The sequence below is a fragment of the Selaginella moellendorffii genome, unplaced genomic scaffold, assembly GCF_000143415.4.
Source record: "Selaginella moellendorffii unplaced genomic scaffold, v1.0 SELMOscaffold_52, whole genome shotgun sequence".
Classification (NCBI taxonomy): domain Eukaryota; kingdom Viridiplantae; phylum Streptophyta; class Lycopodiopsida; order Selaginellales; family Selaginellaceae; genus Selaginella; species Selaginella moellendorffii.
In genome coordinates, this window is record NW_003314313.1 from 506,117 (window position 1) to 573,162 (window position 67,046).

General features: G+C 44.2%; 9 protein-coding genes and 1 long non-coding RNA gene across 25 annotated transcripts; 5 read left to right on the top strand and 5 right to left on the bottom strand.

Moving 5' to 3' along the window:
• Positions 1-13,996: 13,996 nt before the first annotated feature.
• On the top strand, positions 13,997-15,970 carry LOC112350625 (pentatricopeptide repeat-containing protein At4g02750-like). The gene is made up of 4 exons (XM_024687107.1): positions 13,997-14,945; positions 15,081-15,191; positions 15,524-15,662; positions 15,799-15,970. Exons 1-4 carry the CDS (start codon positions 13,997-13,999, stop codon positions 15,968-15,970), a joined length of 1,371 nt encoding a protein of 456 aa, XP_024542875.1.
• Positions 15,343-17,339, bottom strand: LOC9635207 (ribosomal RNA small subunit methyltransferase G). 3 transcript variants are annotated; one of them, XM_024687253.1, is made up of 9 exons: positions 17,140-17,339; positions 16,897-17,077; positions 16,713-16,822; positions 16,579-16,657; positions 16,449-16,516; positions 16,326-16,392; positions 16,013-16,267; positions 15,753-15,966; positions 15,343-15,699 (listed from the first exon to the last, which is right to left on the bottom strand). In XM_024687253.1, the coding sequence occupies exons 1-7, from the start codon at positions 17,308-17,310 to the stop codon at positions 16,125-16,127; spliced, it is 819 nt and encodes a 272-aa protein (XP_024543021.1). In that variant the 5' UTR covers positions 17,311-17,339; the 3' UTR covers positions 15,343-15,699; positions 15,753-15,966; positions 16,013-16,124. The 3 variants fall into 3 exon arrangements, with proteins under 3 accessions (XP_024543021.1, XP_024543022.1, XP_002982181.2); XM_024687254.1 differs by having other exon boundaries at positions 15,343-15,957; XM_002982135.2 differs by having other exon boundaries at positions 15,343-15,966.
• Positions 17,319-20,276, top strand: LOC9635622 (protein LST8 homolog). 4 transcript variants are annotated; one of them, XR_002993842.1, is made up of 12 exons: positions 17,319-17,475; positions 17,524-17,625; positions 17,679-17,791; positions 17,856-17,925; positions 17,981-18,058; positions 18,138-18,248; positions 18,319-18,416; positions 18,477-18,556; positions 18,610-18,669; positions 18,729-18,856; positions 18,932-19,072; positions 19,141-20,276. XR_002993842.1 is itself a non-coding variant. In XM_024687249.1 (11 exons), the coding sequence occupies exons 1-10, from the start codon at positions 17,368-17,370 to the stop codon at positions 18,854-18,856; spliced, it is 948 nt and encodes a 315-aa protein (XP_024543017.1). In that variant the 5' UTR covers positions 17,319-17,367; the 3' UTR covers positions 18,932-20,276. The 4 variants fall into 4 exon arrangements, 2 of the variants coding, with proteins under 2 accessions (XP_024543017.1, XP_024543016.1); XR_002993841.1 differs by having other exon boundaries at positions 18,729-19,072; XM_024687249.1 differs by having other exon boundaries at positions 18,932-20,276.
• Positions 20,277-20,400: 124 nt separating this feature from the next.
• LOC9635208 (B-box zinc finger protein 25) lies at positions 20,401-21,780 on the top strand. 3 transcript variants are annotated; one of them, XM_024687251.1, is made up of 4 exons: positions 20,401-20,550; positions 20,615-20,832; positions 20,904-21,335; positions 21,391-21,780. In XM_024687251.1, the coding sequence occupies exons 2-4, from the start codon at positions 20,653-20,655 to the stop codon at positions 21,631-21,633; spliced, it is 855 nt and encodes a 284-aa protein (XP_024543019.1). In that variant the 5' UTR covers positions 20,401-20,550; positions 20,615-20,652; the 3' UTR covers positions 21,634-21,780. The 3 variants fall into 3 exon arrangements, with proteins under 3 accessions (XP_024543019.1, XP_024543018.1, XP_002982070.1); XM_024687250.1 differs by having other exon boundaries at positions 20,424-20,550; positions 20,619-20,832; positions 20,901-21,335; XM_002982024.2 differs by having other exon boundaries at positions 20,426-20,550; positions 20,901-21,335.
• A 49-nt stretch (positions 21,781-21,829) lies between these two features.
• LOC9635209 (peroxidase 4) lies at positions 21,830-23,159 on the bottom strand. The gene is made up of 3 exons (XM_002982136.2): positions 22,903-23,159; positions 22,637-22,828; positions 21,830-22,571 (listed from the first exon to the last, which is right to left on the bottom strand). Exons 1-3 carry the CDS (start codon positions 23,113-23,115, stop codon positions 21,990-21,992), a joined length of 987 nt encoding a protein of 328 aa, XP_002982182.1. The 5' UTR covers positions 23,116-23,159; the 3' UTR covers positions 21,830-21,989.
• A 339-nt stretch (positions 23,160-23,498) lies between these two features.
• Positions 23,499-25,427, top strand: LOC9635623 (ubiquitin-conjugating enzyme E2 variant 1C). Of its 3 annotated transcripts, none has more exons than XM_024687261.1 (7): positions 23,499-23,582; positions 23,647-23,852; positions 23,907-24,073; positions 24,129-24,403; positions 24,486-24,625; positions 24,690-24,815; positions 25,058-25,427. In XM_024687261.1, exons 4-7 carry the CDS (start codon positions 24,283-24,285, stop codon positions 25,199-25,201), a joined length of 531 nt encoding a protein of 176 aa, XP_024543029.1. In that variant the 5' UTR covers positions 23,499-23,582; positions 23,647-23,852; positions 23,907-24,073; positions 24,129-24,282; the 3' UTR covers positions 25,202-25,427. The 3 variants fall into 3 exon arrangements, with proteins under 3 accessions (XP_024543029.1, XP_024543030.1, XP_024543031.1); XM_024687262.1 differs by having other exon boundaries at positions 23,915-24,073; XM_024687263.1 differs by lacking the exons at positions 23,499-23,582; positions 23,647-23,852 and having other exon boundaries at positions 23,969-24,403.
• Positions 25,428-25,625: 198 nt separating this feature from the next.
• On the bottom strand, positions 25,626-29,231 carry LOC112350662 (zinc-finger homeodomain protein 2-like). Of its 6 annotated transcripts, none has more exons than XM_024687255.1 (6): positions 27,109-29,231; positions 26,809-27,039; positions 26,483-26,703; positions 25,895-26,409; positions 25,748-25,830; positions 25,636-25,684 (listed from the first exon to the last, which is right to left on the bottom strand). In XM_024687255.1, the coding sequence occupies exon 1, from the start codon at positions 28,232-28,234 to the stop codon at positions 27,536-27,538; it is 699 nt and encodes a 232-aa protein (XP_024543023.1). In that variant the 5' UTR covers positions 28,235-29,231; the 3' UTR covers positions 25,636-25,684; positions 25,748-25,830; positions 25,895-26,409; positions 26,483-26,703; positions 26,809-27,039; positions 27,109-27,535. The 6 variants fall into 6 exon arrangements, with proteins under 6 accessions (XP_024543024.1, XP_024543023.1, XP_024543026.1 ...); XM_024687258.1 differs by having other exon boundaries at positions 25,895-26,226; positions 26,290-26,409; positions 26,809-29,231; XM_024687260.1 differs by having other exon boundaries at positions 25,895-25,983; positions 26,279-26,409; positions 26,809-29,231.
• A 756-nt stretch (positions 29,232-29,987) lies between these two features.
• Positions 29,988-31,946, top strand: LOC9635210 (probable 2-oxoglutarate-dependent dioxygenase At3g50210). 2 transcript variants are annotated; one of them, XM_002982025.2, is made up of 12 exons: positions 29,988-30,099; positions 30,163-30,278; positions 30,361-30,479; positions 30,527-30,590; positions 30,651-30,721; positions 30,788-30,846; positions 30,906-31,065; positions 31,130-31,149; positions 31,204-31,250; positions 31,305-31,385; positions 31,459-31,548; positions 31,596-31,946. In XM_002982025.2, exons 1-12 carry the CDS (start codon positions 30,063-30,065, stop codon positions 31,713-31,715), a joined length of 984 nt encoding a protein of 327 aa, XP_002982071.1. In that variant the 5' UTR covers positions 29,988-30,062; the 3' UTR covers positions 31,716-31,946. The 2 variants fall into 2 exon arrangements, with proteins under 2 accessions (XP_002982071.1, XP_024543007.1); XM_024687239.1 differs by having other exon boundaries at positions 31,130-31,250.
• Positions 31,556-32,293, bottom strand: LOC9635211 (40S ribosomal protein S15a). Its single transcript, XM_024687241.1, has 3 exons — positions 32,157-32,293; positions 31,944-32,104; positions 31,556-31,887 (listed from the first exon to the last, which is right to left on the bottom strand). Exons 1-3 carry the CDS (start codon positions 32,266-32,268, stop codon positions 31,789-31,791), a joined length of 372 nt encoding a protein of 123 aa, XP_024543009.1. The 5' UTR covers positions 32,269-32,293; the 3' UTR covers positions 31,556-31,788.
• A 782-nt stretch (positions 32,294-33,075) lies between these two features.
• LOC9635624 lies at positions 33,076-33,699 on the bottom strand. Its single transcript, XR_002993835.1, has 2 exons — positions 33,548-33,699; positions 33,076-33,492 (listed from the first exon to the last, which is right to left on the bottom strand). It is a non-coding gene; the product is annotated as an uncharacterized LOC9635624 (long non-coding RNA).
• Between the last annotated feature and the right edge of the window lie 33,347 nt (positions 33,700-67,046).

Sequence of the window (67,046 nt, forward strand, 5' to 3'; positions counted from 1 at the left end):
ACGCTAAGGCCATGCCCATTCACCTTTGCTGCGCAAATGGTCCGATACCACTTGCATCACCATCCCGTCTCTCCAAGACTGGTCCATCTATCTACGAGGGGTCATCCTAGATCCACTCCTTAGCATCCTTAGGATGCCCACAGACCTGGGGAATCGCCTTCCCCAAAGTCCCTTTGTCAGTTCCTACCAAGTCCCTTTCTGCCCCTGGCCGTGTTTGCCAACACTGCCACTGGATCGAGGCCCACAGGCCCGACCACTAAGTCCCACGGTCCTCTGGGACTTCCTCACCACACGACTGTGTCCTTGGTCACTACCCCAGAGGACTGCTCCTCTTCCTTTCCACAGTTTGGGCCTTTGGGACGACATTTCGGAACACCGTGGCCTTACGCGAGCCACCTGGGTACTCTCCCCACCTATCGCCTTTAGGTGCTCTAGCCATGGGCTTAGAGCGAGGTTCCGTTGAGCCACGCCTGGTATCCAAGTAGGTAGTGCCACCCACACTTGGACTGGGAGCATCGGCCAGTCGATCTCCCGGGGGAACTAGAGCCGGCTCTTGAACACTTCACCAAGCTACCCCGCTTGTCGGTCCGTATTCACTCTAGTCTTGGACTTCCCAGTGGTTAGTTCATCACCCAACACTGGGTCTGGCCTTCCTGGGCCAAACTGGCCTTTCCTGGCCAAACTGGCTCCACTGCAGTCCTCCCCCTACTATACTTTTGGAGCTCACCAAACCCCCCAGGGTCTGGGAGACGAACGCTTTGGGCTTTCACCCTCTTAGGCTCCGGACTTGAACTCGGACTCGGACTCGGACTCGGATTCGGATTCGGACTCGGACTCGGGCTCGGGCTCGGTCTCGGCCTCGGCCTCGGTCTCGGTCTCGGTCCCGATCTCGGTCTCGGTCTCGGTCTTGGTCTCGGTCCCGGTCTCGGTCTCGACTTCAGACTCCATCTCGGACTCCATCTCGGACTCCATCTCGGGTCCATCTCGGGTCCATCTCAGACTCCATCTCGGACTCCATCTCGGGTCCATCTCGGACTCCATCTCGGACTCCATCTCGGACTCCATTTCGGGTCCATCTCGGACTCCATCTCGGACTCCATTTCGGGTCCATCTCGGGTCCATCTCGGACTCCATCTCGGACTCCATTTCGGGTCCATCTCGGACTCCATCTCGGACTCTATTTCGGGTCCATCTCGGACTCCATCTCAGACTCCATTTCGGGTCCATCTCGGGTCCATCTCGAACTCCATCTCGGACTCCATCTCGGACTCCAACTCGGGTCCACCTTGGACTCCACTTCAGACTCCATCTCGGACACTCCCACGTGTCATGTGTTGGTCCTTTTGGGTCCCTTTTTGGAGCCTCGCCTTTTGCTCGCTTCGTGCTCGTTCCTCGAGCACTTCGTTGGGAGTTCCACTCCCGCTCTTGACTTTTCAAGTCGGAGCTTTTGGTCCAAACGTGTTACGCTCGTTTGGCTCTTGCTTTGGCCACTACCATGTGGCGCCCTTTCGGCTCCACTTTGGGGCCTAGGGATTTTGTGTCTCACAACTCCACCACCCATAGACGAAGTTCGATGTCCTCATCGAACGGTGAACCATTTTATAAAGTAACACCCGCATGTGTTACCATTTCCATCCTTGGCGCGTAGCCAATATTTGTCAATGGTGTGACATTGAAGGCTCACCATGCCTTCTCCATATTCGTCAATGGTTGGACATTGAAGGCTCACCATGCGTTTTGCATATCCTCTAAGGAGGGTAGTCTCTCCAACTTAGAGACTGATTGGACCACATATAGTGGTTCTCTCCTTTTATTGGTTTAGTTCTCGCTAAACCTCTTAGAGACCCTTCTCTAAGTCAATCCCACTACTCCTTCTCGAGTAGTCTCAATTTCCATCGATATAACCTTTACACTTTGGAACTTTGAATTTTGACTTCTTGGAGTCAATTTCCTAGGTGTCTCCGACACCTTGCCTTGCACCTTTTGTGCAACTCCACTTCCCATCCTAGGAAGTTCTTTACTCGAGGGCACCATCATCCTCTCTTCTATTTCGTGCCAAAGTTCCAGTTATCATACTTTGTGTTAGGGCTGTTCATGGCCTTATCATTTGGCTACCTTACCGCTCCCTCCCTTGGAGCTTCCACTTTCGCCAAACCAGAGCATTTCGGAATCCCTCCTTGGAAACACACTTCCTTTCCCGCAACTTGTTAGCGTCCAACACATTAGTGTTCCTCGCCTAACTTTGTCACTTGGATTCCCCCCAAGGGATTCCACGGCCCTATCTTGGCCACTCATCTTTTGCTCCTATCCGTTGATTGTTGCACCAAGCAACATCGAATCTCTACCTCCCTCCTTGAGGTATTGTTTCGGTTCCATAACAAAGACTCTTCTTTGCCAAGTCCGGAAGATGTTCACCCCTAGTACGTCTCTTTAGCATCTTCTGCTATGGGCTCTATCCACGGCCCAACTTCGTGACCCTCCCATGGGTCTTTTATAGAGACTACTTTCCTCGGACTCACTATGCCATCTCACGGACATAGTTTATTTCCCTTAGGTGCTCTTCCCACTTGGTCATCACAACCAAGCCACACCACCTTAAACAGTTCAATTTCGACATTTTGAACCAGAAATTTCATTCCTTAGCCAACTAAGGACCTTGTCCTTATCTAGCCATAAGATCACCTAGTGATCTCACCTTGGCACCTTAACAGAGTTGCCAAGAGGTACTTGGTCTTCTAGACCTCCAAGTTGTTGACTATAACCCCGGGGGCATCCTCCACACTTGGCGGTGCACCCAAGCCAACCCTTACGGCCAAGGGTTCATAGCAACTGAGATTAGGTGTCCCCATCTCACTCACCACAACCTTGGTGCCACTTGCACCAAAGCGTTCAAGTTAGATATGCTGAGCTTTCACACTAAGCAATCTAACCGTGCATCATGACTCCGAGGCATCCCTCGCTTGGCGGTGTGCCCAAACCAGTCTCCCCACTGAGAGTCCATGACCACCGAAATATGAGTGTCCTCATATTCCAAACCATCACCACGCCCTAGTGATTTGGGACTCGAACCCAAGCACTAGAGGGTCGGGACTCGAACCCAACCTCCGTATATGCATCTACGAACGGCATCACACAAGATGCCTGGCGTGACTCCCCACGCCGGTGCACCAACTTATTTTTAAAGCGCGCTACAGATCACAACTTAGGAACCTAGTTCCTCCACACTGCCAAGTCCTCTCACTTGACATGTCTGTGATCATGCATGGACTCCTCCATGCTCGGCCCCATGGCCCACCCTTTTTGAAGTTATCACCTTCAACTAGGGTATTTGTTCCCCCGACGTGCCAATCTCGCTTGGCAAGTCCTCCGACCACTGTAACATGGTTCCTGCATAAGCGTGAAAGTCCTTGACCATCGACTTTCGTTCAAAGCCCTCTCTTTGAACACTCGGGAACTACTTCCCTAACCTTTATAGCCTTGCCTCATGGCAAGCTTCAAGACCACGCTTCTGCTGCGCCACTCTAATTTCGCACGTTCCATGAACCATTTACACTTGGCCTTTCTAGGTACTAAGCTACCTAGAATCGTCTTTGGGAACCTTGAAGGAACTCTGTCCCTCAGCTTGCTAAGGCCTCCCTTTTTGCAAGCCTTCCAAATGCCACATAGTCTAACATGGACAATTCCATATTTTAGACTCTCCATGGCATCACGGTTGCTAGCGGCAACACCCTTGAGCCCCCACTTGATTCTCCACTCCCAGCTGGCATAACCAACCTTGGTTATGCCCTTTGATTCCTATGGTTCGGTTCTATCCCCTTACTTCTTGCTTTTTGGCTTCACACCTTTCCTTTGGTCATTCTCCTCCAGACCAGGAGGATAGCTTTGCACTTTCTATCTTGCTTTAGCAAGTATTCTTAGGGATGAACCTACCCAATAGCCTAGGGAGTGGTTCCTCAATCCGGGTATGCTCACCTTATAATCCCACACACTGGGATTACATTGTTGCTTATGGGCCTTTACATGCCCATCACTAGCCTTGCCAAAATTCCATTTTTGGCTTTGTCCAACTCGGGTAGACAGTCCTCTCCTGTCTCCGCAACCTTGGACATTTGGATAGCACCTTCTATCCATCATTTGCTAGGGACTTAGTCCCTTGGGCTTTATCCATTGCCCTCGCGACATCAAACACCACCTTCTGGTGTTCTAGAGTGTTCGAGTGTCCCAATGATGGCTTTCTTGACAATGAGTATTTCCTTTTATGACATTGACTTACTATATCGCAACACAAGCAACTTATCCCCCGTAAGGGTATATCCAACTTCCCTATGCTATTAAGAAGTCTTGGGTAGCTACCTTCTACCTGTTTAACCAGTTATTTTGCACCTCTTGCTTAGTTGCCTCATAGTTGTCAAGTCCTACAACTCATTGCTTGGTGCTTTCACACCTCCATCATTATCTGGGTCACCACACTCCAACTGCATGCTTTGCAACTTAGGCTATGCTATTCCCATTTCCATTGGGATTCCTTTGGCAAGGGGTTCTCATGAACCCACCAACATAGCCTCAAGGTATCACACCTTGGCACATTTGGTGTCTCCACACCATCGGCTCCACGAGCCTACCTCTATGATATTTCCCCTTCGTGTCTAAGTCTTTGCCAAGACCAACACCGCTCTTTCTCATGCCAAACATCCGTTAGCACTGCACCATAGAGGTCACACACAACTTTATGTCAAAGTTGTTTTCTTCTGGGAACACCTTTCCCATAACTTTAGCATGGCATATTTTGCCATCAATGAGATACTCTCTGTTCTCATCCTTGGATCCTATGATCCCCCCCCCATCCTTTGTGGGGTACAACACACCTCAGTCCAAATACTTCCATCAGTCCTTTTAGGACCATCCCTTGACTCTACTTGAGTCGTCTAGCAGTTTTGGACTTGGTTAATCCACCGACCCGTAAGGTCCTACTTGTGAGGCACTAGCTCACTGGAATACACTTCTTGCATTCCTGTCCTACTCAAAAGGACTATTTTCACAAGTGTTACTCCGACACTTGATTTTGTTCTCTAGGGGCAACCTTTGCCCCTTAGGACTTCTTGTCCATGTGATGAGAATACCAACTCATCCACTTAATACACCCCCAACTCCTTGGGTTGTTCCAGCATTTATTAGAGGTAGCCCCGGCTACCATTTCAAGGACTTGAGTCCTCTTCCGTATTTGACCTTCCATGGTCATTACCTTTGGTCTCACATTCATGAGCACCAACCTCAACTATATGAGGATAATCTTGTGACTCCTTTATTGTTTTGGAGTCTCTATCTTTCCCGTGATCCCAACTTTAGTTGTTTACCACAACAACCTTAGCCAATTTGCTGAGACAAATGCTCATCCGGATCACATCCTCAACTCAATGAGGAAAACCTTGCACTATTCCCAAGATCCCAAAGTCGTTCCATTATTGGCCCCTTTTCTATCCACCACCTTGTCTACAAGTTCACACATGAACTGTAATGGAGAGCTATGTCTTCCCGACCTGCTACTCCTCAAGGATAGGCCCACTTCTCGGACCTTCCGTTGCCAACACTAGTGGTGATATACTTAAGCACCAATAAAAGTCGGACTAAGGAACAGCTCCGATACCAAATTGTAAGCGACTAATTTTTCCATTTTACTTTAGTCACTTAACCACACCTCCGACCACTTGGAGGAGTCTCATTCACAACCTCCATAAGTCCCATTCAGGACTTGGGGCTTGCTAGCCCCGAGAATGGCATCCATGCCACTCAACCTTAGCACTTGGTCCAAGTGCTCCACGTATCCGGTCCCATGACCGACACCCAAAGGTACCACTGACATCTCGGCCCGTTACGCTAAGGCCATGCCCATTCACCTTTGCTGCGCAAATGGTCCGATACCACTTGCATCACCATCCCGTCTCTCCAAGACTGGTCCATCTGTCTACGAGGGGTCATCCTAGATCCACTCCTTAGCATCCTTAGGATGCCCACAGACCTGGGGAATCGCCTTCCCCAAAGTCCCTTTGTCAGTTCCTACCAAGTCCCTTTCTGCCCCTGGCCGTGTTTGCCAACACTGCCACTGGATCGAGGCCCACAGGCCCGACCACTAAGTCCCACGGTCCTCTGGGACTTCCTCACCACACGACTGTGTCCTTGGTCACTACCCCAGAGGACTGCTCCTCTTCCTTTCCACAGTCTGGGCCTTTGGGACGACATTTCGGAACACCGTGGCCTTACGCGAGCCACCTGGGTACTCTCCCCACCTATTGCCTTTAGGTGCTCTAGCCATGGGCTTAGAGCGAGGTTCCGTTGAGCCACGCCTGGTATCCAAGTAGGTAGTGCCACCCACACTTGGACTGGGAGCATCGGCCAGTCGATCTCCCGGGGGAACTAGAGCCGGCTCTTGAACACTTCACCAAGCTACCCCGCTTGTCGGTCCGTATTCACTCTAGTCTTGGACTTCTCAGTGGTCAGTTCATCACCCAACACTGGGTCTGGCCTTCCTGGGCCAAACTGGCCTTTCCTGGCCAAACTGGCTCCACTGCAGTCCTCCCCCTACTATACTTTTGGAGCTCACCAAACCCCCCAGGGTCTGGGAGACGAACGCTTTGGGCTTTCACCCTCTCAGGCTCCGGACTCGGACTCGGACTCGGACTCGGACTCGGATTCGGATTCGGACTTGGACTCGGGCTCAGGCTCGGTCTCGGCCTCGGCCTCGGTCTCGGTCTTGGTCCCGATCTCGGTCTCGGTCTCGGTCTCGATCTCGGTCCCGGTCTCGGTCTCGACTTCGGACTCCATCTCGGACTCCATCTCGGACTCCATCTCGGGTCCATCTCGGACTCCATCTCGAACTCCATCTCGGACTCCATTTCGGGTCCATCTCGGACTCCATCTCGGACTCCATTTCGGGTCCATCTCGGGTCCATCTCAGACTCCATCTCGGACTCCATCTCGGACTCCATCTCGGGTCCATCTCGGACTCCATTTTGGGTCCATCTCGGACTCCATCTCGGACTCCATTTCGGGTCCATCTCGGGTCCATCTCGAACTCCATCTCGGACTCCATCTCGGACTCCAACTCGGGTCCACCTCGGACTCCACTTCGGACTCCATCTCGGACACTCCCACGTGTCATGTGTTGGTCCTTTTGGGTCCCTTTTTGGAGCCTCGCCTTTTGCTCGCTTCGTGCTCGTTCCTCGAGCACTTCGTTGGGAGTTCCACTCCCGCTCTTGACTTTTCAAGTCGGAGCTTTTGGTCCAAACGTGTTACGCTCGTTTGGCTCTCGCTTCGGCCACTACCATGTGGCGCCCTTCCGGCTCCACTTTGGGTCCTAGGGATTTTGTGTCTCACATATTGGAATAGGACTATCACTCATAGGAAGTGGAGCTGAAGGACGTGCAGCGAGAAGTGGGAGAGGCGACGTCTCATAATGTTGTGCTAAGCGAAGAGCATCGTTAAGGGTGGCGGGAGCAAGTGCATGCATAAGTCCAACAAGATCTTTAGCTACAACATTCCAAGCTTGATCCGCTCCGACATATTTGGCTCCGCACAAAGCAAAAGACTTTGGAAACGAACGCCAAATTGCATCACCGACTCAAAGGGCCCTTGGCAAAGATGATGCAATTGTTGGAAGGCATCATCACAGTTGTCGGCATGTCCGAAGGCACGTTTGAAGACGTTCGAGAGAACACTCCAATCCTCACTAGTAGCTGCGCTCAAACCATTGTACCACTGCAATGCCGTCCCTTGGAAACACGTGGGATACTCACGAAAACATCGAGCATCATCCCATGAATGATATGTGGCAATCACTGTGAAGTGATTGAACCAATGGTACACATCATCCCCAGGATTCCCACGAAAGAACTCCGGCCGAATGCAAGGATTGGCACCAAGAGCAGGAGGAGTTGTACCACGTGTCATGAATGCTGCCATCAACTGAGTTTGGTTGTTCAATTGCAAGCACATAGCATAAAGCAATTGTACCAACTACTGCTCCAGAGTCAAAGGAGAAGATTGCTAATCTACCATGAAGATGAACAAAAAAGAAAGAGCAAAAGAAGAGAAATGACAAAAAGCTAAAAGGAAATGGTAAATCTAGACAATGCAAAAAGCTAAATCTAAACTAAAATCCTGAAAGGAAAGAACAAAAGAAAGGAAATGGAAAAAACTAAATCTAAACAATGCAAAAACTAAATCTAAACTAAAATCCCAAATCCAAACACTCCTCAGGGACAATCAAAAGTGCCCCTCACCTTTACTAATGTGAGTGTTTGGAATATAGAAAGGGAATACAAAAAATGTGCATATTAATTGGCCCAAAAACCCTAACTTAAATACAAGAGTGAATGGTCCAAATTAAAACTAATCCGACGGCTACCAAAATCCCATTATGCTAATATTAACATACGGCATTGTAGCTATACACTTGGCCCTCACAGCTGAAAAAGACTAATACATTGCATTATGTCTATTAATGAAATTTATAATTGGCATTAAAAATTTTGGTTTAACTTGGAGAGTCTGAACAAATCTTTCATGTATTGTTGTGTAATATAGATTAAATTTAGATCCTAAAATTTATTTAATTAATCTGTAACATGTAATTTATTCAGATTTATTAAGTGCATTAAGCATGTAACAGATTTGATTATAGACACATTCAGCCTATATGGTTACAAACTTTCAAAATCTCATTTGATGTAATTTCAAACCTAATTCTTAGTGTTGACTCTACCAAGAAATTAGTATCCTTTCTCCTCTTCTTGACATGTCTCAAGCAGTAGTTAGCATTCTAATTCATAAACTCCACCTATAAAAATATGAGTTGAAATCTAAGTTTAAGGTGATATTTTAACAACCAATCAAATTAACCATTCAGAAGGCAAGTAAATAGATATTTCTATAAAAGGTACTAGATTTTTGAAACTTATTATAATTTAATTTTATAAGTTTCTGTTTTAAAGTTTGTAATTGGTGTTCAATGTAACACCAAGTATGTCTATCAGACTACTCTCCATTACAAATTAACAGCATCTTACACACAACAATAGATGTTATTGAAACTCTGTATAACATTTTCAGATCTTAATTTATTCCAATTTTAGAGAATTTTATCAATACAAATTTAAATGTTTTCTAATTTGCTAGTTAGGGTTTTCTAGTGGACGGGCCGGGATCTAGAAGAATACCAAGAGGAGGCATTAATGGATTTGTAAGTGGTGTTAATTGTTCTTGATCCCTTTATACAAAATATTTCAATCACTATACATGCACAATTTTTAGAGGATCAGCTTGTTGGACATTATTCTGAACCTCATAAAACTAAGTTACCACAACACTTGATACAGTCCCTTTCACTGAGGAAGGAGCCCTTTAAACAAACCATATACCATAAGATTGGAAAAATAAACTAATACCAAGTCATCCATTTTATACTCTACAGGTGGATGATAATGGGAGTTGTAATATTGTTGTTATCTTATTTGTATGTGGCCTAGGTATTTAGTAAACTCTGCTCAGACTAGTGGAAGAATGCTTATCAAATACTAATACCAAGATTTAGCATCGATAACTCGTGGCAATCACGAAGGTAAACTCAACTTCATCAGTAGTATTGGATAAAAGTTTATATAGTAAAGCACTAACATAACTCTACACCCTTATGACACACGCATACCAAAGAGATGGTAAATAACCATCCCAATCCAAATATTAAAAGTTTATATATCTTGTGATTATTCCTTTGAAGATTTGAATAAGCTGTTTTACCAAACCATCTAACTGTGGATGATAAACACTAGTGAAAGTGTGACATATCTCTAATTGAAACATTAAAACGTGAAATGCCTTAACCATAAATGCAGGACCATTATCCGAAAAAGTTTGTTCCAGACATGATTGCTAGAACACCACTCGATTAAGGAGGAAGTATTTAATAGCAATTGCAAATGCACTAACAAGAGCACTCATTTCCACTCAGTAAGTTAAATAGTTAGAAGCAAAAATGACATACTCATTACCAGTAGTCGACTATGGAAAAGGCCCCATCAAATCAAATACCACCAACTCAAATAAACCCAAAACTATAATTGACTCTAAATTGTCCTTCTACAACACAAGGGGAATATTAAGAACTTGGCACCAAAAGCAACTAACATACATACCGGATAATATTATGTCACATCTATGGTTAATAGAAAGATTTATGCAATTTCTCAGTCACACCATGATTTCCCATATATCCTATATGACTTTTATATATATATATAAGTCATGATTTATATTTGTGGTATATGAATCTATATGATATTTGATATAAGATATATAGATATTACTATTTTCTATGCTATTTTCTATATGATAGCAATGTTTGATTATAGACACCCTCGGCCTGCATGGGTTACTAACTTTCAAAGTCTCCTTTGATGTAATTTCAAACCTAATTCTCAATGTCAACTCTACCGAGTTCATAAGAGAAATTGATTTTAGTGGAAGCCTGCTACTGTGATGAATGGCATCAATGGCTCTCAATCGGCTGAAAACACAAAAGATGGGCACCTGTAGGCAATAATTGAGGGACAAAAGTGATCTCATTGTCAAACCAACCTATGTTGTTATCTTCAACCATGTCTAGCTCTTCCTCCTCCTCCCATGGATAGATGACCATTGGCCAGTGTGTTTTCGCCAGCGACACTATTCATCCTTATGCCTAGACCCACAGTCTTCTTGACATTGTTGGGTTTGATAGGACTTGGATGTGATTTGAAGAGAACTTTTTGCTCAGTGATTAGTTGCTCTTGGATGCACTTGTGATCTTGCCAGCTAGAAAATGACTTTTTTGCCTAGATGTAACTATAGGAAAGCAAATGCTTACCCATATCTGTCACTTTTCTTCTTCCTTTTTATATTGCAAGTGATTGTCAAATTATGGAAAATGTCAGTTTTCCACATTTTCTACATCCAGGATTAATAGAAAATTGGCTAAGAGTAATTATTGTCACTTTGATAGGCCAAATTGCAAATGCAAATTAACATTAAAACCTACAATATCATGGAATGAGTTTCCTACCACTTGAGGTTTATCTATTTGTGTTCCCACAAATTAACCTTCACATAATTATCAGTCTCAGTCCTCAGCTTGAGAAGGTGATATTTAGCTCTTGAGAATAGACAAAGAAAAGATGAAAAAATGAAAGAGTAGAACTTTACAAGATAATTGCACATAATAAAACTGATTCTAGTGAGCAATAACTTATATATTAGTCTTGTTATGCAAAACAATGAATCTCTAACATAGAATCTAGCAAGCTTTTCCTAAATGCTTTTAGCAAAAGAGCAAATTCCTAATGCAATAAGCTTGCTTCCTTAACTATTTTTTTGTTAACCATCTTAACCACTTTTTACAAAACCACACACAAAGGAAATGAATCTAGATTGAATATACCACCCTTGCTCTTTTAAATATAAAAGCATATATATATATATATATATATATATATATATATATATATATATATATATATATATATATATTAAAACAAGCTTGTCAAAACAAGCTTGGAAGTAAACACTAGATAAACTGGTGCCAAGTGAACCCTTTGATGATACTCCAAAAAAAAAGATAAAAGAGTCACTAACTTATTCATGCAAGAACCATTTGTTATTTGTGCAACTCCTCATTTCCCAAAAGCATCTTAGTGTTTAAACCTTCCATTGCAGTAGCACCAACATAATGTTATTGATGCCAAGGTCTTCACCCAAAAAATGGAGGTTGCCAATCTGGAAAACACAGATAACACTAATAAGTATAAGCAAATTCATCATACATGTAATAGTGGACATCACGACAACAACCACATCTTCACCTTTATCCTTGAACATAAACAGTATCAATAGCAACCTTTATTGGAACAAGATTAATCTCATAGAGAAAGTGGACTTGAAGGATGTATAATGAGAAATGGAAGAGGTAATATCTCATAATGTTGTGCTAAGAAAAAAATATTGTCAAAGGTGATTGGAGCAAGTGCATGCACAAGTTGTACAATATCTTGATGAAGTGTTGATTATAACATTTTTAATTTAATCCACTTTGACATATTTGGCTCTGCATGAAGCAAGAGGCTCTGGAAATAAATGCTAAATTGTATTATTGACTTAGATAGCACTTGAAAAAGACAATGCAATTGTTTGAAGGCATCATCACAATTGTTAGCATGTCTAAATACATAAAGACATCTAAGAGAATGCTCCAATTTGCACGAGTGGTTACACTCAAACTATTGTATCATTGCAATATTATCCCTTGGAGATATATAGGAAACTTAAGTAAACACCAAGCATCATCACAAGAATGATATGTGGCAATCACTATAAAGTGATTAAATCAATAGTATACATCATCGTTAGGATTCCCATGGAAGAATTCTGACAAGATGCAAGGATTGGCAGCAAGAGTAAAAGAAGTTATACTATGTGCCATGAATATTACTATCAATTGAGTGTGATTTTTCAATTACAACCACATAGCATTGAGCAACTACACTAACTACTACTCTAGAGTTAAAGGAGGAAGAGGGTGTAACAAAAAGGAAAAATTAAATGTGAAATTAGCCCAAAAACCCTAATTTATATACAAATTAAAACCAATATAACAATTATCAAAATCTCACTATGCTAATATTAATATACAATATCATAGTTGTACACTTGTACCTCACAAATATACATATTAGAAAATCAATCAAAACAATTAAAGCTTTTGCACATAATAAATTGAATCTCTAGTTATAAGTAGAAGTCTTTGCAGCCCAAAGTGGGCTTAAGTACAGGACTCGACAGCTTAGATGAGTTTCATTACATGTTGGACGTTCATGCTGACATGGAGTTTCATGTTGTGACAGAGTTTTAGTAAGACAACAAGCCGACATCTGGGTATGGATTATCTTCTGGATTTTTAGCCACCCCTGTATAGAAGACCAAAATCTAAGTGTGAGATCTCGTAGCGTGTGACCGTTTAGTGGGTTTTTATGGTAGGCAAGACCTGAAGAAGACTAAGAAATCCAAGCGTACCCTCTGCACCTCATAATATGCTGGTAGCATCTGACAAGTTTGAAAAAACTTCAGGTGGTGCTGATGGATCGTTTGTCCATGCAATCTGAGCAGTGGCCTGGATTCACTCTCTCAACCGATAAAACAGTCGTTTGTCGGAGCAAGGAGACTTCTTGGAGACCTTGGAGACAGTAATATGGTGGTAACTAATCAGCTTTGATATCAACTTTGTTGTATGCTTTTTTGTGTGTTTGCAGCTCCTATGTACAGGACCATGCTTGCTTATCAAAGTGAGACTTTCGAGCTCAACCAGTTGACCATGATTTTGGCATCTTATGTACACGGACTTTGTTATCAGTCCAAAGGTGAGCGAAGAAACAAGGTTTGCTTAATAATCAGTGACAGGCGGCAAGGGCTGGACGATTTTTGTGGATCCATAACATGCATGCCCTTTTACAGGATGGCAAATAGGTTAAAACTTTACATATAAAGTTGGCATAATAATATTGGTACTTCAAATGGAGCTAGTGCCCAATGGCTTAGTCACAAACCTTAAAAGACAAATAGAGGTTCATTTATTCATTATCTGTTTACAGGGTTTAGTGACCCATCAAGACGCATGAGACAGGACACATTATATTAAGAAGACTAGTCTTCAGTAAACTCTCCCTTATATCCTTTGAAAATTCAAATTTTCAATGCACTCAACATCCACCATATTACTTGGTATTTAAGGAAATTTATAATACTTATAAATTTGAATAAATCTGAATATCCAAAAAATCACTGTTAAGTTTTTCAACATCATACTTCACTGAATGTTTGAGTAATGGTTTAAAACATGAGCCAAGGCATTGTTACTTGGACTAAATTGATCAGCAGAGCTCAAGATTTACACAATGCCAGGGTTGTCTTCGATGCAATGCCTCAAAGGAGTGTAGTTTCATGGAACGCAATGATCAGTGCTTGCCTCAAGCATGGCCAATATTTAGAGGCCCAAGCGCTCTTTAAGAAAATGCCCAACAAAGATCTCGTGTCGTGGACAACCATGATCACAGCGTATTCAGAAGCTGGGCATCTGGAGGAATCGTGCGCTCTTTTTAATAGCATGCCAGAATGGAACATTGTCACATACACAGCCATGCTGACGGCATATTCCATGCATGGCATTGTAGAAAATTCCATGGGTGTCTTTGAGAATCTAATGCCAGAGCACAATATTTGTTCGTGGGCCGCCATTGTAACAGCATATGCTCGGAACGGGCATCTGGAAGCTGGCCGGCACTTGCTAGAAAAGATGCCGGTTAGAGATGTCGTAGCGTGCACCGCCATGATAGAAGCATATGCCTCTTGCGGTGAACTAGACCTTGCAAGGAAAACTTTTAACGAGATGGACGAAAGAGACCTGGTATCCTGGAATGTTTTGATCCTGGCGTATGCCTCTGTTGGGCGTACTGCTTCTAAAGCTCTGGACCTCTTCTTCTTGCTGCAAATCCATGGAGTGGAGTGTGATGAGATTACTTTCACTGGAGTTTTGGCCGCCTGTGCCCGTCAAGGTGAATCTGGCAGGAGTCGTGACTTTTTGGTGTCTTTGAGCATGGACTATGGATTGAGACGAAGGCTGAAGCATTTCTCTTGCGTGATTGACAGCCTTGCTCGAGCAGGGCAGCTGAAAATGGCTCAGGACCTTTTAGACAACATGCCATTCTTCCCGGATTCCATCTCTTGGACGGCTCTTATGGGAGCTTGTCGAGTCCATGGCGACACAAGACGAGGTCTTAGATCTGGGAACAGAGTGATGGAGCTAGAGCCGCACAGTGCTGCTCCTTATATGACCCTTTGTAGAACTTTCAACGATCATACGTTAGAAGGTTAGAGATTAATAATAATAATAGTAATGTTTCGCGAAGATGTACCTTGAGAAGGATTGCGAGCATAAGATGCAGCAAGTTCAATAAGCCTTAGGAGACACGGCAATGGCGTGACCTTTTATTGCCGCCCGGTAGACGCACTCAATAACATCAATCAGCTCATCCCTGGGGAGAAGAAAATCGATGTCCCCAGTACCACAGTCGATTTTGATGTGCGTTCTCCCCGGGCGCAAGGAGGAGGAATAGGTGTGATAAAGACCAGGTTCTTCAAATCCTTGGCCCATCACACCTGACCTCTCACCGCAAGCCGCTGCCCTCGATCACGCATTCTAATAAAAAGTTAAGTTAGACCATAATTTATAGATGAGGTCAAAGGATTTTTTTTAACTACAGTATATAACTTACTTTCTTTTTTTTAACTACAGTATAGCATGACAAGAAGTCCATATAGTGATCATACTAATAACTATCCTCCTAGTTTTAAATAAATATTTATGCAAAGATGCCTGTTTTCCCAAGTAGTCTCTGATCCATGGAGCTCCGCTATCTTCTTCTTCTTGTGGTGATGATGATCACAGCTTCTCAAATCACTGCCGCTCCTCCAAAGAGACCCTCATCTCTCCGCGACACTCTCCAAAACACCACCAATCCATCCGGTGACGCCTCCCAAGAGGTGGCCGGCCGGGGTCACAACATCACAGGCATCGACTTTGGGAGGTCATCGTCTTTAATGATAATCTCTCTGGGTTTTGCACTGCAAACATCCAAGACCGGGTGAGGGAATTTACATCTATACTCAGATTCAACCTGGGAATGCTCTTAACGCCATGTCTGTCTTCTCGATCATCGACAGCCATAACGAGTTTAATGGCAAAACCAACTTCATTGTGATTCTCTGGCCTTCGAGGGACATATCTGTGGTTGGAAGCACCGGGGACTTCGAGCTCGCCAGGGGAATCGCGAGCCTCTCCATTGATGGTGCTACTTTCATCATCAAAGTCATTGCCAAGCTCTTCTACCACTGAAAGAAATGTTATGTTCCTGGAGAATCAATAAGAAGTCTTTACCTTCTGATCAGTTGTTTAGATATCCAACTTCCTGTGTCTTTCAAGATATAACAAGAGACTTACAGTAAAAAAATTGGTAGAACTTCCCTCGAGAATCAGTTCTTAGATGATCTTATCCAGCTTCGGTTCTCTTGCTTCTGAATCCCAAAGGTCGTTTGCTAGGTGCTCCTGGTCTCCTTGGGTATTTCTCCGGCGTGGGAGTAGCTTTCAGGCACACAACTGCAGTCCTGGTCCCGAACGGACTTTCAGAATCAACTATCGAAAGAAAGTATGATGAGAACTCCTTGGCAATAGTGGAAATAAAACTTGGAACCTTCAATAATGTTTGCACATGATCCTCCCAAAAGCGTTATAGCTTCTTCTGCGCTTTTAACTTCCTCCTGATCCACCAAGAACCGATCAAGAACGTGAACTCTTTTCTAAGACGAAAACAGACCTCAGGATTGGCACCCTTAGCGGCAACCATGATTCCTCCAGCGGCAACAAAAGGCAAGCACAACTCGGCTACACCATGTCATGAACTCGTAAGTTTTTTAAACACACTTCTCAGGACATTAAAAACTCACCGAGAACTCGCATTTCTGCGACAGCTCTTGCCACTGCTACATCGAAAGTTTCACGAAACTCCGCATCTCGTCCTTTTTCCTGACTAAACTCATAAAAAATCACCAGCAAACATCTTAAGCTTGAGAATAGTTACCTCTGCCCTTGCACGAACGACGCTAACATTTTGTAAACTCACAGCGAGCACAGCGTCCTCTAAGAAGTCACACTTTTTCTGAATGGATTCTATCAGCGTAATTTTCCAGTCTGCATCACAACACCACAGGAATCATCTACGTTGGTTATCGGAGAAAAGATATATCCTAGGAACTACGACTTACTTGGTCTTGCAATACCAAAAATGATTCCTGGAAGACCAGCACCACTGCCTATGTCGACCACCTTCAAATTCCCATCGCTCAGTGAGCAGTGCTTTTCAATCACTGGAAGAAGTGAAAGAGAGTCTCTTATGTGCCTTTCCATCATTTCCTTACGGTCTGTCACGGAAGTTAAATTCATACGCTGGAAGCACGAATGAATGGGATGAGTCGAAGAACACAAAAATTTCTAGAAATCTCTCTAACCTGGTTCCAAACGAGAAGCTTGTCAATGTAGGCGCTCACGAGCTTCGATTGCGATGGATCGAGCGCATTCTCGCAGAAGACTCTCGCTCTAGACGAGAAACATACCAATCGATTGCCGCCATGGCCTTGGAGCGCCTTCCACTGGAGCAATAGTTTGGGAGATAGTGCCATTGCGAAGAACTAGGGTTTAGGGCTTTCTCTTTTTGTGTGGATGGAGTAGCGGGAGAAATGCCACAGCCCTCGGTGATCTTGGCCACAGCGGGCTACGATCACACGATCCGCTTCTGGGAGGCGACGAGCGGCCGCTGCTATCGCGTCTTGCAGTACACCGATTCGGTAAATTGGTTTTTTCTCGCGATCCTTGCGAATTTCTCGTCTCTGCAGCAAGTGAATAAGCTCGAGATCACTCCCGACAAGCATTTCCTCGCTGCTGCTGGCAATCCTAACATCCGGCTCTTCGAAATAAATTCCAGCAATCCTCAACCAGTCGGTAGCTTCTTCTCTTTACTTTTTTTTTTTCACTGTACATTGTTCTACAGGTTCTCAACTATGATGCTCACACCAGTAACGTGACAGCCATTGGTTTCCAGTGTGATGGAAAATGGATGTACTCTGGATCGGAGGATGGAACGGTGAAGATCTGGGATCTCCGGTGAGTTCTAACTCATTTCATCGGCATAGTCCCGAGTTTTTATACTTTTCCTTTCTTTTCGCAGTGCACCTGGCTGTCAGATGGAATATGAAAGCCGAGCAGCAGTAAACACAGTCGTGCTCCACCCCAACCAGGTTTGCAAAAATGGTCTCTAGAGGTTTCTATGTATTCTTTCTGTTGTGACAACAGCAAGAGCTTATCTCTGGCGATCAAAATGGAAACATCAGGGTGTGGGACTTGACTGCAAACTCATGTAGCTGCGAGCTGGTATAGTTTATTCGTTTTCATTTTTTTATTTATTTTCTTTGTGATTTTTTTGCGACGCAATTCTAATCCTTCTTGTCAGGTTCCTGAGGTCGACATGGCCATAAGATCGCTGACGGTCATGTGGGACATTGTGGTCGCAGCTAATAATCGTGGGATTTGTTATGTATGGCGTTTGCGTCAGGATACACAGGTACCAACAAAAAAACCATTTCCCTTTGCGTTTTCTTCCTCGCTCACGAACATTTTGTTTTTCCTGGCAGCTGCTAACCAAGTTTGATCCGTTGCACAAGTTAGAAGCCCACAACACGTACATCCTCAAGTGCCTCTTGTCTCCCGAATACTGTGACGAGGACCACAAGTAAGCGTGACGTTTTTGTTTTCTACAGCCTGCTCTTGAGCCAACTCAAAACTTTTGCAGGTACCTGGCGACGGCATCAGCCGATCACACCGTAAAGATTTGGAATATCAACAATTTCACTCTGGAGCGTACTTTGACAGGTCTGCTTTTTGCGTTGAGCTGTGTTGTCTCACAAAATGCAACTTTCTGTCAGGTCACTCCGCCTGGGTGTGGGACTGTGTGTTCTCAGTCGATGGTGCATTTCTCGTCACAGGCAAGCCAGAAACACTTATTCTTTTCCTTGACTCGTACTTATGTTTGTGTAAATTCCAGCATCATCTGATAAAACTGCAAGGCTGTGGGAGCTAGCAACCGGAGAGGCAATCAAAGTTTATCAAGGGCATTCGAAAGCAGCGAATTGTTGTGCGCTCCATGATGGAACAGCCGAGCCTGCAAACTAGGTGTGTAATCTTACATGTAGCGTTTCCTTTTTGTTTCCGCTTGCATCATAGAACTAACATCGCTAAACCTTATAGTTTTGTATGTAATTCATTTTATGTCAATAAGCGCAACCACTTGATAGCGAAGTTGCAGTCGCCACCACAAATTTGACAACGAGCTCTTGCCATCTTGAGCCGCGCAATAAATGTGAATATACGGTTTGATGGGGGGAAAAGGTAAACCATTTTATCTTCTTTTACCATCAAAAGTCATTGTTTTTCCATGGCGGTATTTATGTCCAAAGGTGGGGGAAGGTGGCGGTGGTTGCATGGCAATATCCCAGGCTCACATGCAAACACAATCGTTAAATGCCCCACATTGACTCACATTGACCCAGCGGTTGACCGGGTCTGACTCGTCCCATTTGGCTACGCGACACTAAGCATCGTTCACACGGGAATCTGGACGCTGTCGGATTCTATTCTCCCCCCGGGTAAATCGTGAATTCCTGGGTACGGACAGCGGTAAAGCCTGCGTACGGGCATATGCGGACACGTAAAAAAGGTGGCGGGGAACTGCGGGGGAAAGAAATGGTCCTTTTTTTTACACACACTGGTCGCTTTGGTCTCGATGGGCTAACAGTGCATTCAATGCAATGGCGCTTTGGAATATAGTGGGAGTATAAAGAAGGCGCCGCTGGTGGTGTATTCAATCACAGGCCAGTGGTAGTCTATTCTCTCTTTTTCTTCGTCTAGGACAGGAGTTCTCTTGGGAGTTCTCCCGGGTTTGATCGACTGTCTAGAGAGTGTTCTTCGTGTGATTCCTCGATGCTATCGCGGGGATCTTCAATGGGGACCAAGATCTTTCTCTTTGCGTTGCTGGCTGTGGCTGGAATGATCCTCGTCGCAGATGCCCGGGTCTCTCGAATCCTCGAAGAGGAGGTCTCCAAATCCTCGTCCTCCACTTCCAGCTCCACCAAGGAGTACTCGGGCGGAGGCGCTGGAGGCACGCAATCGGCTGGAGGAGGCGGGTACGGAAACTCCCAGGGAGGTAGCGGCTATGGCGGAACTCCCAGCGCGGGTGGTGCCGGGTACGGGAGCTCCCAGGGCGGGGGCGGATACGGCGGAACGCCCAGCGCGGGCGGCGCGGGATACGGCAATGGGGGTGGTGGCGGCGGGTACGGCGGCACCCCGGGCGCTGGCGGCGGTGGGTACGGAAACTCCCATGGTGGTGGCGGCGGCGGCTGCTGGGGGCCGGTTTGTGGCGGAGGCTTTGGCGGGCCGAGCGGTGGCGGTGGCGGCGTCACGATTGGCGGTGTTCCAATCGGGTATGGGTACGGCAATGGGAATGGCGGGTACGGATATGGAGGTAAACCTTGAGAATTATTTGTCACCTTTTCCATGGAGATAAATAAAATGTCCAAAGCGAATCTTAGAAAAAGGAGTTTTAACCTGTTGAAAAAGTTAGATTTGACGAAATAAAAAATTTGGAGAATATTCGCTGGGGATGGCTTGTCCACTTTGTGGTTCCTGTGGCCCGGAAAAAATCAGGTTAAAAGATCCGTGGCATGGAAACGATGCCATGTGTCTTTGGTTAGCAATGGCAGCGCGAGCTAGGCTAGGGTTCTTGGAGCTGGAATCATCTACACAGCGGCGCCGAGTTGTGTAGGCGCGCTTGGCCGTTGGCGCTGCTCGTCCTGCGATCGAAATTCCAGGTATTTCACAGTGCTAGAGAAATATTTCGGTCGGTGCTCACATCTGGGAGGGATTTCCGTGTAGCTAGTGCATGGAGTGACTGTGGCAAGAGAAAGACGGTGATGAGGATACAATGTGATGTCTGTGAGAAGGCCGAGGCCGCTCTGGTGTGCTGCGCCGATGAAGCTGCGCTCTGCGCCGCTTGCGATGCCGAGGTCCATGCGGCGAACAAGCTCGCTGGGAAGCATCAGCGCTTGCCTTTGAGCTTCTCTGGGACTTCTCCTATTTGCGACATTTGCCAGGTATCTAGCCAGTGACGATTTTTCTTCTTCTCATTTGATTGGGAGGTTCTAATTCCTAGTTTGCTTAGGAGAAAACCGGCTGGTTTTTCTGTGTCGAGGATCGCGCTTTGCTTTGCCGGGCTTGCGACGTATCCATACACTCGTCCAACGCGCACGCTTCCAGCCACAACCGGTTTCTAGTCACGGGTGTTAGAGTGGCTCTCAGTGCTCTTTCTGCCCAAGACTTTCTCGAAGTACCGCCTGTGACTCCGCAGCAACCCAGGAAGAACGCCTCGGCTTCAGGAGCCAGTTCGTCGGGAAATTCGCTTTCGGCCAATGGCACACCGGAGAGGTTTGAAACAGTCTCGAGAGCAGAGCCGGAGACTGTCATGGAAAAACGGAGCACTAGTAGTACTATTTCGGAATATTTAACCGAAGCGGTCCCTGGTTGGCGTGTCGACGAGTTGCTAAACATTCCAGACATGGCTTCCGGATACTCTCTAAGCGATATTGGCTCATCCAAGGTAAAGCTTACCAAGTTTTCTTTCTTGGCAGCTGATTATTCGCTGTTTCTTCCAGGCCGAAGCTGGAAACCTTGGAGAGTATGACTGGCTCGCAGACTTGAGCCTGTTTGACGAGCAGTCTTACGCGGAGACGTTCCACGAGGTTCCACAGATGACTCCGTCAACCATGCCTGCCTCTAAGCTTCCCCCCGCAAAAGGAAAATCCAAACTTGGCATGGCTGTCGTGCCAGAGGTTGACGATTCGCTCTTGGTTCCTGACGTGTCTTTCCCAGCAAAGCGAAGACGAGCATGGCTGTAAACAGCCCAGCGTGCTCGAGGAACGCCCACGCACTGTATGATAGTACGTGAAACTGGTGCTCGGAGGGGGTGAAGTACCTCCGGTACGGGCACAGTAGAGTTTACTGTATCCTTTTGGCATCCAATAAGACTTCGTAAATCTCGATACTATGACTATGTTCTTGCTTTTGTTTGTTTATTCTTTGTGATCCACAGCAGACAAGTAAGTATGCTTTTTTATTTTTATTTTCTTGTGACTGATATGACATTTATTTGGCAGGACCATCCAAATTTTGTTGTTGAGGGAGTTCCTCCCAAGGTACATGTGGAGTTTAGTCCTTTTTCCTTTTGATTTCATTTTGATCTACGTACTATACCTCAACTGTTCACAAAGTGGCAGTTCTTACGGATCTCTCCGTTTGTGCCTGTGAGAGGGCTGATGTCTCCCATTTTGATCATCGACTCCTTGAAATCCCGCCAGAATGTGAGCGGGTTACTTGCGTACGAGCTCACCAGTGTCGCTGCGTCCGAGCCGGTGCCGGAGAACAATTCCTGGTCAGACGTCAGCAGTCCCTTATTTTTCTGCAAGTTTTTGTAGTACTGATTGTCGAACCGGTTGGGTGTTACAGCATCCAGGTTTGAAAGCTGGTCATCACCGGACTCCTTGGGACAGCTGCTTTGGAGAGTTGCTAGAAACGAAGCGTCGATGGTTGGATCCGAAGCGGCTGTGCTGTTGAAGCTATAGAGGCGGTTGCGGAAAGTAAAGCACTGCGCAGCACCGATAGTATGAGCGCCGGACAACACGACCATGTCCTTAAGTGACAGACCCTTGGCCTGAAATGCGGATGTGAGCTCCGAGACTGTGAAAACCGGGGGTGGAATTTGGCTGTTGGCTGCATCACGGCTGGCCGTGGTACTGTCTCGCCGTCCCAAAGGAACGGCCCATCCTGGACCTCCGAGCTGTTTATAGCGCAACATATACGTGAGTTTCTCCTCCTCTATGGTTCAAAAACTCACTATCTTACCATGAAGACAGAAGTTTGTGCTGCCAGTGCTACGATATCCGCGCAGGAGACTATTCCCGGACACTGGCTCTCCAATTGGCTCTTGATAGCATCAATGACTTCGAATCCTCGTAAAGAGTTCTTATTTGGTCCTGCCGACTTTTCTCCCGTGAAGCTTGCAGTGTCATCCAAAAGAACGGAGCCATCGCATCCCTGGCGAATGCACAAGTGAGTGTTACTTTTAAACAATTTGAAGCACTGAATTCTAAAGGTTAGCGGCTCCTTACATTGACAAAGCAGTCGTGGAAGTGGAGCCTTAGCAGGGAGGCTGCCATTCGTTTCTCATTTCCAACAGCCTGAGACACCACTTTCCAAACAACATGAGACACATCGCGACAAGTACCGTTGTAAAATGAAGGGCTAAGCTGCGCACAAGTACTTGCCGACAATATCACAAGAGATGCTATAGCCACACACAAGGTTTTGGCTGCTTTTTTCATGATATTTTCTGGCAAGGAATTGATGTTTTTGGTTTGTAGGGAGAATAATGCAAGCAACCAAACAAGATGAATTCGGTGCTACGAAGGAGCTGGACTGCTTGTATTTATGTTCGGGGGTGGCGACTCAGTGGTCCATGCCTGTCAATTTCCGTAAGTTTCCTTGTCATGGTATCTGCTCGTGGGGCCGTTATGTGAGACTTGCGGTCATTTGGTAAAACACGCAGCACTTTGGACATTCACTCTTGACTTAGTTGCTCTTTCTGCTCTAAACAAGTTGTTTGCGTGGGATACAACCACGCAGATGGAGGTTCGACTGAAACACAACCTTGACCGCACCGAAGAAGCTTCTTAAGCAAGTCATCGGATCCAGTAAAATCGCTCCCGGAAGATCATGTGTGGAACAAGAGCAATATCTCTTACATCTGGACTCCACTAGTTTGCGGAGAATGCCAGATGCCGCTTTGAAGGTAAGCTCCGAAGAGTTTTGCGTGATTGAAATGCAAGCTTTCTTCTAAAAACTTAGTTCCACAGGTCAAGACAAGCAATGATTTCGCTGCTGCGCTTGTCAAGGATGAATTGAAACATCTCATTCCTTCGGCTGAAGGGTCAAAGAATTCCGCCTGGTGCTTCTGGTGGTGGTACCAATCCGCCAGCGAAGTGAGCCATTTTTTTCCGGCAGTCGTTTTCACGATGCACTTTGTTTATTGCGCTTGTCTCTCTGGATCAACTGGCCCCAGGTAAGCAGGGAGTTGTTTTCTATTTCGCGAGCTTCTAATGCGTGTTGGGTTTAGTGTAATAGGATTTTCTAAGCTAGCTTAATCATGATGGAGAGGTTTTGTTTCCTAATAGAAGTATGCACCAATCATTGTCCCAAGTTTAGTGCAAAAACATTCATTCAACCCGGAAAACATTAAGCTACTTAGCACTGAGAACCACTACTCACGCAACTATCATCAAGGTAAGGAGTTTTATGGCATTCACGGTGGCGTTGGACTTAACTATGATTCGGGCAGGCGAACTTGTGTTGGTGGGGAAAAAGAGAGACAGCGGGTCCCTGGAAGCACAAAACAGGCGTCCTTGGGACGAGATTCAATAGTGCGAGTCGAAATCTCGAAGCTCTCGTCGATCGTCGCCGACTGTGTGCTCCTGCTTCAGCAGCTCCCGGATATGATCCTCTGGAAAAGACAAAGACGGAACGTTCAGGAAGAGCCGCAGGAAGGCTCCCCGGAGGAAGCAGCAGCAGCAGCAGCAGCAGCTCAGGGAAGCATGTCTCGAGCCAAAGTACACGGTCAGTAGTAAAACTCTTTCCCTTGCATCATTTCTCTCTGGAGGCATGCATTGTCTCAGCTTTGCTGCGTGCTAGTGTGCAGTTCCCAGGAACTTTAGATTGCTCGACGAGCTGGAGCGAGGAGAGAAAGGACTGGGCGATCCCGCGGTGAGCTTAGGAATGGACGACGCCGACGATTTGCTCATGTATTCCTGGCGAGGAACCATCCTGGGCCCTTACGACGTAAGTGCTTGTTTTAAGTTAATTGTTCCAGTGTCCCGGATTTAATGCCTGGTTTTTCTTGTAGTCTGTTCACGAGGGTCGCATCTACCAGCTCAAGCTTTACTGCGACGATGACTACCCGAGCAAGCCCCCGAGCGTGAAGTTCCAGTCAAGGATCAACATGACGTGCGTGAATCAGGAAACTGGACTGGTAAGTACACTCACACTATTGGCGAGGAAGTAAGCACAGCTATACTGTTCCTTGCCTCTCCTTTTCACTCGCCCGAGAGAGAGCTTTCGCGTTTTACTAGATAGATAGATCGATAGCAGTCACCGCAGTCACTAGAGAGCTAAAGAGAAGATTTAAATGCAGTAGATTTGTCAATTTCCTTTCAGTTTCCATCGTCTCGATCCCCGTCGAGGAGAAGATGCTAACGCATTTTTTCTTTACAGATTGACAGCAAGAGCTTTGCGATGCTTGCGGACTGGAAGCCGGACTTCACGATGGAAGATGTGTTAACGCAGCTGAGAAAAGAGATGGCCGCCAGCCACAACAAAAGATTGCCACAGCCAGCCGAGGACAGCATCTTCCTCTAGCCAGGAAAACACGCAAGTGCTCTTCGCAAACACCCGCTCGCTGCCCGGGATCTTCTAGAAATCTGACTCTTTGGCCCTTTTATATTATTTCTCTCGCTTTCTCTCTCTCTGTGTTTCCCTGCGAAGAACACCACACCACCACCAGCACCACTGTGGCGAATCAGATCTTTTTGTGGGGAGGAAAAAGCCTGTCCTACAAACCATACGACAAATACCTCCTATTTTATTCGTTCTTGTTGTTGCTGCTGCCTTCTCGCGTCCGAGATTATACGAGTCCTGGCGAGAGAACATGGCAGTGGTTAGTGTGGTTGAATTTGTACCACCCCACGATCACGTCACAAACGCATGGATTACTTTAATAATCCAGTGGAGCAAAACTAGAATTTACCTATTAAAGCTGTGAAGTTGATTGAGCGAGGCAGCGTTTTTTTTTTTTTTTTGCTTTTGGTTCGTCCATCCAGTCCAGCTCTGGCTGGCCAGCTACTGGAGCAACAAGAAAACCATCCATAAGTACAAAACAAAGCCGGCATAGCTACTTTTACTTACATTCAGGTAGTCCGTTACTAGCTCCAGCTTGCTCGGGTCGCCGGGGGTTCGTTTGGCTGATCTTTAGCTACCACTCTTGTCGGCTGCGCGCGAGACCATCAGATCCAATTGACTTAAAAACAAAACAACGACTTGACAATTACTGACCTGAGCGAATGGGCTTAGCCGTTGTTTATTGTGCGTGTGTCATGAGTTCATGGATTTAGCATCATGAGCGGGAGCAACCACCACCACACCTGGGCTTAAAAGAAATCTGTGATATCTCACATCGCTACAAGCAGCAGCACTTCCAGCACACGCACGACACGCTCACCATGATTTGCTACTCACTTTCTCTTTCTTTTCTCCAATCGGCCAACCCTCGAAAGGCCAGCAAAGATCAGTACAGTGACAAAAGCTGGAAGGTCTCACAGAACACAGGCAGGATCCGATGCGAATGCCGGGCACAAGAATAACGATGCAAAGTATGCAGCTCTGACCTGATAGGACGGATTTATGCGCGGGAAGAGTTAGCCACCAGCTTAAGCTTACTTGAAACTTACGGGACAAAGCAGCCTAGCCGCGTAGCTGTCCGAGCTAGCAAATGGTTGTGGCGGTGGCAGCGCAGCGAGACGCTGCTGCGGTGAGGCCAGAGAAAGCGACGGTGTGTCAGGGTCACACTCCTACACCCGAAAAGCAAAAGGTAAATCGTGGAAAAAAATTGCAAAAGAAAACGAGATGAGAGAGAGGGAGAACCTTTGCGTTTTCCAATGAGGTGGTGGTGCAGAGCGCTGTTGCAGCCAGCGGCCAGCAGCCAGCCAGGTCTCGTGCATGACAATCACCTGAAACCAAAATTTCAAGTGAGCACAGACAGTCCTTTCCCTGCCTGGCAAGCCGGGGCCCGGGGTCCGTTCCGTCGACCCTTTTGTAAGCTGTGCATTAATACATCGTCCAAACATGTGCGATTAAAGCTCGCTCTGCGAACGAAAGCAACGACTGAATTAGTAGCTGGGGAAGACTTTGATCCAATTAAACGTTCATTTAAAAGGCTCGAAAGAAAACGAGAGGAAAAAAACAGTCACCTTTTGTTGCTCGCTCTCCGTCTCGGTGTCTGATGCCGAAAATGATGAAGTGTGCTGCACCGCCGCGTCCAGTCTGGAGCATTGGATTTGATTTCCACCTTCACGCCTCCGGAACAGTGTACAAGGCAGCGAAGGCGTGCTGCCGGAAACGTCAGAGTGAAGAGAAGAAACTCAGCTGATCATCACCACACCAAGCTTTGAAACCAAGATGGAAAAACCAACGAAGGGTTCCTGAAGCGAAGCAAGCAGCAGAGACAAACAGAAAGAAAGCTCAACAAAGTTCCTACCGAAAGTTCCTACCGAAGAGATCTCATTCCCTCTCGCAGCGAGCCGAGAACGCACCCAAACTTTAAGAGACGCATGCACGAGATGGAGCGAGAGCGAGTCTTTAGAACATAAACAGGTAGCAGTAGCACCACCACCACCTAGAACATGTAATTACAAAAACGTTAGAGCATGGAATGGCGAAAGCCAAACGAAAACATAAGGAGTTCTGATCAGCAAGTGAATGCTTTTCTTGCCTGGTGAGAGTCAAGTTTTTAAAAGAAAACCCTGCGGTAGAACCTGAAGCGTTTCTCGCTGCAGCTTCCCCACAGACAAAAGCTAGAGTTGAGAATGCAAAGTAAAATGGAGAGAAAGAAAACAATGTACCTCTCAAACGAAGCGACTAAAGAAGACGAGGAAACCTCTTGAGATATATGATCTCCCCCCGGCTGGCCAGCTTAGCTTACATCTTCTTCCCCAGCGTGTGCTTGTTGTTGTGCATCCACACCTTGAGGACGTGACGCTTGACGCCCACCTCGTTACAAAACTGCTGGACCTCGGCCTCGTCGTGCTTCTGGATCTTCCAGCCCACCTTATCCGCAAATGCCAGCATCCTCTCCTTTTGGTCTCCCGTGAACTTCGTCCTAAACCTCTTTTTGAGATTAGGCCCTCCAGCGTTTGGCATGTAGACTCCTTGATCGTCCAGCTCCCCTGATCTCGACGGCAGCATGAGCCGCTTCTTGTCCTTCCGGTGGTGGCACTCGAGGCAAGAGGGCTCGCCCTCCACCTCCCGCCGGTGGAAGTTGCGGTGGCAGTCACAGGCAGCGCACTTGAGAGCATCCAGCGTCCCTTCCTCTCCGCACGGCATAAATTCTCCACACCCATCCAGAGCGTGCCCGCCGATACCCGCGGCGTGGTTCTTCAAGCACTGCGTGTACCTCACTGGACGCTTGCTTTTGCTGTCACCCCCTGCCGCCGCCGCCGCCGCCCCCGCCTCTCCGGAGACGACTACGACTGCAGCGCCGCTTCCCACTTGAGCCGCTGGCGTTCCATTCCCACTCGCCAGGAGCTTGAGCTTGGCTGCAGTCTCGTGTATCGCCGCGGCACTGAACTGCGCTGAAATTGGAATGGGAATGTCTTCTTCATGGCCACCCAAATCCATTGCTCTCGAGAGTGGTCCTCGAGAGTGATCAGTGGCTACCTGCCTGCTGAGTCGTGCTAGCTTGGAACTTTTAAGAGATGACTTTGCCGTCACTGAGCTACAGCCACCATCTTCTCGAGTCTATAACCTGTGCCCAAAGCTTTCCAGATTGCCTGCCTCCTGCCATCTGCTAGATCTCGTCATCCTCAAGAGCTGCTCACTACCCTCTTCCCTGCTTCGGCCCAGCTAGCTACACCGGACATTACTCCTGCCAGCACGTCTGAGCATGATCGTGGGATTCCAGTTCGCTGCTGCTAGGCCGCCTCTTAGGAGATTTGAGAGCCAACCCAGCTTAGGATAAGCGCAGCACAGGAATTTCGATGATGAAGAGAGAGAAGAAGGGAGTGGAAGCAGACAGACAAACAGAAACTGGCACACCAGATTTTTAAAACTCTCAGGGATGAGGAGAGAAGGAAAAGAAGGGAGATTTGTTATGTATGGAGGAGGAATGTCAAGGAAAAAAAAGAGTGGCAGGGTTTGGAAGAACTGCGAGGAGACTATCGAGCTAAAACACTGGCTAGATCACTTGAGAGAGAAAAGCGAGAGAATGAAAAAAGAAATCCACACTCCTGGTCCCCACAGCACTGACGCACAACGAGAAATCAAGCACAGCGGGAAGAGATCGATCGAAATATGGAAGAAAGCAAACGAGGAGAGATCGAGCAGCAGCAGCAATTAATATTACCGACACAGCGCTTGCGAAGTGGCGATTCGGCTCCTACCAAGCCCCGCCGGCTGCACGACGCGGGGCTAGATCGATCGATCCAGCACCGCATCACCTGGAGCAAGCGCCATCGCCGTGAAATCGAGCGCCGCCGCCGCCGCCGCCGCCTCTCCTCCTCACCGCTGCCGGAGCCTGGAACTCGAAATAAAAATCCCCAAGAGCTTTCACATGCAATGAAAACTCTCTCCAAAGCTTTCGGTGCTCTCACTCTTTCACACACGCTCGAAGAACACACGAGAGACACTAACTAGACTCCATTGCCCTTTATTTTCCCGCCTCGGTGGCCCCATCCTGGCCGTCGATGCCCTCCATCCGACGGCCACGCTGAAACCCACGATATGAGAGGGCGCTTTCACACTGGGGAAAATCAAATTTCCGGGATTTTTCCCGGGTAGTTTATTGGTCCCAGTGTTTTTGAACAAGAGTAAAAAAACTTTTTTAATGCGGGAAAATTGTTTTTAAACTGTTTCACGACTGACACCAACAGTCTGGCGCCTGGGCGGATCGCAGCCGTTGAGTGTGAGAACGGGCGACGGCGATGATGCCACGTGGGAGTTTAATTTGAAACTTTGTCCAAGTAGTACTTTTTGGTGGCAGACATCAGTTTGTGGTAAGGCTTGCAGAACTTACACTGAGGCTATTTTTTGTTTTACAGCTATCTCATCACAGTGTTTCTACCAGGCATGGGCTTTGTCTTTGACAATAATTCACTGAAAAGGAGCAATTTGGGACCACAAACAATGCATTTGCAGTATCAGATTAGTTTAAAATAATTAGGAAAATATACTTTAATTAAATACCTGTTTGCAGTACATTTCTTAGTTATAATACATGTTTTGGGTTGTCATCATGGAGGCTTAGGCTGGATAAGCTTGGATTGTTTTAGAGGTCACCTTAGAAGCTATGACAACAAGAGATACTAAAATCTGTAGCTTTAGTTAATCAAAATAATTACTCAATCTAGTAAAGAGATTTTCAATCTAGTAAAGGAACTAATATTAGGGCTTACAGACACCAAAATAACGAATATTCTATCTAGGGCATATTCAGCGGCATCGTCTGGCTATGGCGCCCCACGCTCTCGACTCCATTCCTACAATCGGTACGCTCCCAAATTCCTCTCGCGCGCGCAAGATTTCCATCTATCACGCTTGCGTTTTTCCAGATGTGGAGCCACTGGTGAGGCGATTCGATGATCCCGGCCTTGGCGCTTTTCCGGATGTGAGAGACGTGATCGAGCAGCTCGATCACGCTTGCAGGAACATTGGGTTCTTCTACGCGGTACGATTTAGACTCTCGCGATCGATCGATCGATCTACTTTCACGGAATTCAAGCAAATTTCTCGCTCCTTTTTTCTTTCAGGCAGGCCATGGCGTCTCTCGAGAGCTTATGGACGATGTCCGGAGTTTAAGCCACGAATTTTTCAAGCTTCCAGACTGTGACAAAATGCGAATCAAGATGACTCCTTCGAGCGGCTATCGGTAAAGAGCTAGAAATCCTCGTTCTTAGTTTTTTTTTTTTCAACCAGGGGATACCAAAAGCTTGGAGAAAACGTATCGTATGGCATGCACGACTGTCACGAAGCCATTGATGTAAGGTTTCCATTGAAGTTGACGAAGCTTTCATGCTCGGGGAAATTTCTCCTTTGGCAGTACTTTCGAGAACTTGGACCAGAGATCCAGGATCTAGAACTCGCAAAAACGGTGATGGGTCCAAACCAATGGTAAACACCAAGGTAGAAAGCTCCAGCAGCAGTTAATCTTGGTTTCATTTCGTTCTCTTCTCGCAGGCCAGAGAATCCAAAGCGTTTTCGTGCAGTGATGGAGGATTACGTTGATCAATTGCGAGGTAAACAGTTTCTTTCTGGCAAAAAGTTTATTTTCTCTCGTTTTTGTTTTTCTTTGTAGGATTGTCAAAGGCGATATTGCGAGGGGTAGCACTGGCTTTGGGTGGCGAAGCTGACACTTTTGAGGGCTCCAGAGCTGGGGATCCATTCTGGATACTGCGAGTCATTGGTTATCCACCGAAAGATTCACTGGAGAGTCCAGAAAGTTTTGGAATAGGATGGTAAGTTCTCCTTCGTTTTCCGACCAAAGAAAAGTATTAACTGTTGGGAGTTCTTTGTTTCTAGTGGTGAACATACTGACTACGGTGAGATTTGGATCGATATCAATTGGTCTTTTTTTGAGTTCTTTGTTCTTACAGGTCTGCTCACTCTTGTCAATCAAGATCCTGAAATTCCTGCTCTACAGGTAAGAATGTTGGCTTGATTTTGTTAAGTTTCTTATGTTGATCCGTGCTTAAAGGTGAAGAACTGCTCAGGAAAGTGGCTGTGGGCGGATCCTGTGCCAGGAACGTTTGTTGTCAACATTGGTGACATGCTAAAAGTACGTCCTCGCAAAATAATCTTCCAGGCTCCTCTCAAAAAACTTCTTTTTAATTTGCTGTGGGGGATTTTAGATCTGGAGCAATGGAACATATCAGCCTACTCTTCACAGAGTGCTCAACAGTGCCATGGATTTCAGAGTTTCTGTGCCATTCTTCTACGAGGTTAAAGTTTTTGGTGTGTACTTTTGACAAACTTTTTTCTTTTCCAGCCAAATTTCGATACAAAGGTGGAGCCTTTAAGTTTTTGTCTTGGAAACTCTAAGGAGGAGGAGAAGCCAGTCGTCTACGGTGAACATCTCGTGAAAAAAGTCCTCACAAACTTTGCTTGAGAAAGCTGGGGTTTTTGTCCCTCCGATTGATCCAAAGCTCCCTCGATCTTGCCACAGAAAATTCGATCCCAAATCAGTAGAAGTATCCCAAAATCCGGCCACCAAGGTTCTTTTTCTTGGCTTCTCGGTGATCCATGACACCCAGGAAATTCGTGATCACAAGGTGACCAACCTTCCAAGAACAAAAAAGGATTTTAGCATAAAGAAAATTCATACTTCTTATTCTACCTCTGGAGCTGGGAGAATTTGTCTCGCCCACGCATCGATCCTGCGCGACTTCGTATCAAATCGCTGCGACAGCAGCACGCATTTCTTGAGCTTGTCCGTGATCTCGACGGTGATGTGCCCTGGAGTGTGTCCGCCGTGCCTCTGGAAATTTTCCACAAACCCTGCTTCGACATGGAAACACTCCAATCACCCAAAGCGATCCGATCCCCATACCTTGCTTCTTCATCACCTCCAGGAACCTCAGTACCAGATTGGACGACGGCCTGATCACCGCATTCTTCCTGCCCAGCCGCGCAGCATCGTTGAGCGAGCTCAACCTCACCATGGCCCTGAAACCCTAAGAGTTTATTATTAACAACAATAAAATAATTTGGCAAGAGTCTATACAATACTATTAGTTTTATAAATTATATTAATAATTTATAAACAATGTTTATTAGATGTATAATATCTTAAAATATTCAAATTACATAATCTTTCAAACTCTAGACAGTGAAACTTAATAGTTTTCTCAAACCGCAGGCTTACTATGCAACATAATCGAGGAGCAAGTACAGCTGGTGGGGATCTCTAATCTTGGAGCTCTGCTCATGCACACTCCAATACAAGCTAAAGAGGCTTGCGAGTATATTTGTCACCGGATGTTCTTGGCCAAGCAACTACACTCAAGATGTGGTTTCTGTGGGGCCTCGAGCTCATTCTCTATGAGCTTGTCCGGGAAGTGTTCCGTTCTCAGAATACCTTAGACAGCGTGGGTGTGTCGAGGGAGGCTCAGGGTTTGATCATTTGGATGTTGGAGGTTGATCCGGGCAAGAGGCTGACTGTGGAGCAACTGCTTATCGTAAGAACACTAGCGAGCAGCCTACCAACCTTGCAGGATTATGTAAGACCAATCACAAAGAAATTATTTCTAAATTATGAAATCCCCATATAAAATCAAAGATGTTCAATTGCCATTTGGTTTTATCACGAAGTTTTGTTTCCCGTTGCTATTCATGTAGCAAAATGTCAGAATCAGCTTGACTTGTATGAACAAAACATACATATGATTATTTATCGTGGCAAGTTGCAGAACACCTTGTGTCACTTGTGTGCAGCAAATGCCGAGTCAAGGCATTCCAGGGAATCTAAAGAATATGTAATGTTGATCACTTTTGAGTTTCAAAATTGCTGATTACGCCTTTCGCTTTTGTGGCCTGCCTGCCTCGAGTCGGCAATCTCCATAATCAAAGAGAATGCAATGGCAGCGGAAAACGGGCGTTGCTTCCACTTCTTTCTCAGTATGGCATGGTGTCTAAATCAGGCTACTGAGCATCCACGCTTCTGGCAATCCTTCCATAGCAAAGGAACATCTCCATCAAGAAAAAGTGAAGAGAAAACTTCCCAAGCTCGAAATGAACTATACAAGTTTTTAAATACCTGGAACCACACCAGCAAAAATGCCGTCGTCGTCCCCAACGTGAGCAAAATCCGCGAACAACTGCAAATCGAGCTCACATCCACGGATCATCTGGGTGATATGCCAAGAACTTGGCTGTTTTGGATGCACCTATACAGGCAAGAACAAAATCTAGAGAAAAAACGAAGAAGAAAGATAATCTTACCAGTTGACTTTGAGGCCCTTGCGGGAGAATCCATGGCGGCCTCTACTCCAATCGGCAGAGCACCACTGCGCCAGGGCTTGTAAGCGTGATGCGTGGAGTGGCCTTTGGAGAGTGGACAAGGTCAAGGCGCTGGAGGCTGTCAGGAGGAGGAGAGAAAGCACCACCGTGATCTATGCCCAACGGCGCCGCTGGTGGCGCCGCCGCCCACTCGTGGTGTTGCTGCAGCCCACGAACTATCTATCTATCTCTCTTCTGTTTCTACATCGAGAAGCATGAGACATTATGTAATGCAAGGCATGCAGTTTCAAAATTTCCACCTCCTCACCATCTTCCTCCCTCCGCCCCTGCTATCAATTCTTGACTTGGCACCATGCCAGTCGTGACTTTCACTCGCTTTGATGAGATCAGACGCCGTCGGAGGAGTTTTCCACGCCACTCGAGTCCGCGTCACTCCAAAGACGCGAAGCCAAGGAGGGCGACGCTCCTCAAGCGCGGGCACAGCCAGGCAAGCTCGTCAGCGGTGGCGGACGATCACGGCCCCGATTCCACCTGGGTGGACGTGAAGGAGAAGCGGAGAAAGGACAAGAAATCCAAGAGCAAGAAGAATCCTCCAACGCAGGGAGAGACAGCGACTTGCTAGTTAGAACAAACAAAAGCTTTTGGATGTTTTACCACAAGAAATGAAATTCTTTTACACTTTTTGTAGGCGATTACCACACGAAATGGAATTCTTGTGTTCTTTCTTCACTTTTTGTATAGACTGTACCCATACCCATTAGCAAGAAAGATGATGGCGAAAATAGTTCCTCTCAGTGGAATCCTTTGGAACAACTTTTTCAAGGAAGTAACGAAGATTAGAATTCCAAGAAGTAAAAATGCACCCACGGTTGACCACGTTGCGATCATGTTGCTAACGTCGTAGACAATGTAGAGGAGGCTGAAAAAGAGTGGTGTCATCATCACGGACAAGCTCATAAAGAAGATCATCCAAATAGAGATCATGAGCTTTTTGACCTCAGAAGTGTTTCCTTGTTCATTCTCACCGATCGCTATTAGACACCATGCTAATCCAATCACTGAGATGGCTGCAGCGAGAAGAAAGTGGAAGCAGCGCCCCTTTTCCACTGGCGTTGCATCTTCTTTGATGAGGGAGATTCCAGATTGGAGGCATGTAGAAGCCACAAAAGTGAAAGGCGTAATCAGCACTTCGACAAGCCTCAATGCTTCTCTGCCAGGGCTAGCATTAGCTTCTGCAATCCTTCCCACTTCTTCCATGAAGCTCCCCTTCAAGCTGCCGATTTTGTCGAGGGGGGTGATAAGAGCGTCACCCAGCAATATTCTTTAGATTCCCTAGAATATCTTGACTTGGCATCTGCTGACACAGCAAGCCTATGAGTTTGTCAAATTATAAAAAGAAAACCTAAGATTAACTTTAAAATATTGAAATATATAAGTACCTAAGTCAAAGTTTCTAAATTTTATGATTTCTAAAGCTATATTGCTTTACTATAAACTGCAACATTCTAAAAAAACGTAAATGTGAATCGGATAAAATAAGCTCAAACATTTTGATAGTTAGCCATTATTAATGTATTTTGGCAAAAGATTTCTCTTAAGTGCCACCTATGTAGATGCTTGGAGCATGTGGTAAACTCACCACCCTATGCTCCACTACAAGTGCCACTGACGGGAGTGTTGTTTTATAGATGTTATAAATTTGACACTACATTATTTTGTGTAAGTCACTAAAAAGAACAATTTGAAAAACAATTTATTATGGTTCAAAATATGAAGGGAAGGTGTTCATAAATAAAAATGCATTTTTTTTTATTCAGTTAAAGGTGCCCCACCTAGGCATATGCATCTAGCAGAGGTCTTAAAAATTTTAGGATTACATGTTTTTTGAGTTTAAATAGTATTAAGCTTTATGTCCTTTTAGGAATTTTGATTTCATGAGTTTATATTTGGTATTAAAGAGGTCTCAAATTTGACTATATTAGTTGGTTAGAAGAATCATTAATATTGATATCTAGCAATTTAATTTTTTTTGGTTGGGTTAGATTTAAGAAGTAGGGTGTTTAGAGAGTTGAGAGCCCTCTTAACTTCCATTCATGCCCTCAAACAATTGTAGTTCAAATATAAAGAGAAAGGGTTTATGAATAAAAATAGTGATTAATTTTTCCATTCTACTTTAGTCATTTAACCACACCTTCAACCACTTGGAGGAGTCTTATTTACAACCTCCATAAGTCCAATTCAGGATTTTGGGGCTTGCTAGCCCCGAGAATGGCATCCATGCCACTTGACTTTTGCACTTGGTCCAAGTGCTCCACGTGTTCGATCCCATAACCGGCACTCAAAGGTACCACCGACATATTAGCCCGTTACTCTAAGACCATGCTCAATCACCTTTGCCATATTAGTGGTCCAATACCACATGTATCATAGTCCTGTCTCTTTAAGACTTGGCCATCTATCCATGAGTGATCATCGTATATCCACTCTTTAACATCTTTAGGATGCCCACAGATATGGAGAACAATCTTCCCCAATATCCCTGTTTTAGTCCCCACTAAATCCCTTTTTGCCCATGGCCGTGTTTCTGCCATTAAAACAAGGCTTGTAAGCCCGACCTCTAAGTCCCATTGTCCTCTAGGGATTCCTCACTGTGTGACCATATCTTTAGTCACTGCACTAAAGGACTACTCCTCTTTTTTTCACAGTCTGGGACTTTGGGACAACATTTCGGAACACCATGGCCTTACACAAGCCTCATGGGTACTCTCCCCACCTTCCACCTTTGGATGCTCTAGCCATGGGCTTAGAGCGAGGTTCTGTTGAGCCATACTAAGTATCCAAGTAGGTAGTGCCACTCACACTTGAACTGGGAGCATTGACCATTCAATCTCCCAGGGGAACTAGAGCTGGCTCTTGAACACCTCATTAAGTTACCCCATTTGATACTCCGTATTCACTCTAGCCTTAGACTTCCTAGTGGTTATCCTATCACCCAACACTTGGGTACATCCTTCCTAGGCCAAACTAGCTCCAAATTGGCTCCACTAGGTCCAACTCCACACTCTCCCTACTATACTTTTGGAACCCCCTATAGGCTCCCCCCCCCCAAGGGAACGATTGCTTTGGGCTTTCACCCAATAGCCTGTATTAGTATTCGAACTTGGACTTGGACTCGGACTGGGTCTCAGTTTCGGTCTTGATTCCATCTCGGACTCCATCTCAAGTCCATCTCAGATTCCATCTCAGACTCTATCTCAGATCCATCTCGGACTCCATTTCGGACTCCATCTCAGATCCATTTTGGACTCCATCTCGGACTCCATCTTGGGTCTATAAGCTCTATTTCGTTAAAGTGGGATTTATTCAGTAAAATGGGACTAGGTACAAATTTTCAAGTATTTGAAAATGACGTGAAATTATATGTTTTTTGTCCAGGGGCTAGACATATCTAGGGCATGGTGACTAGCGCGGTGACTTTGTGTCCAGACTGAGTCCATTTGGTTGTATAATAAATCTCATTGTCAAGGTGAACAAGCCGAATCTGAAGCTAAAGAAGAGCGATGGCATGCGCGCACACACTATTTGTTTGTTCATTGAGCATGTGGTGAGCTTTCCAAGATGAACGTCATTCCTATTAGCCAGACATATAACTTAATGGTGAGAACATTTAGATATTATTCAATGTTATCTTTTTCTAACGAATCTAATTGTGAAGGTGTAGCAAGAGGCATTGCTAGTCTGGAGAAGTCATTTAACTCATTTGACCCTTAGTGTATTTTCATGAAACTAAATAACATTCATATTATTAAGGAATTTCTCTAGTACCTTTTTTTTACGACATAGAGGCTTGCATTTCTTTCAAAGGTGATTTAGTAAAAGGCCTGAGGGCACATGCCATTCTATTTCTCAGACCGGTATTAAGATATACTAGTGCAAAGGGCCACATGCCATCACGCCTCCTCTGATTCAGATTCGGATTGTTCACCTTGAAATAAAATACATTAGAAACTTAGTAAAGGAATATTAATGAATCTCACCTTGAACCCGGGTTATGAATGCTCTTGCTGCATCTCTTGCATGGTCTGGCAAGGTGATGGTGGCACTCTGCTTCCGCATCCAACCATGCACAACATTATCCACCGATATGCTCATGCTGGGATCCCTTGGATTCAGCACCCATCTCTTTTCTAGGCAATCCTTCGTATATCCGGAACTTGGCTTGAACCACTCCACAGTTACATTGAAGGAGTTAGTTTCCGCGTCCTCCTCTGCATCAATGATGCAGCGCCCCACCCATATCATTTGTTTTTTATTACTGGGTCTGACAAGCACGACCATTCCTTTGCAGACCTGTACTGGATTGAATGCTGAATCCGGCTTCTTGTTCCTCAGCCCACAATAGTGATCCTCAACATCGTTATCTGTCACTGCATTTCCAGAGGACATTGTTCCGCTACTATCTGGTGCTCTGGGTTCTGGCCAAAAGGACTCTTCCAATTCTTCATATACAACCGGCCCATTTTGGATAGCAGATATAATCTTCTCCCAGTATTCGAGCAAAGGCTTGCACCTCTTAAAATAGGATTCTCCACCAAACACCAACCCCCTCTTCCAGAAGGCAATATGCTGTCTAATCCCGGCCACTATACTTTCCTGGTCTTTGAGTCCATCCGGGTGCATCGGCCGTGGGGAACCCTGAGGAATCATAGGTTCCCCAGTTATGGGATCTCTCTTGAAGAGTTCAATGCCGTCCACTGGCAGCCACACTATGTCCCATTCTCTCATCTTGTACCTCATCACTGGAGCACCGTCACGCATGCTGAAATGAAACTGAAGAGGCTTGGAGTGGCCAATCAGCGTTTCGGATCCGTCCCTGATGTAGCCTCTTACAAACCCCTTAAAGTCTGGAACCTCTATCACAAGTGCAGCTTCAACAGTGCCTTTGATGCAATTTTGGAATTCATCGTAGAGTTGTGGGAGGGTGAGGACATTGGATCGCCGGAGGGACTCTGCCAGGTGACTGAACATGGCATCGACGTCTTCATGAGTGTGCCCAACTATGAGAAAGCCAAGTGTAACTGTTTCAAATATGCCTTTGGCAACAAGCATCGCCAAGTACGCGAAGACGTACATGTTTTTGTTCTCACTGCCAGCATTGTCTGTTTGGAGCAGAAGATGGGGTGGAAGGCCACATCGGCCGCAAGAACTTCCTTGAGATTCTGCTTCGTTTGGATGAGGCTGTCCATTCACCGGGCGACCAGCCTCGTCGGAATGGCATGAGGCCTCACGTGATAACCCTACAATTTGACGGCCAACATATTCACTGGGATGGCATGGGGCCCCACGCGATACTGCAAGCCTTTGCTCCTCCTCCAGCTGAACCCTGTATGGGGTTCGATCGACAAGGGCCTTATGCAAGGGTTGGCCGTTCAACTCAGTCTGCGCACTTTGTAGAGACCTTAAGTGTTTTGCTAGGGATGCAATCATCATGTTTGCACCCCCGCCACCCCATAGAGGTACAAAGAAGTTCCCATAGTTCTGGGCACCATGCCCATGAGCGATTATGCCAAACAGAGACACAGGCAGCTGCATGGATGAAGAGATTGCCTTGGGGGCAGGATTGAGTCGAGGTAAACACGTCTTTTTCTGGTCCATTTTGTCGTGGATGATGCAGAGGTAAGAGTCAGGTCTCTCCATGGAGAGAATCCTGTTATGATAATATGCAGTCCTGCAACTTCTGTGCTCGATGTTGTGGTCGAGCCGCCTTCTAACCAACGTCTCTCGCTCTTGAGCGCTGCAAGAATTCTTCGACAAAGCCATTTTGATAGCAGTGCACTCGTCACACTTTGAAAAGCTGGAGTACTTTCCTATACTCACATCCCTGAATCTGTTGCTCCACAATCTACTAAATCTAGATTGGCTCAGCTTCCTGTAGCCATTACTCTGGAGTTCCCGATTCACATCTTCCAATATGGCCCCCTTGGTATACATGGAAGGGAGAACTCGTTGGGTGTCTCGTGTTCCATCTTCCAAGAGGCAGGTTTTATGTGGTTGCTGCTCGCTACATGTCTCGACAAACCTCTTGAAGATTGCCTCTCCATATACAACATGACCCCTGGTTTTGTGCGTACCGTCGTTCCCATGGACTGCCTGTTGAACCCTTTGTTCCTCGAACTCAGTTTTGATTCTGTAGAATGTGCTTCGAGGGACTCCATAAATGATTCTCCATGCCTTCATGCAGACCAAACCCCTCTGGAAGACCATGCCCCCCACCTGATGTTCTGAAGCATCAACAGATGACCGTAATGCCTCATACACAAAATTGCGAGCTGCCTTCCAGGACAATGTCTTGTATCTTGCTCTCTCCTCTTCAATAGCATCCCAATCAGCATGTTGACAGCACCTCCTCTTGCAACAAGCAACTGTCGAGACCATTCGAACCTCCATCGCCATTTTCTGCCTTTTCGGTTCGTTGCTCAGATCCCTTTGGCTGCGCTGTAGGAAGGTGTACTTTCTTTTCCCATGAAGAGATGTTCTGTCATCAGTTGTAGTGGTGTTTGATTGTGAATCCTTCACATTCTCAAACACTAAATGCCTCAATTTCCACCGCACAATGCTTCCAATAGTCAGACTGTTTTCTTCTGTGTCAACAACCTCTAAAATCGCAACTCCAATATCATCCCAGCCCAATTCTTGATTAGCAACCGCCTCTCTTGGATCGACAACTGTGGCTAAGCCCTCAGCTACCACCTCCCCCTTGGGGTTGTTTAGAAACACCTTTGCCTGAATCCATGTAGCACGGTTCTTAAGATCCACGGAGGGAACATGCGTCGCACTTGCGCTGTCCCCAACATCTGCTTTCTTCTGCAGATTTTTCAAGGCAACAACAACATTTACCCCGACGACCATCTCTCCTCGTTCAATAGCGACCACATTCCCATCGAAGACAGTCTCTACTGATACAGCAGCATTGCCTTCCCCAAGCCTTTGACAGTGTATAACAAAGTTCTGATCCATAGACACAAGGGTCCCTTTTGCAACTCTCTTCCCACCATTCAAAATGTAAACCTTTTCCCCAACCCTGAAGGCCATTCTGAAAGTGCAGAAAAGAAGTTAAGACCATACAAAAAATGATTGGAGAATGGCCTAAATCATAACATACCAAATAGCATGAGGCCACATGCCATTATTCAAACATGCTATTGACACCCACGTGAAATTTCGCATTCACAAAATTGGCATGAGGCCTCATGCCATCTTGATATACACACAGCTGCAGGCAAGTAAAAACATACATGACAATACGCTAGCCATGAAATTGCAAGGGCCCAAGATGGCATGTGGCCTCATGCCATTTGTAAATGTGGTCCTAAACCATTCCATGGTGAACATACCAGGAAGCACAAGTGCCGAATATCAAGAGGAAGCGGTAGCCACACCAAAGACAGTGCCGCTCGCAACACCGCAACTACTCGTAGCGCCGCTCGCAACACCGCAACTGCTCGTAGCGCCGCTCGCACAAACTGCCACTCGCATAAACTGTCGCTCGCAATGGCGCTCGCAATGTCGCAACCGCTTGTAGACGCATAAACCACAGCTCACAACGCCGCTTACACAAGCAGCGCTCACTGCGCTCAGCGGAACCAAGAACACGGCGCACAAAAATGATAGACCTAGGAATGAGTTCGAGAATTCAAAAATAACACACGCTTGAATGTCACATCAAATCCTCTGACAAACCAGATCTTATGATTCCTCTGACAAATTTCAAACTGAGTAGCTTCTAGACTTTGCTGTCGGAGGTTGAACTTTGTCACATCATGTCCTTGCCTCGATCCAACTGTGCCATGTCAGTGATTCGAACTTTGCCATGCCATGTCAGCGATCCGCGCCAAGATTATTCGCCATGTAAAGGAATAATTATGCTGTGTGTGTACGTCCATTTATGGCAATATAAGGCCACACGCCATTCAAAGAATAATGCTAGTCGAGCATTTTTTGGTGCATTTTTGGGTTCAAAATTGCATGAGCCCACACGCTATAAAGTTTACCTGTACCAAAAATAGAAACAGCTTTATTTACTTGGGAATTTAAGTGGTTGAGGCATTTTTAAACTTACAAACACATGCCCTACTTACATTCATTTGGTTGCTTAAAATTCAAAAATATTATAAACCTTTCTTTTTGCATTTTCAATGTTTTCAATTATGGTTTTTGATTTTCGCAGGACCAGCCTAGTAATCTATTTGCATCCTGTCATGTTTATAGCTAGCTTTCGTTTGTCCCCTTCGCTGGCCTGAGATACATCTGCTTGGAATCTGCCTCTTACAGCATTTGCCCAGAAAGGGCATCTTTCTTCACGCAGCATTTGCCACATGTTTAGGGTTAGGGTTTAGGGTTTAGGGTTTAGCAATTCAGTAGCTTGATAAACATGCAAATACAGAACTTGATGCAAAATCCTTTGATATGTCACAATGCCCCTAGGACCATAAACACATTTCAATAGAGAGGGTCCTTTCATTTCATAACTCCTTATGTAGATCTTGGTGAAACCAGAGTTAGTGAAGTTGGTTTCTTGTGATCCTGCATCTGATTGTGATGTCCCTTTGCAGTGTTGATGGAAAGGTCAATGCACACCAAACTGTAGAATCTTGGAGCAAAATAACGGTCGGATCTATGGCAAATGCCCCTGAAACATTGTAAGGCTCGTGTGGTCTCATGTGGTGTCCGATCGAGATGCTTCTTTGCAGGGTCATCAAGAAGGACATTGTATACCATTCTGTAAAATCTAGTTGCGATCTAACGGTTGGATCTCCAGGAAACTCAAAACAATCTCGCGCGTGTCAGAATATTCTAGGAATATACTCCTATGTGCTCCTGAAAATGGCATGCGGCCCCACGCCATTCAAGAGATAACGCCAGATGACGCCGAGCATTTTTTGGTGCATTTTTTGGGATCAAAATTGCATGAGCCCACACGCTTGAATGTCACATCAAATCCTCTGACAATTTATTTAGCTGAACATCTGGCATTTTTGGAAATACAAGATGCTTTGGAATATCCAATCATGCATGGTATAAATATAGCAAGGGTATTAAATGATATCCCAATCATGATCTTTCTTTTGGATTTCGCGTGCATGCAGTCCGAGGAATGATGACGTTGCGGATTTCTTTTGGATTTCACGCATGCGCGCGCCGATCCAGAAATTAATGGTGGCGCCCAAGTCCGAGGAATGATGACGTGGCGGGATTACCAACTGTCGTGACATTTCGCGCGTGTGAGGTTAGGTTTTGCATTTTGCTTCGTACTCGCGCTCGCACACTCGCGCTCGCATCGCGCTCCCACTTCTCTACAGGTTTCTCGTGTGCATCAGCGTCCACTCGCGCTTGCATCACACTCGCGCTCGCATCACGCTTGCATCGCGCTCGTGTGCATCGGCGTCCATTTCAAGACACACCCAGTTTGTAACTTCGCCGCCAACTCCGCCGCCCACTCCGCCACCCACACGCAGCCCACTTGGCGTCCCGGGAGATTTCAGCGCCACTTTCCAACTGTAAGTGGCAGAGTAGCCTTGCTGCTACGATCCGCTGCACACACAGTGCACATTCGCCAGCGAGTCCGGTTGTCACGCCTCCATTCGGCTTTAAATGGTAAGTCTTTTAGGCCACATGCCATTCAGTAGCAACATTGGCATGCACCGATTGGGCTCTCGAGTGCAGTCCGGTTACAGATGGCGTGTAGCCTCACGCCATCTTAGGATGCAGCCTCAAGACATCTGATGCAGTGGTGAATGGCGTGTGGCCTCACGTTATTTCCAGCTACTAGCTTTTCATCTGTCAGCTCTAATTATTGTGCATTTCTGAACAGGCGAGGAATTGCGTTCTTCTTCCAGCCACTGTCAATGTGGATGCAGAGAAGGGGGAGGAGCTCATCAGTTGGACTTTCGGGATGGAAGGCGAGGATCTGAGGCTGTACAACACAGATGGTGGGAGAAAAGAATGCATGGGGATCCTCATCCAAGTGACAGACACTCCATGCAGTTCCATGCAAGAATATGGACTGGCACTTGTGGTAGAGACAGCGTTTGCCTTCAAGATCCACCTTGCACATCCTAGCGGCTTCCCGGAGGGGGGCAGCGGCTATGAGGAATTCCTAGAGGGAGCTAAGGAGAGGTTGTCCAGGAGGCCCACAATTTCAAAGACGCTGCGGGTCTATGAAGATCACATGGAATCCACGGACCTCACCTACGGCGATGTTTAAAAACTATATTCCAACATTGAGCCGTTGAGAGTGACTCCAGTTCGCGAAGCAAAGGGGAAGGGGGTCGATCTGGAAACTACCTCGAAGCAGAAAAGGGTGGTCAAGCTCAAGCCGACGTCCGACTCTCCTGCTCCAAAAAAGAAGCTACTCAGTGATGCCATTGCCTCGGGTTCGAACACTACACCCACCAAAAAGAAGAGCCGCAAAGAGCAGAAAGAGCAAGAAGAGGCAGCAAAAATCGTCGCAGATAATAGTACTTGTTACTATTCCAACAAAGTATATACAATCGACGTGAGCCGTATCGACATCCAAAGCAAATACAACCACAGGCTAGTATCTGATGAGTGGGTGGAGAAATTGAAGCAGAAGATGCTGGCAAGTCCAGTAACACCCGACATCGCAGACATGATCCCCTACTACCAAAAAATGAAGGGCGAGATGAGGTTTCCAGACTTGATCAATAGGAAGGTGTTGGACGATCAGAACATCCGGTTCTATGCCGTCTCCGGGCAGCATTCTAGCTTGGCGATGCAAGAGATAGTTGTGGATATTATGGTGGGCGAGGAGGTGAAGAAAGTCTTCAAGACAAGAGTTGTCCGCCTAATAAAAGGCAACTCGCCCCTCCGATCTATCATATACATCTCCCACACGCAGAATGTCAAGCAAGAAACGTGCTACAAATCGGGTCTGCACGAGACATTGGCACGAACACGGAAGCTCTGGGTTCAACTGAAGAAGCCACAAAAACCAGGACAAGGACGTGCACTAGCAACTAGCGCCTGGCAGGTAAGCCTCGTTGTATGTGGCATAGCATGTGGCCTCACGCTATTTCCATTGCAGGAATTCTCGAGTCTTCTCTCGAAAACACTGGGGGTCAATGACACACTCAGCATCCATAACATTCTACTCGCGACAAAAGTTGTTTTTGACAAATGGGTAGATGTGCTGAGGAGGTACCATGACGGGGAGTTGCCAAACTCAATGGGTGTGGAGGACGGCCGGAAGCCCAATGATTTGAAGCTCAACGCCTTGCGTTTCTCACGGTCTCTAGACGACGACAACCTTCTGACAGTGGCTAATGCTCTTCTACGTGGTGAGGTAGTCTTCAACAAGACCAAAATGACTCCCGGCCATATTGTGATATACGAGGACTTGTGCACGACTCTGAGAGCTCGTGCGCTATTGAAGGATTGGATCTTCGAGCAAGTGGCCGTGGAGAGGGTGAGCATCGACACCACGCAAGAGATGATGGAAGCGCTGGAGTTGTCAAATGAAGACATCGACGAGTACGTGAAGGGGGCCCCCAAGTTCATCGATCTGCTGCGGGATGCCACGAAAAGTAAAGCTGAGAAGTTGGATCAGTATCCAAATTTCATTAAGATTGATGTCGACCGCCGGCTTCAGAAACAGCTCGACCCTGCAGCAGAGGCCTATCGAGAACCTTACCGGGTATACTTGAATTCGGATGAGGATCAAAGGTGGAGGAGCATCGTTTCCCGCGGAGATGAGCAGGTCAAGAACATCTTTTGTGTGATGGACTTCACAAACGAGGAGATCACTCATGCAGACGAAGTCAGCTCCATCATTGACTTAATGGTGGGACTTGCGGAGGTGGAATCTTCAGTCCACTATATGATCTACGACTCCGAATCCTATCACAAGTTCTGGAAGGCCTTGAACGAGGTGAAGGCTCGGTTGAAAGGCAAGGAGATGCGGGAGATCCATGGGATAATGGCTAAGAAGAAGATACCGACGAATGTCCGCATCTTCACACTCGCCCTTGTTATTGGTCCTGCAGCAGAGTGGGACTGGAGTGACTTCCCAGCTTCGTTCGACAAGGCCAATCGAATTGATCTGAGGGAGGTCAATTTACCCGTGCCTGAGGAACTGAAGACGGCTATGGAGCTTTCGAATCCAAAGAAAGCTCCAGGTGCAACATGGGAAATGCTCAGCTGGGTCTTCAACGCAATAGCGGGTGGGTCACATGCTTCCGACTCCAAGGGCAAATGCGTTGTCGAGTACAACTGCGGCGGACTATTCTTTCGAGCCGCACTACTCAAGGGTGTCCCGTGTGTTGCGGTGACAAACTCCATTGAAGAGGTGACTTCAATGGAGCATATAATTACAGTTGCCAAAGAAAAACAGTATCTTCTCTGCGAACCTGGTGAGTACGCACTTTAAGTTTAAATGTTATCTCACAAGCTCTGTATGCAGGAGCGTGGCCACCCCCAGATGCTGAAATGGCGTTAACAGCTACTGTTGAAGATACCCATGTTGGGCCGAGCTCACAACCTGCACAAGGTAAGGTCACGTGAGGCCTCACGCCATTTTGATTATAGATCGTTGTGAATATTCAGACACGAGGACTGAAAAGCGCACTGGTGGCGCATCGAAGAAGGACAAACAGACAAGCAATAGGAAAAAAGGAGGTACAAATTATATTTGCAATGGCGTGTGGTCTCATGCCATTCCTTGCAGGAGAAACTTCTTCAAAGGCAAAACAGGCAAGCACCAGCCAAGCTCAAACTGACAGTGGTCATAAAAAGCGAAAGCACGTTGGACAGTCGTCGAGATCAGAGGCGTTTGATTCGAAAAGGAAGAAGGGCAACGAAAAGATGATAGGTAATGCCTCGCGGTTATGGCGTGTGTGCTCATGCCATTCATTGCAGATCAAGGGCTGAGTGAAAGCAGACAGTCACCACCTCATGACTCAGATTCCTATGGCGGACTCCCCTTCCCCAATCTCAATGGAGAGGTACAATGGATGAGGGAAGCTTTTCAAGTCAGGGCCACGTTTTTCTCATCTCGTCGTCTTCGAAGGGTGCAAGAACGTGCAAAAACCATGTTAAGACAGTCGGGTGAGGATACGGTCCTAGGTCACGCACTAAAACAGGCTATGGATGTCTTGTATTTTGAGATGGAGACTCGGCCAGATGATTTTCCCAAGATGGTCCTGGAAGAACAAGCCATCCAGCCTGAGCAGCCTATGGAAGAAATGCAGGAGGGGGATGAGGAGCCAGAGAAAGATAATGAGCAGGAAGAGCAGAAGGACGAAGAGGAGGACAAAGAAGAGGAGGACGAAGAAGAGGAGGACGAAGAGGACTTGGATGGTCCTCACAATGGTGACGATCACAATAACAACGACGATGATGATGACGACGATGGCCAGCCTGAGGTGGCCAAAGAGCAGCGGAGGAAGGTCATACAAGACAAACCATCAGGTAAATAATAATACATCCATTCCTAACCTTTTACCATTTCTAACATTGTCCATGTAGGTCGCAGAGCAAATGGTAAGTAGAGATTATTCAGTTGAATTTACAAACTCTAGCCTTTAGTGTCGAGGAAGGATAGTGCCAAGCAAGGGTCGAAACGTATGTCCAATCCTTCAGAATCAGCAGTGCGCCCAAGTGATATCGGTCCTAGTTCCTCAATAGCAGTTGATGGTAAATACAGTATAGTCGATTCAATGTGCTAATGAGTTTGTTTTTAGTAGCACGGGAGGATACCATCTCAATCGAAGGGAGATATTTGGACATGCATATGGATCCGCCAGTGGACTCTACTTGGCTGCAAGAGTCATCAGAGCTGGTGGAGGCTACTATCCATATCAACGCCAAGCAAGCTGACCACGCTCCACTTGATGCTGCCCATACCACTGAGTCAATCTTGTCCACGTATCCAACTGACGGTGACCAGGCGCCATTGGACCCACATGAGGCCGCCCCAGCCGCCGAGCCGGTCGTATCCTCATTTCCAACGGACTCAACGTGTGCCCAATCGTCTGACTACGCGCCGTTGGAACCTCCCTACACCGCCCCTGCTGCCTGTTCGGTCATGTCCACTTTGCCAACGGAGGCACCAGCTGAAATGGCGTGTGATCACACGCCATCGGAACCACCCCATGCCACTGTTGAGCCAGTTGTACTAGAGTCTACAGCTGAAATGGCATGTGCCCACACGCCATCGGATGCGATTGACCCCACATTGCAGAGGAGAGTATTTCCGCCCTTCACGTTTCCTCGACCAAAACCCTCTCAACGACCATCGGGAGCAACATTCGCTAATATTGTAGATGGTAAAATTGACTTGTACCATTTTTTATGCTGACGCATTTCATTTCAGAGTCACGGCGAAGGTACTGTATCGTTTTTGATCTGAACGGTGTCCTTTTCTCCCATGAGCGTGGCTCATCCTCGAATGTCATTGCACCCTCCAAAGCCTGCGGTCACAAGTTGGTCAAAAGAGACAGATTCACATTAATCACACGGGAGAAACTGCGGGATCTAATAATGACCATGCGACACTTAAAACAGAGGGCCGGGTTCAATTTGCAATTGGGAGTTTGGACATCCATGATGCGCCACAATGCATTAATATTGCTACAGATGATGCACGATCAGACGCGAGTAATATTACCATTTGACTTTCTCCTAACGCAGAAGGATTGCTTGACTATGGTCCATGTGAGGGGTAGCAAGCCCATCTTCGTCAAGCTAGAGGCTGTAGTGATGAACCGGACTGCTAGCTCAAGTGAAATCCTTATCATCGATGACTCGCCGATTAAAACTGCAGCGAACACGCACACATATGCAGTGCACCCCATCTCTTGCAGTATGGAAACTAGGGAGAAGAAACCGTATGTTCTAGGGGACCTTGCAAAACGGCTTGGAGCGATGGTGATAGAGAACCGGCCAGTCCAGGAGGTGGCTGCAGAAATCAACCAAATGGCAGATGGAACGGTATATCAGAAGTCATTTGATCGGACAGACACCAGTCATCATTTATGGCATGTATATTGTCTAGCCAAGCACTATCCGCATCTCCATAATCTGCTCAACCGGATGGGTTCTTCGACCACTGAACATGAGCGTGGACGTATTAGAGAAGAGATGGCATTACTATTGGGTTTAAATCCTGATAGTGTGGAGAGTGATGAAATTCCAAGATTATTGTATAGGCGTTGGAGGCAAAAAATAACAGTTTGAGATGGCATGTATTTATTTAAAAATGTAACTTATTATGGCATGGGGTTCCATGCCATTGTATTAATATTAAAAGACAATTCTTTGAGAGGATTTGCATTATACTAGAAGTGTTACAGCATGTTATTGAAAGTCTACGAAGTTGTTTTATTAATAATGGGAAAGTAAAGATTGAATGGGGACTTGGGCTCCACCTAGACTCGGAGCAACTGAGCCAATATTAAAAGGATGGAAAGAAATTGGACGACGATGACAAGGAGAAGAGAGAGGTGAAGCAGTGGCAGGGGGAGGAGAAGTGATTGAGTAGACATTTCCTTGTTTAAAATAAAATGGCATGTGCCTCAATGCAGTTGAATTTTGTTATATTTATATACTATATAAAGGTTTGGAAACCTTATTTTACAAGTGGGATAATGACAATTCCCACTTTAACGAAATAGAGCTTCTATCTCGGGTCCATCTCGAACTCCATCTTGGACTCCATCTCAGGTCCATCTCAGACTCCATCTCGGGTTTATCTTGGACTCTATCTCGGACTCCATCTCGGGTCCGTCTCGGACTCCATCTCGAACTCCTTCCACGTGTCATATGTTGGTCCTTTTGTGTCCCATTTCTTAGAGACTCACTCTCGACCTTTTGAGTTAGAGCTTTTAGTCCATATATGTTATGCTCCTTTGGCTTTTGCTTCGGCCACTACCATGTGGCACCTATCAGGAATCCCCCTATTCTTGCCACATTCCTGACTCTCGCTAGATTCCTGACCCGCAGACCACATTCCTGACTCTTGAGACACTTCCTTATTCCTGACTCTCTGATTTCCCGTACGATTTCTGATTCTCGAACCACATTCTTGATGATGACGTGGTGCCTCCTTGACCTTAGTTATATTTAGGCCGTCCTCGATCCAAAAGTCGTGGAGCTTCATCAACCTATAGTATATATAGGTTAGCCTTGTTCCATTTCTCCACAATCTAAATCAACACTATTCTAAGGTTTTTTCTTCGTCTCCACTAGCTTTTCTCTTTGTCTTCTACATTTTTTAGTTCTGATCTTGTTGGCGGTCTTGATAGTTTGATTCAGATTGTGCTTTTTGCTTTTACTTTAGCTCATTTTGATTGTTTGATTGCCTTTGCCTTTTTCCCCCTTTTTTTTCTTCTTTGCCGATGGAGTCTCCAAGCCATCCTGATTCCTTCACTGAAGTCCTTACAAAAATTCAGTCTAAGAATACCGAGTTGAAGGCAACCCTTCTTCACATGCAACAGGAGCTTTCTTCACTTTCGGCTCAAGGATCAAGCAGAATTCCTGAACCGAAGGTGAGTTTCCCGGCGAAGTTCTCAGGCAAGTGTTCAGAGCTTCGCAAATTCCTGAACCAGATGGAGCTGATCTTCACACTTCAATATTGGCGGTACCCCACTCCCAAGTCTCAAATCAGTGCGATTGGGACGTTGCTCAAAGGTGCAACTTTGTCATGGTTTTTCCCTCTCTTGGAGAAGAGCATGAAAGGGGTCGTGTGTAGCGCATGTGATCATGGGATGAGATTTGGATATACTGTCACCGTGGATCCTTGGAACGTTGGGGGATAAATGGGGATAAAATAGCCACTAAGGGCTCTCTCATCAAGCAATTGCCCCTTTTCTAGTTGGCTTAAGGGGAGAGAGATAAGGTGTGCTACAGTTGGTATTGGAGCAAATGGCACGGGTTCGATTCCCATTGATTAGTGGCTACTTAAAAAAAGTATAATATACGCTTGAGCAAGGTATATTCCTACCCCTAAAATTGAAATCGTACGTATTGGGCATCCATGCGTACGTCCTTCCTCTTGTGTGGAGTATCCACGGACGAAGGTATCCACCGTGGGACTGCAGTACGGGTGGATGACTAGTTGCCTCACATGGAATAGCTGGTCTACACAATGGAAGGATTGGTAGATTGAGTGCGGAAATGGAGGTATTGGTTCCCCTTGGCTCAGTAGGGGTTGTTAGTCAATAGTCAATGAGGACATTGACATCTCTGAAGGGGGGGTGAGTGTAGCGCATGTGATCATGGGATGAAATTTGGATATACTGTCACTGTGGATCCTTGGAACCTTGGGGATAAATGGGGATAAAATAGCCACTAAGGGCTCTCTCATCAAGCAATTACCCCTTTTCCAGCTGGCTTAAGGGGAGAGAGATAAGGTGTGCTACATCGTGGTTTCAGAGCTAATGGATCTTCAATTGTTCAAAGAGAAACTTGAAGCATGTTTTGGCAAGATAGATCGGGTTCGGGTTGCCACCACAAAGATGAGATGTCTCTCTCAGGGGTCTCGTCCTACCTCGATCTATGCTACGGAGTTCCAACTCCTTGCATTGGACACTCAGTGGGATGAGTGGGCCTTGATTGATCAATTTTGTTTTGGCCTCAACAACGGTGTTAAGGATTTGTTGCTCACCATGGAGGATCCCACAGACCTGTCAGACACCATCAACAAAGCTGTTTGATGCGACAATCATCTCTTTGAACGTTGTCAGGAAAGTTGCCGCACCGCCTTTTTCCCGTCTCAAACTCAAGAATCCCAGCTTGAGTCTTCGGGGCATACTCCTGAACCTACTACTCCAGTCCCGATGGATATTTTTGGTACTCCTTGACTCATCAAAGGGAAGCTGAGTCTTACTAAGAAGCAACGTTGTGTATCTTAGAATTTTTGCCTCTATTGTGCTGATCCTAATCACAAAGCAATTGTGTGTCCCAAGAAGCCTCCCCAACTATTTGAGTTCACTCTGCCTCAAGGTCCACCTTTGTTGCAGTTGGGGAACGACCTTGTCCAAATAGAGTAGGAGCTGTTTTTTTGGACTCCCTGAATAAAAATCACTTTTCTTCTTTATCAAGCTCCTCACCACCTTTCATCAAAGCCACAACTAATTCCTGCAACTTCCACATCCCATGTCTCCTTTCTTTCACTGGACAATCAGGACTTAAAGCTCTAGTGCTACTGGACTCGAGTACAACTTCCTGCTTCATGAACATGGACTTTGCTACCCGACATCACGTTCCTCTTTCTCCTACCATACAGGATCTGAGGGTTGAAGGCATTGGTGGGCATTTTGTGTCTCCATTTTCTAGACTTAGGGAAACGTTGCCTATTCAAGTACACATCGGGTCCACCGTCACTGATATCGCTTTCAACATCATCAACAGCAAGTCCTCCTCTATGGTGCTCGGCCTTCCTTGGTTCCAATTGCACCAACCTTAGATCTGTTGGAAGGAATTACAGTTTATCTCTCCCACATCACCATCTCCCATGTCTTCCCTTGCTGTTCATCGAGTTCGAATCAGGAAAAGTTCCCTAAACTCAAATCAGGGTTCTGTTCCTGACTCTACAAAGTTTTCACACTCTTTGCTCCCTATCCCTTAATCTTCTTCTCCCTCCCTTCCATCTTACATTAGACAGTATCCTCATCCCATCATTCCATTCAATGGTACACCTTTTCCTATCTCCACAATCACTATGAAAGAACTCCTTCATAAAGAATCTATTTTCCTTTTTGCTTTGCATGTTTCTCTTGTGTACTACCTATTCATTAGCCTTACAATTGTCCTATTGATTTACAGGAAGGAACATCATCTCCGTGGGGGCCTATCTATGGGTTATCCCCATTCGAACTTAAAGCCCTCAAAGAGTATGTGGATGAGAACCTTGCATCGGGGTACATTCAGCATTCGTAGTCCCCGACTTAAGTGCCTATCTTCTTTGTCAAGAAGAAGGATGGGAGTTTGCAGCTAGTCATCGATTACTAAGGTTTGAACAACATGACTGTTTGGAACTATTATCCACTGCCCCTAATCTCAAACCTATTGGAATGCCTTGGCAGTGCCCGCTTCTTCACCAAGATCAACCTCTGTGGAGCATACAACTTAATCTAGATCTGGCTTGGCGATAAATGGAAGATTGCGTTCCAAACCCACTATGGCCACTTTGAGTACATTGTCATGCTGTTTGGCTTGACAAATGCTCTAGCAATTTTCCAATACATGGCAAACGACGTCTTTCGGGAGTTTTTTGATCAAATGGTGATTGTCTACCTCGACGACATCCTCATCTACTCAAAAACTCAGGAGGAGCACGACGAGCATGTGCACATGGTGCTTGCGAAGCTGCAGGAACACGGCCTATATGCGAAGCTTGAGAAATGTTCTTTCGATTAGGAGTCTGTGGAGTTCCTTGGGTATATTATCACTCCTGAGGGTATCACGATAGATCCTGCCAAAATCAAGACTATTCTCGAATAGGAGCCTCCACACTCAATGTCAGATGTTCAGGTTTTCCTTGGCTTTGGCAACTTTTACCGCAAATTCATTGATCACTACTTTGACATTGTCCTTCCTCTCATGCATCTCACTCGTAAGGATGTTCCCTTTTCTTGGTCTGTTGTTGCCCAGTAAGCCTTTGTTTGACACACTCAAGGCGGCCTTCAGTTCTACTCCCGTCTTGATCCACGCTGATCCTTCACAACCTTTCTTCATCAAGGCGGATGCCTCCGACTTTGCCATCAGTGCTGTGCTGTCTCAACTCGGAGCGAATCAGGAATTTCATCCGGTCACTTTCCATTCTCGGAAATTCTAGCTTGCAGAGATCAATTACAAAATCCACGACAATGAGCTCCTTTGCCATCTTGGATTCCTTTGGAGAGTGTCATCGTTTCTTGGAGGGGGCGAGCTATCAAACAACAGTCTGGATGGATCACAAAAATCTCGAGTACTTTGCCACTTCCCGAGTTTTGAGCCATTGTCAGGCAAAGTGGGCACAATTCTAGAGTCGGTTTGACTTTGTTATCAAGTACAGACCTGGAAAGCTTCAGGGCCTTCCTAATGCTCTTTCTAGGCACTCCTATCTTAGTCTCAGGCTTGGTAATCCTACCTTCGATCAACAGGATCAGGTTATGCTTGGTCCTGATCGGCTTCAAGTTATGGCAATTTCCCTGGCCCCTCAAAACTCCTCCTTGATGGACGTGATCAAAAACAATCTTCAATCTGACGACCTCGCCAGTGACATTTTTCCCCATCTTCAAGCTGGACACCCAATGACTCCCAACTGCTGGCAATTTGACGAGTTCGAGTTTTTAGATGGCTTGTTGTACCGTGGGGAGCAGCTTTACATTCTTGAAGGTGATGCTCGAAGGTTGGTCTTGATGGTGTGCCACGATAGCCTGACTGCTGGTCACTTCAGCATTGTGAAAACCTATGAACTGGTTGCACGGGACTTTTGGTGGCTTCACATGGACAACTACATCAAAGCTTTTGTTACCTCCTGTGACACTTATGCCTAGAATAAGTTACCTCGCCACCTTCCTTTAGGTTTGCTTTGTTCCCTCTCAGTCCCTTTATGTCCTTGGGAATCCATCTCCATGGATTTCTTGAGTGATCTTTCGAGTTCTGGAGGCTTCAACAGCATTTTAGTCGTGGTGGATTGCTTCACAAAGATGGTGCACCTCCTGCCGTGTACCAAAGAGTTTTCGGGTGAGGACATGGCAAAACTAGTATTCAGGGAAATTTTCTGACTTCATGGGATTCCTGCAAATGTGGTTTCAAATCGGAGACCTCAGTTCATCTCTCATTTCTAGCAACGGTTCTTGTAGCTACTTGGAGTGAAGGCCAACCTCTCTTTAACGTATCATCCTCAAACTGATGGACAATCCGAATGAACAATTCAGACATTGGAACAATTCCTGAGGTGCTTCATCAATTATCATCAGGATGACTGGTTCAATATCCTTCCCCTTGCTGAGTTCTTCTATAACAACTCCATTTACTCTTCCCTTCGAGTTTCCCCCTTCTTTGCAAACTCTGGCCAAACAATCTCTCACTTCCTTCTCCATTCAAATCCTCTCGTTTAAATCCCCACTCTAAGGCATTTATCTCCAACCTCCAAGAAATCCACAACTCCATCTCCTTCCACCTCCATCATGCTCAGGAATGTCACAAAACATTCGCCAATGTCCATCATTAGGATTGTCCCCCTTATAATATCGGGGATAAAGTCTGGCTCCTCAGGTGAAATATCTCCACTACCAAGCTAAAACTCGATTTCAAATTTCTCAGTCCTTTCCCTATCACTGCCATCATTAATCCTGTCACTTATTGCCTCGCACTTCCCTCCTCATATCAAATTCACCCTGTTTTTCACTCCTCTCTCCTTGACCCTTATATTCCCAGTCCTATTCCAAATCGGGTCATTCCTCCACCTCCACCAATGCAGTTTGAGGATGGGTCTAAGTACAAGGTTCAGGACATCCTTGATTCCAAGATCTCACAGTCTAAACTCTACTATCTGGTAAACTAGAAGGGTTACGAACCTAAGGAACACATTTAAGAACCTGCGGACAACCTAATTCATTCTCCTGACCTTGTTCAAGACTTCCACTGCCACTATCCTTCTCATCCCAGTCCTCATTCTTTTCATTCTCCATCTTCCATCCCTCGACACCCATCTCATCCTCCTCTTTGTTCTCATTCACATCCTTGTTCCATTAGTTCTTGAGGAGGGGGTGCTGTTAGGAATCCCCCAATTCTTGCCACATTCCTGACTCTTGCTAAATTCCTGACCCGCAGACCACATTCCCGACTCTCGAGACACTTCCCTATTCTTGACTCTCTGATTTTCGTACGATTCTTGATTCTCGAACCACATTCCTGATGATGACATGGTGCTTCCTCAACCTCAATATTTAGGCCATCAACGATCCAAGAGTGGTGGAGCTTCATCAACCTATAGTATATATAGGCTAACCTTGTTCCATTTCTCCACAATCTGAATCAACGCTAGTCTAAGGCTTCTTATTCGTCTCCACTAGCTTTTCTCTTTATCTTCTGCATTTTCTAGTTCTGATCTTGTTGGGGGTCTTGATAGCACCCTTTTAGCTCCACTTTGGGGCTTAGGGATTTGTGTCTCACAACTTCACCATCCCTAAACGAAGTTTGATGTCCTTATCGAACGATAAACCATTTTATAAAGTAATATTAGCATATATTACTCTTTCCATCCTTGGCACCTAACCAATATTCGTCAATGGTTTGACACTAAAGGCTCACCATGCTTTATCCATCCTCTAAGGAGCATAGTCTCTCAAACAAATTCATTCAACCACCTGTGATGGTTCTCTCTCTTTTATTGGTTTAGTTTTCACTAAACCTATTAGAGACACCTTCTTTATCTCAATCCCACTATTCATTCTCGAGTAGTCTCAACTTCTATTGATAACCATTCCACTTTGGAACTTTTGATTTTGACTTTTCGAAGTCAATTTCTTTGGCGTCTCTGACACCTTTCATTGCATATATTATGCAAACTTCACTTCCCTATCCTAAAAAGTTTTCTACTTGAGGGCACCATCATCCTCTTTTCTATTTCATGCCACCTTTGGCACCAAGTTCCAATTATAATAAATTGTGTTAGAACTATCCAAAGCCCTATCATTTGGCTACTTTGCTGCTCCCTCTTTTGAAGTTTTCATCTTTGCCAAATTGGAGCATTTGAGAATCCATCCTTGGAAACACCTTTCCTTTCCCACAATTCATTAGTATCTAACATGTTAGTGTTCATCACCTAACTTTGCTATTTGGATTCCTTCTGATGAATTTCATGGCCCACACTTGTCCATTAGTCTTTTGCTTTTATCTTTTGATTGTTGCACCAAGCAACATAAGATCACTATCTCCATTTTCAAGGCATCCTTTTGGTTCTATAGCAAAGGTTCCATTTTGCCAAGTCCCAAAGATGCTCACCCCTAGAAGATCTTTTTAGCATTTTCTATTATAAGCTCCATTGACAGCCCAACTTTGCGACCCTCCCATGGGTTTTTCTTATAGACTACTTTCTTTGGACTCACTATACCATCGTATTAGCACAATTGATTTCCCTTTAGGTGTCCTTCCCACTTGGTCATCTTGACCAAGCCACACCATCATCGATAGTTCAAATTAACATTTTAAACTAGGAACTTTATTCCTTAACCTCATAAGAATCTCGTCCTTGTTTAGCTGTAAAATCACCTAGTGATTTAACCTTTGTCACCTTAATAGGTTTGTTAATAGGTACTAGGTCTTCTAGACCTTTAAGTTGTTTACCATGACCCCAGAGGCATCCCCCACACTTGGCAGTGCACCCAAGCCAGCCCTTCCGGCCAAGGGTCCATAGCAACTGAGACTGGGTGTCCCCATCTCCTTTACTACATCCTTGGTGCTACTTGCACCAAAATATTCAAGTTAGATATGTTGAGTTACACTAAGCAATCTAACCGTGCATCACAACTCTAGGGCATCCCCCGCTTGGTAGTATGCCTAAACCAGTCTCCTTCCTGAGAGTCCATGACCATCGAAAAATGAGTATCTTCATATTCCAAACCATCACCATGCCCTAGTGAGTTAGGACTCGAACCCACGCACTAAAGGGTTGGGACTCGAACCCAACTTCTGTATATGTATCTATGGATGGCATCATTTAGGATGCCTGGTGTGACTCCCCACACTGGTGCACCAACTTATATTTAAAGTGTACTACAGATCACAGTTTAGGAACTTAATTCCTTTGCACTGGCAAGTCCTTTTATTTGACAAGTCTATGATTATGCATGGACTCCTCCATGCTTGGCCCTACGGGCCACCCCTTTTGAAGTCAATGCCTTTAACTAGGGTTTTTATTCCCTCCGACTTGCCAATTTTACTTAGCAAGTCACTCGATTAGTATAATATGGTTTCATGTATAAGTGTGAAAGTCTCTAACTATTAACTTTTGTTCAAAGCCATCTCTTTGAACACTTAGGGACTCTTCAACCTTGATAGCCTTGCCAAATGGCAAACTTCAAGACCACGTTTCTGCTGCACCACTCTAATTTCATGGGTTCTATGAACCATTTACACTTGGCTTTCTAGGTATTAAACTACCTAGAATTGTTTTTGGGAACCTTGAAAAACTTTTGTCCCTTAGCTTGCTAAGGCTTCTCATTTTGCAAGATTTCTAATTACCATATAATCTAACATGGATAATTCTATATTTTAAACTCTTTATAGCATTACGGTTGTTAGTAACAACACACATGAGCACCCACTTGATTCTCCACTCCCAACTTGCATAACCACTCTTGGTAATGCCCTTCAATTCTTATGGTTTAGTTCTATCCCTTTATTACTTGCTTTTGGCCTCACACGTTTCTTTCAGTTATTCTCCTTTAGACTAGGAGGATAGTTTTTCATTTTCTACTATGCCTTAGCAAGTATTCTTAGGGATGAACTTACATGATAACTTAGGGAGTGGTTCCTCAATCCAGATATACTCATCTTATAATCCTATACACTAGGATTAACATTGTTACTTATGGGCCTTTATATGCCCATCACTAACCTTGCTAAAATCCCTTTTTGGCTTTGTCTAATTCGAATAGATAGACTTCTTCTGTCCCTGCAACCTTGGACATTGGATAACACCTCCTATCCATCATTCACTAGAGATTTAGTCTCTTGGGCCTTATCTAATGCTCTCATGATACCAAACACCACTTCCTAGTGTTTTAGAGTGTTTAGGTGTCCTAATGATAGCTTTCTTTGACAATGAGCATTCCCTTTATGACATTAACTTACTATATTACAACAAAAGCAATTTATCCCTCATAAGGGTATATCCAACTTCTTTATCCCAATTGAGATGGCTGCAATGAGAAGGAAGTGGAAGTAGCACCCCTTTTCCATTGGCGTTGCATCTTCTTTGATGAGGGAGATTCCCATTGAACGATGTCTAATAGCGATTGATGAGAATGAACAAGGAAAGGCTTCTAAGGTCAAAAAGCTTATAATCTCTATTTGGATGATCTTCTTTATGAGCTTGTTTGTGATAATGACACCACTCTTTTTCAGCCTCCTCTACATTGTCTACGATGTTAGCAACATTTAATAAGGGAAATTCAAATATAAAAAGAAAGGGCTTATAAACAAAAGTGCATTCCTTTTTAATCAATTAAAAATTTTAAGATATTTAAAGTTAAATATCCTTGGGTTTGAGTAGTTTTAGTTTGAATAAGTTCCTAAGAAGTCCAAATTTAAAAGCTTACGCTTTGGGAGCCACTTGTATATTATACTTGTTAAAAGTATACACTTGTGGTGATTTAACATTTATATAGATATGATTATTCTAAAAACTTAGCTTATATATAAAATCAAGTGAATTAGATTATTGATCTTCTCCTCTTGAAATGATAACAAGCAGTTAGGGTTCTTATATTGATGAATTAGGATCTTAAAGAACATTATAAAGAAGCACCAATGGATCTATAAGAGGTACAACTTATTTTTTATCCTTTTGTATGAAGCACTTTAGTTGTTGTATATGTATAATTTTTAGAGGATTAGTTTGTTGAATGTCATATTAAACTTTATAAACCTATAATTTAACTTGCCACAATACTTGATATATAATTTTTTTTATTGGGCAAAGAGTAAACCATACACTATAAAATTGGGAAAACAAACTATAGGTGAATGATAATGCATTTTTATGTGGCCTAAATGTTAAGCAAATTCTTCTTTAACTAGTAGAAGAATTCTTAACAGATATTAAAAATATAACCTAGTATCAACACCTTATGGTAGTTATGAAGGTAAACTAAACTCTATTAGCAATATATGATCATGACCATATAACGACAAAACTCTACACCCCTATATTCAAAAGATGGTAAATAACCATCTTAATTTGAATGCTAAAAGTTATGTACTTCATGATCATCTTCTTGAAGTTCCAAATAAACAGTTCTACCAAATACTCTATTAGTGAATGATAAACACTCGTGAAAGTATAGTGTATTTTAACTAAGATGTCTAAATATAAAATGCCTAAGCTATAAATAAGTAACTATTATCCAAAAGAACTTCAAGAAAGAATGCTAAAACACTAGCTAATTAAAGAGGAAATATTTAATAGTTAATGGAACTTAAATAGTCAGGCTTTCAAACCCAAACCGAGGATTGATAAAGGGATATTATAGGATGTTGTTATTTATATCTTAAGGCATCTTAGAGTTGCCAAGAAGTGGTCATAGAATGACCACTCATAAATGAATGGTCTAATCTTAGAAAGGACCATGACATAAGTGATTTTAGATTATTAAGAAAATAGTGAGGATAAATATGGCCTTAGTATAAGAGGTTGGTACTTTAGTGATACCTTCAAGTGTCTAAAGTGGGACTAGATATGTGGAGCACTTGGTTCATGTGCAAAATTGGCATAGCCTTGAAATCACTTATATGGGCTAGCAAATACCCCAAATTGGAATAAAGACCTATGGAGGTTATGAGTGAAACTCTTTCAAGAGGTCTAAGATATAGTTAAATTACCAATGTAAAATGGGAAATTTAGTTGGTTTTATATCATTTGATGTATAAAACTTCATTTGGTGCTAAACTTGTAATATTCCCTCTCATATTGTAAAAAGACAATTGGAGTCAATTATAATTTTGCATCCATTTGAGTTGATGACATTTAATCTGATGAGGCTATTTCTATGATCAATTATTAGTAATGAGTACATTATTATTGTTTTTAACTACTTGATTCACTGGGGAGAAGTTAGTGTTCTTACTAATGTGTCTATGACCTTTAGAACTTCATACATTATATAACTATACCTTTAGTTACCAAACAAAAAGGCCATTCTACTTTCTTTCTATTGTTAAAGGTTTTGGGATGACATTTTGAAATATTATAGTCTAACATAAATTTTATAGATACTCTCCACCTTTTGCCAAAAGGGTGCCTTGGCCATGTAGCTAGATTATGGTTCTAATGAGCCACACAAGGTACCCAAATAGTAGTGCCACTCATATTTAGATTGGGAACATTGATCATTTGATTTTTCAAAAGAGCTAGAGCTAACTTTTGAACACGTCATTAAATCAAGCCACTTTTCCATTTATGTTCACTCTAGCATTAGGTATTATCACCCACCATATAGGCATAGCCTTCCTTTGTCACACTAAATTTCTTTGGCCACATTAGTTCCTCTAGAGTCTTCCCCTTATTATCTCATTAGGACTTACCAAAACCCCCTAGGGTTTGGGAAATAATTGCTTTGGGCTTTCACTTTAGACTTAGTTTTGGTGTTAGTCTCAAATTTGACCTCGATCTTGGACTTGGTTTCAAACTCAACCTCAAATTAAGTTTTAGACTTGATATTGCACTTAATCTCAGACTCAATCTTAACACTTCCACTTTTCATGACACTTGTTATATATTAGTTATTCTTTTATCCCTTTGTAGAAACTCACTTATTAATTGCTTTATACTCATTCTTCAATCACTTCTTTAGGAGTTCCACTTTGTTTTCGACTTTCCGAATTAGAGCTTTTAATCTAAATATATTACACTTTGAGTGTCATGATGTGCCAAGTGCTAGGTATCCGGGGGTATTGAGAACGTATATGTTGGTGAAGAGGCATTTCTTTTGGCCTAGGATGAAGTTAGATGTTGAGAAGTACATACGTGGTTGTTTAACCTGCCAAGTGGTCAAAGTTGATCATTCGACTTTCACTTTGGCCACTATTATATAGCACACTTTTGGCTTTACTTTGGGACTTAAGGATTTGTGTCATATAACTCCACCACCCATAGATGAAGTTTGATGTCTTCATAAAATAATAATCTATTTTTTAAAGTAACTCTATCACACCAAGCTACTATTTGCCAATAGTTTAATACTGAAGGCTCATCATGCTTTACACATACTTTAAGGAGCATAAACCCTTCAACTTAAAGACTTATTAGATCACTTATAATGGTTCTTTCACTTTGTTAGTTTAAATCCTACTAAACCCACTAAAAACACCTTCTCTATCTCAATCTTACTACTCACTTTAGATTAGTCTTACATTATATCAACATAAAAATCTCCTTTTAGAATCTTAATATTGACTTCTAGTATTAATTTCCTAGCTGTATCCGACATCTTTTATTACACATTTTTATTATGTAAACTCTACTTCCTCATCCTAGGCACTTTAGACCACTTAAAGGAGTCTCATTTATAACTTCTATAGATACTCATCCCAATTTAGGATAATTACTAACTCCTATAGATGATCTTAAGGCCATGTCAATTTTACACTTAGTCTAAGTGATTCATGTGTTTAATCCCACTTTAGATACTCGAAAGTACTACTAAAGTACTAGCCTCTTACACTAAGGCCATATCCATCCTTATTGTCTTATTAATAATTTAAGACGGCTTATATCACAATCTTGTTTCTTTAATTCATGAATGATCATCCCATAACCACACATTAACATCCTTAGGATACTCTAAAATATAGAAAACACTATTCCCTAATATCCTTTATTCGATCTTGTCGTGAATGTGATTATGGGTATCAAAATTTACTTATCAATAAGTTCTTTTGGATATTCTTTTCTTACTGCCACAACAGTAAGATATTAGTATTGTTGGTTCCTTTTTCAATCCCTTTTGTTCAAGTGTTAATAAATTAGGCTTAACATTTATACTTAGGCAAATGAACATAAAGTAGAAACTCTTATGTATTTCTTGCTAAGTATACTTGGCCTAGCTTTTAGTTATATTTTACTCTATTTTGCACTAGCTTGACAAAAACCTCTGCGATATTGAGCTTAATTCTTTAATATTTGCTAAATGATAGTTTATTGTATCCTCCAAGATACTCTTACTATCATGCCCCATATGTTAGTCCTATTTAGTACCTTTGGTTATTTATGGAAAGTGTCTAGATCTACAAATAAAGCATATCTATAGAATGTAGAGATTATCTTGAACACAATGGTGTTTTCCCAAATCCAAATTCACAATCTAATGCCATTTTATATTTAATAAGTTTTTAAATTTGTCATAAAGACTAACTTCTAGGATTGGGGTGAAAGCCCAAAATATGCATTCCTAAAGGGGGAGGGGGGGATATTAGAGGGTTCCAAATGTATAGTAGGGATAGTGGGTAGGTTGGGAATGGATAACCAACTTGAGGTATAGTCTAGCTCTTGCTTGCATATCTATCTTCATTTTGCATCTGACTTGGGTCTAAACCCAAGTTCCATATAATGCTAACTGGTGGAGTGCCTATATACTCATGTTAGGCCACTAGTATGTTAAAATAGCACTAGACTTTGTTTAGCTCTATTTTGGGTGTTGATTTTGGCATTGAGATACTAGATGCTCTAAGATTGTTTTAAGTTGTATTGTGCTTCTATCCCTTTGCTCTTTAAGCTGTATATTTAAGAGTCATTCCGTGCTCTACTTCCTTCACTCCTTGGCTCTATGCTCAAAACACTACAAATCCCTACTAAATTTTTTCTCTGTCCATGGCAATGTTTATCAACACCTGAGTCAAAGTCTAAAGGCCCCTCCACTAAGTCCCATTAAGTTTTAGGATTGCCTCACCAAGTAATTATACCCTTAATTACTATCCTATCCTTTACACCCTAAGCTAACTGATTGTAAGGCTCTTTCTTTATCTTATCATCTTGATTTGGTGCCTAACAATCCTCCCCTTATCAAGAAATAATCGTATGCAGTTATATTTAGGCCACCCTCTAGTCCCTCTAGATCCACCATATTAAACATTCTTTTAGAATATTCTTGCCCCACTTGTTAGTCATAAGGATTAAACTAGGCTCCAATACCAATATTAGGATCCTATCATTTACACCCTAAGCTAAAGGGATGATCACTTGATTGTAAGGCCTTTTCTTTATCCTATAATCTTGATCTAATGCCTAACAATAGTTAAGGACTTTTAAATAACATTTCAAAACACCACCAATCTAACACAAACCTTATGGGTACTTCCCCCACCTTCCACCACTAAAGTGCCTTAACTATGTAGCTAGAGCAAGGTTCCAATGAGCCACCTAAGGTATTCAAGTAAGTAATGCCACCCACATTTAAATTGGGAATATCTACCATTCAATCTCTTATAGGAGATAGAGTTAGATTTTGAACACTTTATTAAATCACCTCATTTTTCCATCTATATTCATTTTAACTTTATCATCACCAACCATATGGGCATAGCCTGAATTCACATTAGCTTTCTCTGGCCATACTAGTTCCCCTAGAGTCCTCCCTCTACTATTCTACTGTTGTGAATATGACTTTGGGTATCGAAAGTTATCTGTCGGCTAATCCTTTTGGATATTCTTTCTTTACTGCCACGACGATAGGAGGTTGGTATTGCTAGTTTCCTTTATCAACCCCTCTTGTTCAAGTGTTAGTTTACTGGGTTTAGCACATGTACTTAGCCAGATGGACATAAGGTAGAAATTCTTATGTGTTTCTAGCTGAGTATACTCGGCTTGGCTCTTAGTTCTTTTTTGCTTTGTCTTGCACTGACTTGGCAAGAACCCTCGCGTATTGATATTAATCCCTCAATATCGCTGGATGATAGTTTACCGTGTCTACTAAATACCCTCGCTATTATGCCCTTTGTGTTAGTCTTATTTCGGTCCTAAATGCTATTTATGGAAGTGTCTAGATTCGTTTGGCATATCTATGCGGGGGGGGGGGGGTATAGGGGGTTCTAAATGTATAATAGGGATAGTGGGTAGGTCAGGCATGGCCGACCAACCTGAGGTATAGTTTAGTTCCCACTTGTGTGCATGTCCTTGTGTATGTCCGGCTTAGGTCTAAGCCCAAGTTCCATACCATGCTAGTTGGTGGAGTACCCGTATCCTTGCGTTAGACCACCAGTATACTAAAATAGTGCTAAACTCCGTTTGGCTCTATTTTGCATGCTGGTCCTAGCATTGGGATGTTAGATGCTCTAGGATTGTTCCAAGTCGCTCCGTGCTCCTGTCCCTTCATTCCTTGGGCTATATGCTCGGGAGTTGCTTTATGGTCCGGTTTGATCACTCTTTGGCTCCTTGCTTGGGAGTTTGGCACCATTCCTTCGTTTAGTGGCCCAAGGCCTTGAAACTCGGGTTCCATTCCACTGTCCTCTAGACACGTGGCATGTGGCACGTGGCATATAACACATGGCACATTGAGGGTTTAGGTTCCACTTCATGGTTATCCTATGGTAAATCACTATAGGATAAAAGGGTAAAAACCACATACGCTACACCTACAAGGACTTATCAAAACCCTCAAGGTCTAAGAGATGATCGCTTTGAGCTTTCACCCTTAGATTTGAACTCAATCTTGGACTTGGTCTTAGACTTTAGTTTTGGTCTCAATCTTGGTTTCAATATCAGTCTCCATCTTGGACTTAGTCTTAGATTCCATCTCAAATTTGATCTTAGAATTGGTCTTAAACTCAATCTTGGACTCGGTCTCAAACTTGATCTTGGACTTGAATTTAGACTCAATCTTAAACACAATTTCGGACTCGGTCTCAGATTTAGTTTTGGACTCGATATTGGACTCAGTCTTAGACTCAATCTAGGACTTAATCTTGGATTTGAACTCAGGCTTAAACTCGATCCCGAATTTAGTGTCAACACTTCCACATATCATAACACTGGCCATGTGTTAGTTTTTCTTTTGTCCCTTTCTAAAGACTCATTTATTAATCGTTTCGTGCTTGTTTCTCAAATACTTCTTTGGGAGTTCAACTCCCACTCTTGATTACTCTAGTTGGAGCTTTTGGTCCAAATATGTTATATTTGTTAGATTTTTATTTTGGCCACTAATACCTTTGACTCCATTTTAGGATTTAGGCATTTCAGTTTTACAAGGATTTAGGATACTATTATCTTTTCTTTTATCCTATAACAATTTAGGCATAAAGTTCCACTTATTATATGGAGAACTTTTTGAAAGGTTTCTTCCTTTGGACTTATCCACTTTGTTTAATGGCCTAAGGTCTTGAACTTTGAGTTATGTTTTATTGCTCTTAGCACACATATCAATTCTTTTATATGGTTATCCTATGGTAAAGTATAGGGTCAAAATCACCTATGCTATGAATATTGAGAATATAAATGTTGAAATAGCAAGTCATCAACAAGTGATACATGATTCTCAAACTTATTATGAACCCTTCAAATCTATAGCTTAACCTTTTAAGCCTCATAAACCTTGTTTAAAGAAGGTAAATTTAGCTCTATATATTACAGATATTAAACATCAAGCACAATAACCATTAACGATATATAATCCTCATATAAAAACTCCATTATTGCAAAAAATAAAAAACTCCTCCAAAACAAAATAAAAAGGTCAAAAAAGGGAGAGGAGTTCGAGAAAGGGTGTTAGCATTAACCACAAAATTCCTTGAGCAATGAAGAACCTTGAAATTATATATATGAAGTTTTAAAGCACACTGAACAATATGATCAATTAATTTTTTTTCTTCAATAAGGAAATAATTGCAATATAATCACCTTATAACAATATATAAGAACCATGCAAGCACACATGAAGCTTCTTGAAACCCAAACTAAGGCTAAAGATTCATTTTATATTATAGAGTGTAACACATTGTATTTCTCTCCTCTTAAGCCAACTGAAAAAGGGGTAATTGCTTGATGAGAGAGCCTTTAGTAGTAATTTTATCCCCATTTATCTCCCAAATTTCCAAGGATCCACAGTGACAGTATATCCAAATCTCATCCCATGATCATATGTGCTACATAGATTAATTCACTTTTGTTAATTGTAATATATGATTAATGTACATAATAAAATGATGCTGACCAAGTGTTCTTTTACATCAACACATCTTTAAGACTAATATTAAAAGTATCTACATGCCAAAATTGAAGAAGTTGTTAACACTTCTTTAAGATTTATAAATCACTATTTATTGTCCTCATACCCAATGAAAGATGTTGTTGATGATTTTAACAACTTAGATGATCAATAAAATAATTAAAATATTACATTTATTAAGGAAACACTACATATTGTTTATACATTTTTGAGTGGAGAACTTCAGAATAACATCTTGTTTGTCAAGATCAACTTGTAAAACCTTATGAAAATATAATACCTAAGATGAAATATGTTTTTAGACCAAAACACACATTTCAACTATTTCAACTTTAAATCAATTGCAAACATCATGAATGTGCTTCTCTTATATCTTCTTCAAGTGGATTAAGACATCATTAATGAAATTGATAGCCATTTTGGCATAAAAAGAACCTTATCCATCTTTCATTGAAAAGCAATTATAGTACTGTTCAAATTGAATGGCATCATCACAAATTATATAGTGCATGATTTATCAATACTCAAAAGAAAAA

Coding starts and splice junctions, on each gene's coding strand:
- LOC9635208 (XM_024687250.1), top strand. CDS start 20,653: ATGAGGATACAATGTGATGTCTGTGAGAAGGCCGAGGCCGCTCTGGTG. Junction 20,833..20,900: donor CTATTTGCGACATTTGCCAG/GTATCTAGCCAG, acceptor TAGTTTGCTTAG/GAGAAAACCGGCTGGTTTTT. Junction 21,336..21,390: donor GCGATATTGGCTCATCCAAG/GTAAAGCTTACC, acceptor TGTTTCTTCCAG/GCCGAAGCTGGAAACCTTGG.
- LOC112350662 (XM_024687256.1), bottom strand. CDS start 28,234: ATGGATTTGGGTGGCCATGAAGAAGACATTCCCATTCCAATTTCAGCG.
- LOC9635207 (XM_024687254.1), bottom strand. CDS start 17,310: ATGGCACTATCTCCCAAACTATTGCTCCAGTGGAAGGCGCTCCAAGGC. Junction 17,078..17,139: donor AGCTTCTCGTTTGGAACCAG/GTTAGAGAGATT, acceptor TCGTGCTTCCAG/CGTATGAATTTAACTTCCGT. Junction 16,268..16,325: donor ATGTGCAAACATTATTGAAG/GTTCCAAGTTTT, acceptor TTCTTTCGATAG/TTGATTCTGAAAGTCCGTTC.
- LOC9635622 (XM_024687248.1), top strand. CDS start 17,368: ATGCCACAGCCCTCGGTGATCTTGGCCACAGCGGGCTACGATCACACG. Junction 17,476..17,523: donor TCTTGCAGTACACCGATTCG/GTAAATTGGTTT, acceptor TCGTCTCTGCAG/CAAGTGAATAAGCTCGAGAT. Junction 17,626..17,678: donor ATTCCAGCAATCCTCAACCA/GTCGGTAGCTTC, acceptor ATTGTTCTACAG/GTTCTCAACTATGATGCTCA.
- LOC9635210 (XM_024687239.1), top strand. CDS start 30,063: ATGGCGCCCCACGCTCTCGACTCCATTCCTACAATCG. Junction 30,100..30,162: donor CGACTCCATTCCTACAATCG/GTACGCTCCCAA, acceptor GCGTTTTTCCAG/ATGTGGAGCCACTGGTGAGG. Junction 30,480..30,526: donor ACTCCTTCGAGCGGCTATCG/GTAAAGAGCTAG, acceptor TTTTTCAACCAG/GGGATACCAAAAGCTTGGAG.
- LOC112350625 (XM_024687107.1), top strand. CDS start 13,997: ATGCCTCAAAGGAGTGTAGTTTCATGGAACGCAATGATCAGTGCTTGC. Junction 14,946..15,080: donor CAACGATCATACGTTAGAAG/GTTAGAGATTAA, acceptor GCCGCCCGGTAG/ACGCACTCAATAACATCAAT. Junction 15,663..15,798: donor ACAGGCATCGACTTTGGGAG/GTCATCGTCTTT, acceptor GATCATCGACAG/CCATAACGAGTTTAATGGCA.
- LOC9635209 (XM_002982136.2), bottom strand. CDS start 23,115: ATGAAAAAAGCAGCCAAAACCTTGTGTGTGGCTATAGCATCTCTTGTG. Junction 22,829..22,902: donor TCCACGACTGCTTTGTCAAT/GTAAGGAGCCGC, acceptor TGCATTCGCCAG/GGATGCGATGGCTCCGTTCT. Junction 22,572..22,636: donor CACAAACTTCTGTCTTCATG/GTAAGATAGTGA, acceptor CGCTATAAACAG/CTCGGAGGTCCAGGATGGGC.
- LOC9635623 (XM_024687261.1), top strand. CDS start 24,283: ATGATCCTCTGGAAAAGACAAAGACGGAACGTTCAGGAAGAGCCGCAG. Junction 24,626..24,689: donor CCATCCTGGGCCCTTACGAC/GTAAGTGCTTGT, acceptor TTTTTCTTGTAG/TCTGTTCACGAGGGTCGCAT. Junction 24,816..25,057: donor TGAATCAGGAAACTGGACTG/GTAAGTACACTC, acceptor TTTTCTTTACAG/ATTGACAGCAAGAGCTTTGC.
- LOC9635211 (XM_024687241.1), bottom strand. CDS start 32,268: ATGGTGAGGTTGAGCTCGCTCAACGATGCTGCGCGGCTGGGCAGGAAG. Junction 32,105..32,156: donor GGAGGTGATGAAGAAGCAAG/GTATGGGGATCG, acceptor ATGTCGAAGCAG/GGTTTGTGGAAAATTTCCAG. Junction 31,888..31,943: donor AAATTCTCCCAGCTCCAGAG/GTAGAATAAGAA, acceptor TGTTCTTGGAAG/GTTGGTCACCTTGTGATCAC.